Source organism: Quercus lobata, chromosome 3 (genome assembly GCF_001633185.2).
Source record: "Quercus lobata isolate SW786 chromosome 3, ValleyOak3.0 Primary Assembly, whole genome shotgun sequence".
Taxonomy (NCBI): Eukaryota; Viridiplantae; Streptophyta; class Magnoliopsida; order Fagales; family Fagaceae; genus Quercus; species Quercus lobata.
In genome coordinates, this window is record NC_044906.1 from 40,926,433 (window position 1) to 40,998,521 (window position 72,089).

The 72,089-nt window shown below is 34.8% G+C and overlaps 4 protein-coding genes and 1 pseudogene across 4 annotated transcripts in view; 2 read left to right on the plus strand and 3 right to left on the minus strand.

Annotated features, from left to right (window-relative positions):
* Positions 1 to 19,611: 19,611 nt before the first annotated feature.
* On the minus strand, positions 19,612 to 25,540 carry LOC115982376 (NADH dehydrogenase [ubiquinone] 1 beta subcomplex subunit 7). Its single transcript, XM_031104953.1, has 2 exons — positions 25,042 to 25,540; positions 19,612 to 19,907 (listed from the first exon to the last, which is right to left on the minus strand). The coding sequence occupies exon 1, from the start codon at positions 25,378 to 25,380 to the stop codon at positions 25,072 to 25,074; it is 309 nt and encodes a 102-aa protein (XP_030960813.1). The 5' UTR covers positions 25,381 to 25,540; the 3' UTR covers positions 19,612 to 19,907; positions 25,042 to 25,071.
* A 10,076-nt stretch (positions 25,541 to 35,616) lies between these two features.
* LOC115980891 lies at positions 35,617 to 37,064 on the minus strand (annotated as a pseudogene).
* A 12,427-nt stretch (positions 37,065 to 49,491) lies between these two features.
* Positions 49,492 to 51,389, plus strand: LOC115982226 (short-chain dehydrogenase reductase ATA1-like). The gene is made up of 2 exons (XM_031104766.1): positions 49,492 to 49,615; positions 50,300 to 51,389. Exons 1-2 carry the CDS (start codon positions 49,563 to 49,565, stop codon positions 51,099 to 51,101), a joined length of 855 nt encoding a protein of 284 aa, XP_030960626.1. The 5' UTR covers positions 49,492 to 49,562; the 3' UTR covers positions 51,102 to 51,389.
* Positions 51,390 to 52,918: 1,529 nt separating this feature from the next.
* LOC115981806 (eukaryotic translation initiation factor 3 subunit I-like) lies at positions 52,919 to 58,839 on the minus strand. The gene is made up of 8 exons (XM_031104166.1): positions 58,499 to 58,839; positions 58,190 to 58,405; positions 57,171 to 57,298; positions 56,783 to 56,902; positions 56,569 to 56,658; positions 55,503 to 55,589; positions 55,325 to 55,404; positions 52,919 to 53,195 (listed from the first exon to the last, which is right to left on the minus strand). The coding sequence occupies exons 1-8, from the start codon at positions 58,680 to 58,682 to the stop codon at positions 53,120 to 53,122; spliced, it is 981 nt and encodes a 326-aa protein (XP_030960026.1). The 5' UTR covers positions 58,683 to 58,839; the 3' UTR covers positions 52,919 to 53,119.
* A 12,579-nt stretch (positions 58,840 to 71,418) lies between these two features.
* The window catches only part of LOC115981749 (uncharacterized protein At4g15970-like), a 9,076-nt gene continuing 8,405 nt past the window's right edge, over positions 71,419 to 72,089 (plus strand). Inside the window, exon 1 of the mRNA XM_031104091.1 lies at positions 71,419 to 71,946. Coding sequence (XP_030959951.1) covers positions 71,638 to 71,946 — 309 coding nt within the window. The 5' untranslated portion in view covers positions 71,419 to 71,637. The remainder of the gene's footprint in view (positions 71,947 to 72,089) is intronic.

Genomic DNA, 72,089 nt, shown 5'->3' on the forward strand with positions numbered 1-72,089 from the left:
AAATGAAGCTAAATATTTTAAGAACTTTCACCATCAAAGAATAATATTTTGAGAACATTCCCCTATATATATATATATATATATATATATATACAGGGAAATGGTTCAAATGAAGCTAAATATTTTGAGAACTTTCACCATCAAAGAATAATTTATTTTATGTATATATATATATATATATATATATACATAGGGGAATGGTTCAAATGAAGCTAAATATTTTGAGAACTTTCACCATCAAAGAATAATTTATTTTATACATATATATATAGGGGAATGGTTCAAATGAAGCTAAATATTTTGAGAACTTTCACCATCAAAGAATAATTTATTTTATATATATATATATATACATATATATATTTTTTTTAAGAAACAAATAAGTCAATTTTATTAATGTAAATCAAATTGAAATACATCCTTCAAATCATTAGATAGTTCTTCTACCAAATTACCAATACATCAGTATTTACGGGTAAAACCGCTCTTCTAGCAAGGGCGTATGCCAACTTATTACTATCTCGTGGAACATGTTGAAACTAGCCGTACTGTAAAGTAACACCTTGATTGCGAGTATCTTCAATTACATTCCCATACAATGTTTTGCTCCTGTCCTGAGCTTTTAAAGCCTAAACCACCTGCAAACAATCACCTTCCACCACCACCTTGAAGATGCTTAATTCTTTTGCAAAAACTACTTTTCTCTGTGTGCAGCCAATGCTTCTTTCCCTACGTCTATCATATTTCTTTCTTTTGGACTCTTCTTTCTTGTCTTTAGACTTGTCTTTACTTTTATAATATCTTCTATTATTGTTCTTATATCTATCATATCTATCACTTCTGTCATCTTTCTTTTCTTTTCTTCTTTTTCTAGAGGGAGCAATTAATGGATCAAAACCGTATTGCTCACAAAAAGTTCCTAGCTCTTTTTTAGCAAATCTTTTTTCTTTTTCTATCTGGTTTTTTAACCTTAAGTCATTACATAACCATAAACCTGTTTTATTAATTGAAGATATTATGTCTCCATATGTTAGGCTAGGATAGTCTATAGTTCCGTCATTATTAACTATATAAAGTCTAACTTTCTGAGCAAAGAAATAGGGTAGACCAGCAATGAATTTTTCTTTCCAGTAGGACTGTTGGCAATCATTCCTACTTAAAACTTTTGAAATAAAAACATCTTTATACCATCTAAAATCTGAAAGTTGTGGACATCTTAAATTAATTAAAACATCTGAAGCTCTCTCTTTATATTGATTGGGATCACCAACAAAATGTTTAGTTATAGTAAAAATTAAAGTATTAACTGCATCTTGTGAAGGCTGTCTGTCTGTCATTATAACACTTCCATCTGTTTCTCTTTTAACAGCTGTCAATATTCCATTTCTGTCATCATTATTTAAATAATGATCCCACCAGCCTTTCAACTGGCCAGTAAAACCAGTGACTATTAAATGAGCTATCTGATGATCTTGTTTTCCATGATTTTTATAAACATTAGTGAGCAAAGTCATCTCATGTAAAAGGTTTATTATTTCATATTCTGACATTCCATCAATATTCCATTCATAAATTAAATCTGGCGAATAAGATGAATTAACATAAGTATGTCTTTCTTCAAATTGTAAATCAGGGGGAGTAGGCTTAGGATACCAATTCTTTCTGGGGTATAAGTCATCAATTTTTCCTTTTTTACGATCTTGTGATGAAGATGCTAAAATTAATTTATTAATCCGTAATTTATCTATAAATTGTGATTCCAAATTATTTATATCTGTCAAATCTGTCAATTGATTGTCTTCTGATTCTTCATCCTCTGAAGAGCCAGTTCTTCCTTTTGTATTTAGTGTTATAATATTCTTATTTTTTAATGGCTCCATATCCTTTGATGATTCTAATTTCATTAAGTCTAATTTTTTATTTATTTCATTAAGTAAATTATCAGTTTTCTCTGTCATGGGTTTCTTTAAAGGTGCTCTAAGGTGAGGAGGTATCTCATGAGGGATAAATAAAGGGGTATTAGACGTGTTTTCTTTTTTTATGGAAGTAGAAGGGGGTATGAGTCTGTCTTCTATCTCTTGTAGCTTTTGACCAATAGTTTTTAGATAAGTATTGGTGTAATTGTTCTGTTGAATTATACTGTCTAGATTCTTATTATCATCACTTAGACTGGGTCTTTTAATAGGTGTAGCCAAAACTTGGACTCCACTATTTTGACTCAATATAATTGATTCAAATGGTGGATAAGTCTGATACACTTTCTCATGATTTTCTGTCCTTGTCCATGATAATATTTTCTCTATTACACTTATCTTTTTGTTATGATAGTCCAAAAAGTCAAAGAAACTAAAGTGTGTCTGTAAATCTGTCATCATTTCAAAATACTTAGTTCTTAAATTGTTTCTTTCATGTTCATTATATTCTTCAAAAAATTGGTTCTTTCTGTCATTATTTTCCGGTTTTAAATAATCATATTTTAATAGTTCTTTATCTAAAACAAATTCTTTAGATAAGACATTAATTTGTCTATCATCTGTAAATCCTAATATATCTGTGTGGGTAGGAGAATCAGGTTGAGGTTGGGGTTGATAAAGAGGTTGGTGAACATTAGGGGTAGGTTGTGTGGTATCTGTCGGATAATAAGCTGGCTCTGTCTGAATAGGGGTTTTCTTAGTATTTATAGGGGGAAGGTGTATAACTGGAGGAAGATTCTGGGGAGGTAAAGGTCTGGAATCAGAGAAAGGTGTCCTAGAGGAAAAGGAGCTTCTAGGGGTAAACATCATTGGGGTCTTTTTGCCTGTAGAACTACTAGGTCTTATAAGACTATCAGTATATCTGTCATTATTATTAAAAGAAATAATAACTGTACCATCTGTATTTTGGGCTATGAAGTCTGGTTCAATGTTTTCTATTTTTGGTGTGGGGGCAATAGCTTCAAGTTGCCATCTTTCAGGGAGGGTTATATCTTTCCACTGTATTTGTTGAGGTACCCGCAATCTAGTATTCCGGGTTGAGGCTTGCATAAGGAGAGTCTGTCCTTTAGGGGAAGGATCAACTATGGATTGAGGGTCTAAAGTGGTTTTCATTAGTTTATAATAAATCCTATAAATAATAGCTAAGGGTTCTGAGCCTTCTTTCATGTAATAACCATTTGTTTTTACATTTAAAGTTAAAGCATCCATAATATTTCTGTCAGATAAGCTTAAAGCAAAGTTAGGATAACAATTAAAATATACTGGTCCTTTATGTAGGCTTGTTTCCATCATTCCAAGAAGTGAGTCATCAAATCTTAAATGTCTGTCATCTCTTAAGCAAAGTAAAACACTTGCATTTAAAGCTTCTCTTGTTAATGGTTTAACAGCTACTTGAACCAAACCAACATGTAAAAATGCATATTTCTGTCTGTGCCTGTCAATTGAATCTATTGAAAATAACTGAATTGTTTCATATTCATTAAATAAAGAGTAAGTTCTTTCAACAGTTTTTATGGTATAATCTGTCAAGAAAGATAATTTAGAAAAAGTAGTCTGTCTGTAGATTTTATCAGTTCTTTCAGTTGGTATATTCCATTTATTCCATTCTAATAAATTTCTGTCTATATCTCTCATGCTAAATTCTTCAGAATTAACTATCTTATCACTTTCCATGTTCAGATTAGTGTGTGCCTGCCCTAAGTGTGTCTTAGCAACAGATAATGAGCGACTAAACATATTCATTTTATCTCTAAACAATTAATAATTACTGGCGGAACTATTACTAACCACTGGTATCCTTGCTATCGGGACCACCTCCTCGGGAAACTCCATTGCGGGACCACCCAAACAACGCCTGTCCGTCGGCTACAACAAAGGGGCTGACCAACGCGAAACTATGGTTTGCCAACGAGTCTCTAGGCTGACCAACGCTAACAAGGAGCAAGTAGTGGCTGTGTAGTAATATAAGTTCCTAGTAACTTCTTAATTGCAAAGAAATAAAACTCATACACCTACCATCCATGGCTCTGATACCATTGACTACCCAGGAGTGAGCACAGCAGTAATATAGAAGCATAAACAATGATAAAATAGTTGATAAAGAAGAGAATAGCAAAATAGATATAGTCAAAATAGATTAAAACAGGGTATGGAATATAAAACTGAAACAAATAAAATCTTACTTGAAAATACTTCTGTCTTTGATTAAACTTGAAAACAAACTGTCTTTCTTACAAGCTTTGAAAATAAGAGCTGTCTGAAGAGTTACAAGATTACAAAGTAAAATCTGTAAAGGGTTACAAGATTGTCTGTCTGGAAAGGTAAGGTTACAAGATTACAAAAGAAAGTAAAGTACAAAAGTCTTTCTAAAGGGAGAGTACAAAAGTCTTTCGGGGAAAGGGAAAGGAAAGCTAAAGTCTTTCTGAGGGAGAGGGCTATCTTGGACCTTGGAAATGGACCTTTAAAATTTGGACCTGGAATTTGAACCTATCTTCTGTCTTCGAAGTCTGTCTATTTATAGATAAAGTGAACCATGATAAGTCTTCAAAAGTAACTTGAGTTAAGTGAAGTGAACTCAAGTTAATCTGTCGGTAGAATCTTGAACAGTAAAAGTCTATCTTGAACAGTAATAGTCTATCTGTCGGTATCTGTCGGTAGAATCTTGAACAGTAAAAGTCTATCTGTCGGTATCTGTCGGTAGAATCTTGAACAGTAAAAGTCTATCTGGCAGTCTGTCCAGGTACGCATGCTGGTGAACAGTATCTTTTCTGTCTGTGAGAATCTGCGTACGGTTAACATTCTGCTAAAATATCTTTCTGTATTTATCTTTGATATCTTGTCTTTTTGTCTCCTTCTATCACATGAGTCCTGTAGTTTGGAGAGGATGAAGGAGGATTTCATCTGTTTGTATCTGTTGGAAACTAATCTGGCGCAAGGCGCAGTGTCTATCTTGTCTGTTAATTAGTCTATTCATTTGAATACACTGTCATTTCTGACCCTGTATTCTGAAGGGATATTATCTCTTTTGAGACGCCTTCATGCTTTAATTGAAATCTGTATTAAAGATTTCTATTTTTGGCAGCAGTTGGTCTGAAATTTTAGCCTTAGAATGGCTATCTTGCTTGCCAGGCAATTGACCGTTAATTTTAAAATTAACTATTTAAAGGTTATTATGAAATGGTAAAATATATGATGAGAAAGGACAAGAATAGACTAAAGTCATGAACTTATAGTACAAGAGAAAGATCCTGGCAAAGGGATAGGAGAAATGATGGAAAGATGCATAGGAAAAAAAAAAATACGTAGGAACAAAAGAAAGACTAGAATAGTCAACAAAAGTAGTAAATCTTTTTTTTTTTTTTTTTTTTTTTTTTTTTTTTAACATATATATACATATATATATATATATATATATACATACTTAAGTATATATGTACTTAAGTACTACTGCTACTGGGTAGAATAGTATTATTTACCATTGTAGGAATCTAGTTGCTTATCTGCCTTTCTGACAATATTACATGGCTGTATATTTTTTGATATTCTGAATTTTTTTTTAAATATTTGACCAAGGAAATTTCTGAAAAGCACTCTCATCTGTGATGTCTGATGAGACTAGAAATCGAAAATAGTTGTCTAACTCCAACAAGGACTGTTAAATTAGATCTAAACAGTTGAATTTACATAAAGTGACTGAGTAAGATTGTTTTTGTTTTTATTTTTGTTTTTTTATTTTTTATTTTTGGGAGGGGGAGAGGGGGAATGGTTCAAATGAAGCTAAATATTTTAAGAACTTTCACCATCAAAGAATAATATTTTGAGAACATTCCCCTATATATATATATATATATATATATATATACAGGGAAATGGTTCAAATGAAGCTAAATATTTTGAGAACTTTCACCATCAAAGAATAATTTATTTTATGTATATATATATATATATATATATATACATAGGGGAATGGTTCAAATGAAGCTAAATATTTTGAGAACTTTCACCATCAAAGAATAATTTATTTTATACATATATATATAGGGGAATGGTTCAAATGAAGCTAAATATTTTGAGAACTTTCACCATCAAAGAATAATTTATTTTATATATATATATATATACATATATATATTTTTTTTAAGAAACAAATAAGTCAATTTTATTAATGTAAATCAAATTGAAATACATCCTTCAAATCATTAGATAGTTCTTCTACCAAATTACCAATACATCAGTATTTACGGGTAAAACCGCTCTTCTAGCAAGGGCGTATGCCAACTTATTACTATCTCGTGGAACATGTTGAAACTAGCCGTACTGTAAAGTAACACCTTGATTGCGAGTATCTTCAATTACATTCCCATACAATGTTTTGCTCCTGTCCTGAGCTTTTAAAGCCTAAACCACCTGCAAACAATCACCTTCCACCACCACCTTGAAGATGCTTAATTCTTTTGCAAAAACTACTTTTCTCTGTGTGCAGCCAATGCTTCAGCCATTTCAAGTAAATGGGGCCTGAATTGAATAAACTTAAAACTTAAAAGACTAAAATGAACGAAAACAAAATTAAAGATCTGAAATAAATTTTGGTATAACATAGAATGTGAGTTTTGCATTTTAGCTAAAAATTTCCCTAGAATGATTTCATGTAGAGAAAATTACATAGTTAGATAATTTTTGAGCCACTTGAAATATTGGTAACAAATTTCTCCTAAAGTAAACTATTTTAATAATTAATGAGCCAAGTAATAAAATGCAAATGGTATAATGTGTTACATATAGTATCATAAATGTGTACTCATTCCTCTCACATAAATGATGGGTTCCACTAATTAAATTCATGGTGGGACCCACTATTTATGTGAGAGGGGGGGACTACGCATTTATGGTACTTCAGGAGTACCCAATAATTTTCCATATAGTAAGCCCCTTAGCAAAAACATAGTAGGTAAGAACTAACTTTTAGTATATAATAATTGCGTACAAAATAAAGGCAGAAATACATTTTTTCATCGTGTGTTTTCAACAGTCAAGTTAGTTCTCATATTTTTGAACTTGTAGTCAATCATCTCACTTATGGAAAACGCCAATGTGGTAAATGGTGTGTATTGTGTATTAAAAGATAAATGTGATATTGATATGTCTAAATCTTAGTGACCACGTTAATGCTTAGATGATGAAAAAAAAAAAAAAAGAGAGAGAGAAGAAGAAGAAGCTACATTTGCATATAAAAATACCTTACTACTTCTTCTTCTTCTCTTTTTTATTTTTTATTTATTTTTATTTTTTATTTTATACCAATTTAATCTAGAGTTTTCTTTTATTTTCTTTCACTTTCTTGCTAACTAAAATTTAGGCACGTTAGCATCGCATTTAAACCATCAACTTAGATAGTTAATATTCTTGCATGGGCTTTTGGCCATGTTTTCATTTGAAGTAATTAAATTTACCTTTGAACCATTTACTCCATTGAGTTCAACAACCTTGTCTTCATTCCTTGCCTCTTCCCCAACTCTTAAATGGGTGATAAGTTCTTCATTGGAAAGTTCATTTTGCTAATGTCTCAAGACTTTGGTAAACTCATTCCAAGACTTGGGCAACTTGTCAATGATGGCTGAAACTTGTATTTATTTGTCTCGAATGCCTTCATAGAGAACATCTTGGTGCCAGAGACACTATTTGTCGATTGGCAAATGGAGGCGCTATCCAAGTGCTAATCGACACTTAGACCCAGAGATAGCCTTCAATTTTCCTTGCACGAGGTGTAATTCAAAATTTTGCCAATTACCCAATTTTCAAAGTCAATTTGCACAATTATCTAGGTATTGTTAATGTTTGCCAACCTAATTTATCAAATGTGTGCACCCTCGTGATTATTTTTAATCTAATCCAATAGAGTTATGACACATTATTAATATAAATTAATTACTCATGAAAGTGATCATAATCATACGTGGTTATAATCAATTGTGCGGATGCATCTCAATCATCGAAACTCATTTTTGTCATATCTTTCAATTTGATGGTTTGATTGGAGATTGTGGCATATCATTTTGATTGTTAAGATTTAAAGATTTGTTTTATGTGAAGCAATTGAAAATCTAACAATCAAAAATACAATTTTACCCTCGAGATGTGAAATTACTATCTTGCTATTGGATGAGGTTAAATGCAAGTTGTGAAATGGGGTGTATACAAGAAAAGATGGATTAAATACATAATTTGATAAATTAATAACCAAGATTAATTTCATATAGAGAATAAAAAAAAATAGTTTAAGCATAAAAATTATATATATATATATATATGAAGTTTTATTATTTAAAAATAATAATTTATCTTGGGTAAGATGATGTATGGTGAAAAAAAACAAAAATGAAATATAATTTCCAGTATTGATTTTAGTTTTTTTTTTTTGAGAGAGAGAGAGAGAGAGAGAGAGAGAGAGAGAGAGAGAGAGAGAGAGAGAGAGAGAGTGTTGGGTGTGGCCATGTGGGAGATGGTATGTGAAATTTGAATTGAAATTTTTCAATAAATTGAATGAATTTTCAATAACCAAGATTATATTAAAAAAAATAGTTTCATAAAAATAATATATATATATATATATTTTTTATTTAAAAAATAATTTATCTTGGGTATGATGATGTATGGTGAAAAAAAACTTAAATGAAATATAATTTCCAATATTGATTTTAGTTGAGAGAGAAAGAGAGAGGGAGAGAAGTGTTTGGTGTGTGGCCATGTGGGAGATTGGTGGCCATGTGAAAGATTGAATGGCTAATTTTAACAATTTACCACCTAGGAGACTAGTTGGGAAAAAAAAAAAATTGCTTGATCTAGCCGCCAGGGGAAATAAATTGAATGAATTTTCAATACAATCACAATTTTTTTAATAATTAAAACAATTTGGAGTTTCGATTGAGTTAAATTTCCATTGACACAATTTTAGATTCATTCTTGGGAGAGGGGAAGAGATCCCACAACCTAACTAATATTTCTCAGAGAAACTAATTTTTTACTCACATTTTTGGATCACCATGTGTAGTTTTTTTCTCCTCTATTTTCACTCTCTTTACCCTAATGCATTTTACTTGGAGTAGCCTTATTCTAATCCCAAGCACCAATACTACATAGAAACTTGGAAGTAGGCCGGTGCATATATTAGTTTAGAATGTTGACTTTTTGTTTTTTTTTGAAAGAAGAATGTTGACTATTTGTTCAACGTAGCATCCAGAACTCCTCGCAAAACACTTGCACAAATTTATGTACGGAACTTCATGCATGTGCAATATCAAAATAACACTATAATTTACACAAGGGAACGATTATTATTTCATAATATAGTCAAATAATAAACTTTTCCTCCAAACATATCACAAATGGTTTCTCACGGTTGCAATATTGCATCTCTAGCACCATTCCCATTATTAATTATTATTACTGGAATTAAAAGATGCCATATTGACTTGAACTCCAAAGTGTACGTATTTTTTTCTGTTTTTCTTTATCTTTTAAAGATATTTTTTAAATAATTTATAAGATTTAAATTAGCATCACGTGTTTATTTGAAAATTTCTAGTTCACTATTAATTATCCATAAAAAAAAAAAAAAAAAAAAAAAAACTGTTTACTATTAATTGGTGACGAAATTCACTTTTATTGAGTTATACTTTTCAAACCTACACCCAAAAAAGAAAAAAAAATGTCAAACTTTCATATAGCTCTTATAATAAGCTTAGAAAAAGCATTAGATATTATAGCTTAGGCATGGAAAGGTGGTTCATGTATGATGCTTTGGATTCTGAGAATGCACCATTTTCCTTTTGGCTCTAAGAGAAACAATAATTTCCATAATCACTGGGCAATCACCTTTAGAATGCACATCCTAACCCACGTGACTTTTTTGATCATAACATAACCTGCTACACTAAAAAAGGGCATCTATCTATAATGAACTTTGACATTCGTTACCAAAGCCATGTTTGTCAAAAAAAAAAAAAATGCTCATACATGCACGAGTGCTCCCATATTTCCCTGTCTTTACATTCACTCGAGGTGACCTAAAACAATTTTTTTTTTAGCAAAAGAACAAAAGTAAAAGATATCACCTAAAACAATTTTAATAATACAAACATTGATAGAGACTTCACTCCAGGTAATAATACATAATTCCAAGCCACTTTTTGCCCATATCTTTTCCGAGTTATTATTGACCCAAAAATCTGGGTTTTGCAAGAGAGTAGCTTAAGATTACCTAGATTTGCCCAAATAGGAAAAGACAAACATTTTGTCCTCTTGTCTTGCAAAATGCAAGAGTGTATCAATTCAACAGATGCACGGGCATTGTAAATTTATAATAATGCTAAGATATTAATTTATTTTAGTGGAGGAAGGATATGAATCAAATGACAATAAATTTTACTTATTAAGTTAATTGGAACTTCAACTCTAAAACAAATTAGTACTACTACAAGTAATCAAGCTGTTTTGCAAGAGCCTAGCAATTTAATTAACACATGCATGGGTATTGCAATAAAGCATAATTTAGTACTTCGATAAGGGTCTCGTAGCTTAACTAATATTTTATGATATTATCAACGAAGATGATTAGGGTTTAAATTCTCTATTACTCATTGTGACTATTGAATAATTATATAGAAAAATAACTTGGACATAATTTGTTTGAGTAATAATGATGTCCAAGGAGAAGAAGAAACACATGGCATAGGGTGTAACATAAAGAATTAGAGGAAAAGGAATGAGAACGTACATAGGATAGATTAAGAAAAATTGTATATAAGTTGAAAAACTTAGATCTTTCATGATATAAGGAATGTGCAATGATTGAAAAAGGGCTTCCACCCTCTTGACTTTTGATCCTCCAGGCAAGGGGATTAGGTAGAAAGCTTGAAAATAATAATGTTGCTTTTTTCTAGGATTGATGAGTCTTGTCTTTTTTAGGTCATGCGCCCTTGGGCAAGCTGCTAGAAAGACCGTTATCAAGTTTGACATAATTGTGTGGCGGAGCCTAGGAGTCAAGTTTGGTTTTATTCTTGCACTGCATGTGTCCATAATTCCATGTCTCATCGTGCAATTTGATTAGGGTTTTTTTCTTTTCTTTCTTTTCTCTTGACAATTTTGAGGACAGATTCTTCTTATTGGGATATTGAATAGTGTTACTAGCCATAAGATGATAAGAATATTGTCATTTTTTTTTTGTCTATTTGGGTATTGGCTAGTAGGTTTTGGTAGTTTATTTGTATAATATTTATTAAAAGATATAAATTTTTTTGTAATTTTATAATAAATGTGTGAAAAAAAATCATTTTGTTACTATTATTATTTTTTAAATTGAGATAAAAAAATAAATAAATAAAAACTAAAAGCTGGAGGTTTTTGTGCTAAACATACAATTATATATGTGCAATTGTGTGTTTTGACTAGTTTATTTGTTTAAGGATGAGACAAAATTGTCCTTTAAGTAGTAATTTTTTTTTCCAACATGTCAATATGTTTTTTCAAAATGATTTTGTTAGTCCTCTCATTTCATTTTGCCCTTTGGCATTACGCGAAGGGCAAGCAATACATGTGCTCGACGTCATGGGTGGAAGTTTTCTGCAATGGCGGCGGAAATACAATAATACATTGTCAATGGTGGAAATTTCATAGAAAAAAGAAAAAAGTATATTGCATTGGTTAGGTAGAAGGTAAATATTATTGAAATCATATATAGTACTACAAATTCTTACAGAATGAGGATTAAGACCCTCTAAGTTTTTAGGGTAACTCCACAATGGATTTTTTAAAATAATCCTACCCATCTATTTTGATGATCATGTGATAGAATCCAATCCATTTGTTTAAAAATAAATGGATAAGATTTCAAAAACAATATGGTCAAGCTGCTCTAAAAACTCTAAAGATCTTAATCTATGGCATGACTCATGAATATTATTAGCAAATTTTCACTTGCGTCTATATATGTGTATATGTTGGGGTTCAAGTAATAGTCTAATGGTAACGAAATTTTTTGTGAGTTCCAGTTCAAGTCTCGCCTACATAAAAAACAAACTAATTGGAGTTTCGGTCTTATGATAAAAAGTAATTATCATGAAGCAAACAACTATAAGTTCAAGTCCTATAATATACATTGAGAGAGAGAGAGAGAGAGAGAGAGAGAGAGAGAGAGAGAGAGAGAGAGAGAGAGAGAGAGAGAGAGAGAGAGAGAGAGAGAGAGAGAGAGAGAAGAAGAAAAAAGAAAAAACTCCAATTTTGACTATTGTACTTGTTCAAGTTATGGAAGGTTATGGTTTACTAATTGGTTTGGGTTTATTAGATGAGTTAAATACATGGACTAAGATCCTCTATAATTATTAGAGTAACTCTATTATATTCTATTCATTCATTTTGGAATGGATTAAATTTTATCACGTCATTAATAATTAAAAAATGTTGACTATTTTCATTTTAGTATTTATTTAAATTATTAATAATACGACTCAGTCTAGTCCACTCATTTCAAAATGAATGAACATGATTTTAAGAACTCCATAATAGAGTTACCTTAAGAATTATAGATAATTTTCTATTGGACGTGTATTTTGACAAATCCATTAATTGTAAGATTACATTTTCATTTTATACACTTCATACTTGCAAAATTTCAAAATTATCATAAATTAATAACTATCTCATTATTAAAAATTTTTATTTATTTTTTTTGCATTTTAAAATTATATTTAAATATGAGTTTATGGATTGAATAAAAAATAATATCCAATTAATATAAAATTGGCATGAGTGTTAAGAAGAATAAAAACATGTAATGAGTGGTAAAATTTTTAAAATATTATTCTAGTTAGAAGTTATTGAGTGGTGTAATATTAATAAACTTATATATAAAATATGATTTATGTATAAAATAGCATATAACATCATTTCGACTTAAAATTTGATATTCTTGTTAACAATGAAGAGAATATATATTTTAGTCACGATGTTTTTAGAATGATCTTAATAAACTTCAATTTACTAATTATAATTATATTGAAAACAACACGTCGGTATATCTTGTAATCGGAATATATATGGTAGAACAAAACACCTTAGCTTCAATGTCCGCTTATGACTTTATCATCATATAGTTAAGGCACAACTTAAGATGTATATCCATCCCCCCATTATTTCAAACGTCCATACGGAAAAGGGGAGAGTTGTTAGCTTATGTGATTATAATCTTCGTTAGCTAGGAGGTAGGGCTGAAAGCAAGCATCCTATGAAGAAAACTCAATAGCCCACCTGTATGTCTAGTGCCACGTATGGATTTAATGAGTTTTGAATCCACAACCTCATCTTATTAAGAGAAGTTAGGTGCACATAGGAGTAACAAAATAATGGTTAAATTTTTTACCGTTTAAGTTTTTGAAATAAATGGTAGTTTTATCCAATTCAAGCTTCAACCCGTTACCCATTTGTGTGGGTTTTAGTTAATTTAATTGATAAATTCTCTTGTCATCGAATAAGAGATTTTAAGTTCGACCCCACTTATACTTAAAACCAATTGGTGTTTTGAACTTGATGATAATAAACAATTATCATGAAATAAGGTTGAAATTCTATTGTATTTATCAAAAAAATAAAAAATAAAAAATAAATCTTCAACCCGTATGTGAAATTATTATAGATCCTGGACTCAACTCTATTCATTTAATCAAGAGAAGCTCGTTCATGAATTTTTGAACCAAGCTTATGCAATTAAACATGAATTTCTAAACGTTTGAGCTTGAGTGAAGATTTTCTCGAGGTCGAGCTTCAGCATACATTTGTTCAGGTCAGATTCAAATGGGCTAGCTATCTTAGTGTATGAATGAGGTTTGGTTTTGATGGGATTGCGCACAATTGGAGAATATGAAAGCCTAAGGCTTATACTCCTAATGGTTAAGGTCAAAATTATTTCGATATTTAGTATCAACGCTAATGTGGTAGGTATACCTAGATGATATATATGTGCTAGTGGGAACATGGAAGAATCTATGAAATGGTTTTGAATTTATAACTTTGATTTCACTTACTAAAAGCTTTTGGGTAATTTATTAGTGATGAATAATGTGGCCCTAGACTCCTAGACTCCTAGTGCGCTACACAATAAGTCTACATTCACCCATTGTACGTATTTTGACATAAAAGATAAAACGTGGAAATTAAGGGAAATGAATTCCCATACTATATATATTTTTATCACTAATTGTACTAGTAAAGCCGCAATCTTAGTTCAACTGCCTAGTATTCTTAAAAGTTAAAACTTTATGATCCATATGGAATTTGGTGGAAAACTTTTTCCTTGGTTCAGCATTCCACCTACGGAGATTTCCTTTCTAAAGAATATTATTTGCATTCTCTCTGACTAATAAATAAAACAAAGGTAAAGGTGGTCCAGACAAAAAGCTTTTTGAATTTTGTGTGATTCTTTGGACTTTGCCATTTTTCTGGTCTTCTACTCTTCAATTATGAAAACTTTATGTTTATGGAAGAAATTTAAAGCATATTACCCACCACGTAATAAAAGCTTTGCCCATACATAAATGGATCGAGTCAAAGATAGCAGCTAAAGTATATATTTTAATTTTTAACATGGAAAATCATTTCTATTTTTTTTTTATAGCTTAAATGACTGAATTATGATTAAATATTAATCTAATTAGCATAGTCACTACATTCCAAACAGGATAGGTATGTAGGAACGGACATATGGGAAGACTTTTCTATTGTCCCTTCATCTATTTGCATGGAAAGTAGAGTCATAGAATTATTATTATTATGTTTACCAAAAAAAAAAAATTATTATTATTATTATTAAGACTCTTTTTCTCTTATTAGGCAATTAAACTTTTAATTGGTGGGTTATAGGGTCTAATCTAGGGAATATATGATGATTAAAGAGGTGGGCTCCGCCTTTTTTGACTAATTTCCGTCCTCTATTAATTAAATTTATTTTATTTTTTGTTCTAATTCCATCCTTGAAGATTGGAATTTAGGTGGATTGAATAATTTCAAGGGAAGATTCAAGATTGCACATTTTTGTTTTGTTGTGCTTGGATTGAATAATAATGACAGTATTTCTTTCTCAAGTGATCTCATGCACGTAACCAGTCATAAAAGGCATGCATCATCAGCACAACTGGCAAGGATATTTGTCTAAAAAGGATGAGATGATTAATAAGCTAAAAGTAGCTAACACGTTGCTCATTGTTTCCCCTTTTTCTTTGGTTATTGTCAAGTTGGAGATGAAATCGCCTCAAGCTGCATACATTACAAACCCAGTGTTTATCAAGTTATTACTTCTAGAACAAACAGCATAAAATTCAAAGGGTTAGGTATATTTATGTACCAATAGTTGGGTTTTTGAAGACTTTACATATATTAATATTCCGATCCAGTTGAACATTTCCTACTTGTCAATCTTCATTAAAATCGTATGCGTGCTGTCAAATTTATTAGTAATACCCTATCATGTTTTTTTTAAGAGAGTTTTTATCATTAGATCAAGACATTAATTGATTTTTGGTGTAAACTATCAGAGACTTTACTAGTTGAGCTAACTGAAACTCACATCATATTACATTTTATATGTTTATATAATTCAATAATCGGAAGAGTGATTTAAATCCTAAACGTTTTCATTAAATTTACTAAAAAATATCGATTGAATTTCAAAACTCTTAACAGTAAGTTAGTAATGCCATATTGCATCTAATATTTTATATATATGTGTATGTGCGCGTGTGTGTGCGTGTATTAGCAAAATATATGGCAAACGATCATGGTTGTCAAAATCAGGATTTGGATAGTAGGATCATATGATCTTATGATCTCACTTGATCAAAATGATTAGAATCGTACTAGAATTGCATTCTTGGTAAGATAGTAAGTAGGATGGTATAGGATCCTACCAATTCCACTAAAAATTAATTAATTTTTATTTATTTTATCATCATTTTGAATGCTTTATTTAAATTTTGATCATTGTAGACATGAATATATATTGTGAACACAAGGGATTTGAACTTTGTTCATCTTAAAGTTTCAATTTCATGTATCAATTGGTCAAATAATCATGTATCGGTCGGTTATATTTGCAAAATCTAATTATTCTAGAGTTGCTTGTATTAGATATTAGTTTTGTTGTTTATATACTAGAGAAAAAAAAAAGGAATTTAACTAATTTATTTAGTTAGGCTTAGTTTTCTGATTATTTGCTTGGGTTATGATATTATGCGGTGCTTTTTTTTTTTTTTTTTTTTTTTTTTTTTTTTTTGTGTGTGTGTGTGTGTTTGGTGATAATACTAATTTGTAGTTAGCTAGTTTCCATTTGCTAATTAACTTGTTTTGAATTTTGAACTTGGAACTTGGAAAATATTTTCCATGTGTTGATAGTTATTTTGGTAATTGATTGGTAATTAAACATTTGCTAAACTTTTCGGATACATTGTGTTAACATTTAAATATCTTTGTTTCATTAGTATAGACGGAGCGATATATGATATACAAATTACATCATATTGATGCAAATATTTGTTTTTGTTTTTTTATTTTATTTTATTTTATGAATGAAATCATAATTAATGTAATCATTCAACATAAAGAAATTAGTACTAATATGTTTTTTTGTTTTAAATCAAAAAATAAGTAGAATCTTATAATCCATGATCTCACCTATCTCTCTCGATCCTATGTAAAAACCCAATTTTGACAACCTTGTAGACGAGCCTAACCCTATATAATTCGTATTTTGAATTTCGTATCTTGTACTTTTTTTTTTCAATTTTCTGGCATGAACGAATGCATAGCTACTTGAGTCTTTACAAAGAGAATGCATTTTCATTCTCTCTCTCTCTCTCTCTCTCTCTCCTTTTTTTTTTCCCTGATTACACCCTTTTGTCCTTTTTCTTCACTTCTTGCCATTGCATCTACCTCCTATATAGTCTTATTCAAGCTAATGATATTGGTATTTTGGCTGTAGTGATGTCAATACTCTATTTTCACGAAAACTTATGAGTTTCCCTTGGTCCCAATCTGTGGGGGACAATATTGGTGAGAGTTGATATATCTGAGATACACAAAAATGAAATGTCCCAATGAATGAAAAATCAATTTAACTTCTTTTTTTATTTTGACGGTATTCTTCGAAGTGCAATGAAAAATTATTTGAAGTTGCTTCTAGACTACCATTGCAATGAGGTAGCATGGCTCAGAGCGATAATTTCTAAAATCAATCTAAAATTTTAAGATCATTTTACGATATTAACACATTCGATTAGTTCTTTTAAAAAATGTCTTTTAATTAGTTTCTTTGGTCATTGTTTTATTATTATCATGGATGAGGATGACTTTGGTGTTGGAATTTCAAAATATTGATATTTATACGTCTCTTTCTTGAGTATTTTGTGAGCAAGCTGAATTCATCACAAGATTCAAAACTTATAGATGTGAAACAAACCCTAAAACCAATGTCTTAAAAGAACGTGAATCCCTAAAGACATGTGCTGAAGTTGGTTTGATCTCGCTATACATCCGTTTGGGATGAGCTGAAAAATTCAGCTTATCTACACTTTTAACGTATTTTTACTACTATTTGTAAGTCTCACTGCATTTTTTGATACTCATGAGTCCCATTATACTATTCAGCTTATTTTTTTAACCTATTTTCTACACTTTCAGTAAAAAGTTTTTCAGTTTCAGCTAAATATGCTGTTCCTAAACGGACACTACAAATTTCATAATACCACTTAACAACTTTAATTTATTTTGTTTAATTTTCTATAAACTAATACTGCTTTTGCGCCACAGTTTAGGGTCCAGACGATCAGTATGTAGGTACGTAGTAAACAAGCAACCTACAAGTTAAGCAAGATAGCGTCTAGAAGTTTAGATAAACTACACTATTGCACACACTTGGCCACAATTGATACACGTGAAATGATGATTTGATTAATTTTTGAAATTACCAATTATGGGTCTGTGTGCAAATTATGTGATCCAATTATACATTGACAAATATGCAAGTTATGTTTATGGCTCAGTCAAAATTGATGTCTATAGAACAAAGAAAAACATCCTTATATTTTCTTTGTTAAGAAAATAGGTAAAAGTTCTTCTCCACTGGCTGGCTCTTGCTTTTGAGGACTAACCAAAGTAGGAAGTGGACAGATCATTCCGTATAGTGAGAATTGAACTAGAAAGGAACAAATCTTTGCTTTGCTTAAGCTTATTCCCCACATGGCTAAGGAAAACTATGGCCAAGCCGTAATCTGTTGAATCAGATTCGTCCTATAAAAGTCAATTACTCAATTTATAGTTGTTTGCCCAATTTTAATTGTGTACGCAAGAATTATTGTACAAATCAGAGTGCAAATTGCATATGAATTTGTTGTCGGTATCTAAACTTTCTTTAGATAAGGCAATTTGTCGAATCAGACAATGGGAAATAACTTTTTTTTTTTTTTTCTAATCTTTTAAGAAATACCATGGGACTTGAATAGCACTAATTATATTATTATAAGTTTCGGTATTTAGAATCTCAACTACGTATAAAAATATTTATATAAAAAAGATAATTGATGGAATTTTAGAATTCAGATTCACAATGATAATCATATGGATCTAACTTGATTTAGGTGTATTGGAGTTATGTTTGCAGTACCCGGCATCCTCACAAAACATAAAAGCGAATATCCGTAGAAAGTAAAAAAAGAAAAACTGGACTAAAATGCAAATGGGCCATTTTTATTGGGTTACATTGACACACAATTGGGTTTGAACTCAGTTTCATGATGATGGACAACTTCAATACTAATTTTAGCCCAAATTTCATAAAGCAGTTGCTACTAATCACGGCTCATAAGTACTGTTTAAGCCTCTTAAGGAATAAGGATTACATGTCTAAAGGAATGTAAAAGAGAATTTAACCCCCTCTGGTCATGAGATAGACCTTTTTTTTTTCTCTCCGGAATCAGGTGGCTTTGCATCAATTTCTTTGAGTAGGATCAGAATTGAAGACTGCCTTTGAGAAAAATATAAAATCAAAATAAAAAGATGCTCAACCAATCTCCCCTATGATTGGATTGGGGGAGATGAAGGAAGAAGAAATGCGTATATTCTCACCACCTTTCCCACTCCTCCCTTTGTTTCAGAGGCAAAGATTAGGTCTAGTACTCTAATGCATTAGACCCATTGCAATGATGACATGTTCATTTTTGGCCACATGTTGCCATTGCAACGGAGCTAGTGCATTGGAGGGTATTGGAAACAAGCCAAGTTTGTTTCAAACATACACTTAACGGTTGCAAAAGGAGGAAAGGCACTGCTCCTGCCCTCAACCAACATAAAGGCTAAGAAGTGGTGTTTGGGTTTCACCCGAGTGCCAATATCAATATCAGTTATAGTGATGTCCTTCCCCTACTCATCTTTAATGATTGGCTTTATCATTGCATTGCATAGAAAAAGCAGGGCTACATTCACTATTATTGTCTCTCCATCTACTGTTATGAAAACCCACTCCTGCGTTTGCATCAGATAGGTAAAATTGGTGAAAAAAGAAATGCCTTTTGTTCCTAACCTAAAAATAAGTAAATTCACATCCATAATGAAAGCTCTTTCAGAACGAGAAATTTCCAAGTCCACAAATCTAATAGGCCAAGACAATGCTAGAGCTAGCTGAAACATGACATTACAGAAGGACAAGAAGAGCTAAGAAAGATCACCAAATGTCATTGTTGATTTTATTCCAAGTGTTGAGATAGAGTTGGAAACTGAAAAAAGAACATGAACAAATTTAGGTCTCACATTTGTCTCAGGACAAGAACTTTCAAATAACTTCCCATCAATAGCTGTGAAAAAAATTAGAGCATCCACATCTGAGCAATTTCTAGATGCCTGTCACAGACAACAGAACCAGTGTTATAGGCATGGGAAACCAAAAAGGGTAGAAAACTACTGAATTTAAAGAGAAAAAATAACAGATCATGACAAATATTCAACCGGGCGAACAATTCAAAGTTACTCATTATAAAAAAAATTTACACCAAAAAAAAAAAAAAAAAAAAAAACCCACTATTCAGAAGTATCAAATGCAAGGAATTGAATTAGTTAGGCAACACCATCTTAATTTCCTTTTTCCTTGCAGAAAATACCCAATTGGGTCGGGGGAACGTCTTTTAAAAGATTACGTGGTATGATATGGTGGGTGGGCACCTTAATTGACAACTACCTGCAGAAAAGCTGTAGTACAAGATGACAGGCTTGAGAGAGAGAGAGAGTGCAGTCTTTTCTTAATGGCTTCCACGAACTACCCAAATAAAACAATCCTTTACTGAGTGTAACGATTCATTAGGGTGGACTTTGGATCATTCAGTTAAATGTACACATAACACATGCTTGTGTGCCTCCATGCACTTGGAAATGATGAGTCATGACTGAAGTATGTGCTATTATGAAACAGAAAACATTGGGCATCAATCAAACTTCAGATATTCAATCTCAAATTTTCAATTGCTTTCTGCTGTTTAACAGAAAAAATAACAGTTCTTGTAGAAAAGCTCAGAGATGTGGCACGAATAAATTGTAACAGCTTAGCACAACAAGATTCTAATACACTAAACATCCATCAGTGGCCTAACACATGATATTATACGTCAAAAAATCATTAAAACTAAGAGCCACTTTGGTTCTCACTTCAAACTTGTTTATCCATTCATTGAGTATTTTACCAGACAATTTTCAGAAATAATTGATCCTCAAAACATTGAAATTTCTGAAGGTTTATTGTCAAATTCTTTAAATGACTTTCTGGAAATTGTCTTGTGAAGATTTAGAACTATTTGCCTCTAAGATCAAAAATATCTTGAGTTCATCAGGAATATTTCTGAAGTCCTTTTCTAAGAAATTCATCCACAAAATTTTATAAATTTTTAATCATTTTCTAAGAATGGGTTTCTGAAACAGTCTTCTTAAAATGGAACCACGCACAACCTAAGATTCCCTGATATATTCCACTTGTCCTTTCTCGGTGAGATCTTTTATCCAGTAAAAGGGGCTATATATTGTTTAATTCAGGTTTTTACCTATAAAAAAAAGGGGGCTATAAACACGATTTGAATAACCTCTATAGAATCTAGTATCTTGCCAGTTGCAATCTTGAATACAATTTTTTTTTTTTTGCTAAGTCTCGAATTCAAATGTATCAATTTTCTCCACTCCTATCAAATTGTCATTATGGTATTTTAGTTTACCGGGTTTTCTTCCAAACAGCAGTAAACAACACTTTGGGGGAAGCCTTTCACCACCACACCCTCCATGTAAACCAACAGCAGCAACTTAGTATTAGTATGGCAAAACAAGTGCCTTTCTTTCTCCAATGTTACACCAGCATGGCATTACTTAGATTTTTGTAATGATAGATAAAGGGAGAAAGCCGTGTGTCATTTGCAAGAGAGAACAGGTGCTTCTCATTGAAGAGTTTGACATTCTTGTTACACAACACTCCATCATTGCCACCATGAATAATAATAGAAATCAAGGTAACATATACAAAAGTCACTTCCATTGTATTTCACAAAGCCCAGGCCATATAAGCCATAACATCTATCAACTTGCATCATTTAGAAATGGCCACTCTATGACCTTAAGAGTGTATTTGGAGAAGGTATTAAATAATACACAGAATTTTGAAAATAAAGGAATTCTTAATCCTGCATTCCAAAACTCCACCATCAGGCTTGGGGTTCCCCCCCCACCCCCTCTCTTATATTGGTAAGTTATACACGGACTTAAATGAGTCTTGAACCTATGGCATCACCTTCCACTTTGGCTCTAGGGGCATGCTAGGTACTCTACATCTATTGTTTTACCTTCAAGATAATCTGACATGAAAAAAAAAAAATCTATGTGTGTATTCCAACCACCCTTCCCCTATCCTCTCTCCCATCTCCCTCCATTCCAAACATATACCCAAATATCAAACCCTTCCAACCACGTAAAATCATATCCACCTCATTCCTCTCTCTCTCCATCTTTGAAAGAAACTTAACACTTAATTCCTATTTTGATCTTTGTGAAAACAAAGAGTAGGGCAAACAGAGCAAGAAAGAAAGGAGACTGACTATTGAGAAGGGCAATTCATGGGTAATGTAGAGAACTAGATTGATCCATAAGTGAGCATGGGGAAATTCATGGATTCCTTTCACCAGGGCACAAAGAGCAGATGAATGTCTACAAGCATGGGGATGATTGAACATCATGATTGCCCCAGCTTGACAATCTGCAATAACATGGCCTTAGTCTTCAATTGGCAACAAGTAAATATGGAGAAAATGGGTACAACACTTCTTTCAGGAGTCTCAATACCTGCTCCTATCCCACTATCGGGTGATAACAAAGCTGCTTTACACATCACTTCCAATCCTGTATTCCATGAACGGATCAAGCATATTGAAGTAAATTGTCACTTTGTACAAGACAAGTTTCTAAGTGGAGAAATCACTACACCATTTGTGAATTTTGAACATTAACTTGCTGATATTTTTACAAAGTCATTGTTTAGGAGTCAGTTAGAGTCTATTTGTACCAAGCAGGGCTTAGATGATATGTATGCTGCACCTTGAGGGTGAGTGTTATAAAGATATTGCACTATGACTCATTGATAGATAGCTATTATGATATGACTTTTTGATAGATAGCTATTACACTATGACTTGTACAACTGTATTGTACTTTTCTAGAAGAGCCTAGAATATCATAATGGTGAGATGTCACTGATGAGGTATCCCCCACCTCATTATCAAGAATATTCTCTATTTCTTGTACGGAACTCTCCTATGCATACTGATTATGGTGGCTGAGGGCTGTATCAGAAATTTTCATATTCTCTCTCTTATTTCTCCATGAACTCACATTTTTTTAAAGGCAATTTAAAAATTGCAAACAATTTCACATGCTGTTCCAAGAATTTACCCTTTGATCACAGCAGACACCTCAGTACCTAATCTTTGACAGGTCTTTTCATGGTATTTTAGCTCATCTTCTTGTTAACTTCCAGCTACATTTTCAATCTGTATGATGTTTCACCTAACTACTGCACTTTTTCATCTTCATTGAACGCCACCTTATTTAATTTCTCCTTATATCCCAATTTTATTTGTCACTATTGACTCAGTATCATACAATTATATGTGAACCAACACACATCAATGAGAAGCAGAACATGATGACAATGTCTAACTATAATACACTTTTTTTTTTTTGGGATAAGTAATGTCTAACTATTATACTTAACACTCAACAATGTGTATCCCACATACATGACATACATGCATACTATTTGTCTTTTCTGTTTTTGGGGTTTATAGTTAATGCCTAAGAGTGTCATTGATCTATTATATGGATGGAGGAACCTGTTTGGTAATCATTACTCCTTTTGTTTGGAATCAAGCCCCTTTATGCCTGCAATGGACACTGTGGAGAGAGAGAGGAACAACTGTACTTTTGAAGACATGGAAATATCAGTTGTTCAACTAAAGCTGTCTTCTACAAGATACAGTTTGAAAGGTCCCATGTTTTGGGCTCTAGTGACAATCATTCTCTTTCTTTCCAATTGTACCTGTCACTCTTTGCGATTCTTTAGGACTACATCATGTATACATCCTGTGTACGTGAGGGAGTGCCTCTTGATCAATATTTTTTTTTTGTTGATAAGGAACTCTTGATCAATAAAATTTATTACTTTATATTAAAAAAATTGTAAATTTAGGGGGAATTCCCATGTACAACTACATGCAACTTGCAGCATACACAAACTCACTCAACTCAAACTTAGCATGGCAGTCCACATAAACTGCACAATTAAGTCTCTTACATCACGTGATAAAATAGCAGGTAGCCTAGGTCAAAAAAAAAAATTATGCTTCTGTCAATCAAATTTCCTATTTAAATGTGAATGTACTTCCAGAAAGAGGTTGAGTCAAGCTTTTAATCCATGGACAAAGGGCTAGAAAGCAGGGGCTGAACCATGAATTGAAGAAGAATCAAAAGCTAATTTTTTCTTAAGACCATTGAATAGGTTCAAGAGAAAAAAAAAAAAAAAAGAAATCCTTACGCATCTAAAACAAACTTATCATATGCAATTATGCACTCAGGCAGCTAAATGACCCTCTCTCAGCTGGAGCTGGAAACAATCCATGGCGAGGAAACTCACAGTGATTATAGCCAATGAGCTGTAGCACAACTAGCACCTCCTCCTCTTATAAGTGTTAGGTGGAGGGTGAAGTCTTGGGTTCAAGACCCATCAGGTGTGTAAATTACCAATCAAAAAAAATTATATCCATACCTCTCCCCTGAGTTACCCCTCAACTTCCAACAGTTATAACTCAAAACCACTCTCTCTTTTTCCCCCCCTATATTACTTGCTTCAATCAAGACCTGCATTGCCAATGATTGTAAACCATCCCTAAATCTTATATCTCTGATCAAAATCTTTGAAAATCAGCTAGTGATAGTATCAGAAGTTCAGTACTAGCGACTCTCTTAGACTTTATATTTGTAAGACTGCTCCCACCACTTGACCACCAACTATCCAACCCAGTAGGCAGTGAGCTCTATTGGATCCCTATCCAAAGCAACAATCTTGATGGGAACAAATTCACAGCCTCTAACTTAGTTTTGACTTTTGACACACAAAGCCCAAACCAAGCACAAACTAATCATAAAAAATAAAGAACCAACCACCACAATCCTCAAAATCTTCAAAATCAAAATCTCTATCAATCATTTCCCCACAAAATAATAACACAATCCAACAATAACCCATCAACTCAAACCCCCAAAACTTCATAGATCAACCAAAAATGCATCAATCAATAAAACCCACAAACAAAAAATCCTAAATTTCCACAACAAAATCCTAGATCATAAATAACCCAAAAAAAAAAAAAAAAAACACCCAGAACAAACCCATCATCAACCAAAGAAAGAAAAAACAAATAAATAACATATTTGGGGATTCAGAATCACTAACCCAAATGGGATTTGTGGGCGTCAGTCAACTCTATGAAGCATTGGCAGTGTTGGGAATGAGAGGAATGGGGCTCTTCTTGCCGCTCTTCGAGTTGGCCTCTTGTTGTTCACGGATCTTCTGCATCTTGATCATTCGCTCCATGACGAGCTCGTACTGGCACTTCTCATATATGTGGCGCTCAGTCTCGCACTTCCATGGGAGGTACAACTCGGCTTGCCTGCACTTGTTGAGAGGAATCAGCAAGTGGGCACACTGGTCTCTGTAGGGAATGGGGACCTTAGCCTCCACCATCTCAGCCTGTGTTGCTATCATCTTCTTCGATGACCCCTCCACTTCCATGGCTCTGCGGGTTTGCTTTTGGAATTCGGAGCTTTTCTTCTAACTGTGTTTTGGGGGTATGAGTGTATCCGGTCCTCTGCTTCACTGGTGGCTTTGTTAGTGTTTGGTGCTGTAATTGTAATGGGTTTTTAGGACCATGCACTTGCAAACTAGCATTTGGGCTTTTGGTACTCAGGTTCCCCAAGTGTCAATTTGGGAAAGATCCAATTGAATCTACAGGTTACTTCTTACCAAAATGGTAAAAATCTCAATTTACCACATTTCACTTCCTTTTTCTTTTTCTTTTTTACCAATGGGTTTTTACCATAATTTTTTTCTCATTTATTCGGTGACAATGACAACTACTCGATAAAATGATGAGTGATGGATAATCATTTTTATATAAACCTAATACAATTTTTCATTTATTTAGAGACGATCATACTTTTAAGTGGTAGTTAGATGAGGATCCTATATAGATAAATGAGAGTTTCTTGGATAGATCGAGAACTATAAGATTCTATTTTTTGTAGAAAAAAATATAATGAAAAATCAACAATAATAATAATACATATAAAAAAACCATAAGAAAAAAAAGAAGTAAATGTAACACAAATTATTCATAAAAAGGCACTAAACTACTAATTACTTAATACCAAATCACCAATACATAAATAAATAACAAGCTTCAAATTTCAAACTTAAAAGTTTCAAGTTCGAACATTATAAGTATAAGTGCTCGTGGAATGTGGGGGGTAAGGGATAAGGTTCAAGTCTCTAGAAAGGAACTCCACACATATATACATAAAAATTAGGCTAGAGTAGAATTCTATTTTGTAAATAAAAAATAAAAAATAAAATAAAATCGAACACCAAAAATATACATAATGTTCCAAATTAACAAATCTATCATTAACTACAACTACTATGACAAAAACAAAACAAAAAATACAAAATCATCCAAATTCCAAAGTTACAAAGATTTTACAAATGTTTCAATTGTATCAAGATAATAAAATATACCAAACCATTCAAAACTCATTACAACTTGATTAATAGAGCTAGACAATACAAATCTCACCATTGAGAGACATAATTACAAATAATTATAATAACTTTAATGGACATCGATTCAATTGCTTAGAGGTTATGTGAATGATTCTACACCAATCCAAATCGATTATATGGAATAGGATCTTAAGGATTCTATAGAGTAGGTTCTTAGGATCTTACATTCCATCATCCAGGATTGTGATCCCATGTCAATCCTACACCATAAAAGATTCAACACTAATTTGGATCATTTTTATGAAGTAGGATTGTAGGATATTAGGATTCTGAGATCCAAGATTAGGATTTTGACAACCACACATACCACCTACCATTTTTTTTTCTTTTTTCCTTTCTTTATTTTTTGAATGATTACGTATTATTATTCAAAATGAATGGTAAAAACAAAAGTTAGTCCAGACAATCTACATCCTCTAAGATGACCCAAGAAGAGCAGGATGAAATTGTTAAGGGCATCCAAATAGCATTACAAGAAATTCGGGTAACAAGCAAATGGGCAAGACCGCAAGAACATTGCAATTCCTATGGAAAAAAATGAGTCCCAAAAAGTGATAAATTACATCTTCCCTTGATGGAGTTGCTCAATTACCACCTGCCACTTGCCTCAATTGGTATTTCCTGACTTTCTGTGAGGGAAGAATTTGGATTTGTACAAGGGGCTAGTCTCTTTAAAATTTTCCAAGAAAAAAAGGGGGGAAAAATCATTTTAAACCCAACAATTTAGGGGTAAAACAAATTAAACCCATAGATTTAAAAGTAACAAATCAAACCTTAGAGTCTTAAGAAGTAATAAATTAAACCCTATAGTTTCAAAGGTAACAAATGTAACTTTGAGGGTTCTAAAAGTAACAATTTAAATCCTTAATATATATTAGCCTCTAAGCACACGTGTGCTCAGAGGCTTTTTTTATGTTTTTGGATAAAGGTTAATAATTTATATCTTAAATTTGAAAAAATATATATATATTTTTTTTCACACAAATAAAACTGATAAACTTTAGAAATAAGAAGTAACTATATATATTTTTTTGAACGTGTGTTTGAAAGTGGTGTAGTGATATAGTGAAAAGTTTGGGTAGGAAAAATAAGATGAATGTGAGTGCAAAGAATGCTAAATTTTAGGAGATCTCTTAATTTTTTATTTTTTATTTTTTAAATTAAGGGTATTTTACTTTTAGTAGGATGAAAAAGGAATAAAAAAATGCTAAATTTTAGGGAATAAAAAGATGAACGTGAAGGGAAAAAAATCCAAAATTTTAGGAGTTCTCTTTTTGAATTCAAAATGAAATTTGTTATTTGACATTTATAACTCTATTTTTAAGAGAAGTTACCATTCATTAATGAGGGTATTTCTAAACTACAAAAAAAGTTCAGTTCAAAGAGGGGAATCCTCTTATAGATAGTTGTAAGGACCAAAAAAAATCTAGCAGTCTAGGCCCACTTAGAACAGTGGGTTTATACAGTTCAACTATGGCCCAAATCAATAGATTTGTAAGAGAGGGAATCAAACAACAAGAGAGGGCCTAACCCGAGGATGGAAATATGGAAAAAAAGAAAAAGAAAAGAAAAGGCATTATGTTATAGAAGTTGTGAGCAAATATCTAAGTACAAAACTGCCCAAGGAAGCCAATGATACACAGAAATATCCACTACTCACTCTCTTCTCTTAATGTTCTTCTTGTTACTCTCACTTTTGATATTTATGCTTGATCCCCTTCTATGAGAACAATCTTTTTCTTATATACTCCCTTCACTTCACATCCTAACCCCCCATCTTTACCTAACAAATTTCTCCTAGCAACACCTGTCCCTTTAAACATCTGTAGAATGTGGTATAAGGAGTTGCTTAGTTGTGAATTACACTGTTTAAGTCACTTTCTCATCAATGTAGCTGATAAAGCTATTGCCCACTATTTAATGTGGAGGCAATAGGCTACTTCTTGCTGGAAACTTCCCTTACTCCTCATGATTCTCTTTCTTCAGCCAATCCTTCCCACCTGAAGCTCCTAGGAACCTTTTGCCTCTTCTCCTCTTATCCTCGGGTAACCTCCCTCTTTGGATATGTAATGCCCCAATATCCACTCTTTAATTCTACAACCCTTTCCTTAGTCCTTGGGCCCCTACAATAGCCCCCTAAAACTTTGCCATTAATTCTGAGATAAAAGCAAGGTTTTAGTTACAAGACTTGATCTCACATGTACCACATGCGTTCCCACATGGTAACGTCCTTTCACCTGTCTCTAGCACGCTTTTGACGCTTTGAAATCCATGATCTTGTATTTATAGTGTCAGGGTAGCTGCTTGTCCCCCCACGTTCTACGATGCAATGAGGATCCTATGGTCCGTGTTTCTCCTCATTTATGAGCTGGAAAATTACTACTCATTTTTCACCCCTATATAAGGAGGACTTGGGGCTGTCTTTACTTCATTTATGCATTTTGGCAATTTGTGTTGAAGCAGCTTCTCAAGGAGAAATCTTTTCATTGCTCGTAGGTGTGTTCATACTCCCATTTTTCTTTTGCACAAATTTACATTTATCTTACCATAAAACTCCATGGGTAGATTTGCTAGGCTAGTAGATACTCTCGAAAGCATGTCCACCTTTAGGGCGTAGTATAGGATCCCTAATAGTGTTGAACTCCAACATTGTGAAATAGGTGAATGGTTGGTCATGAACAGACCTCCTAGATCCGTAGTCATTCCAATGATCGCCTTTATAGAAGGCGTGATAGGAATTCCCATGGGAAGGGTCACCCGAGACTACCTAATGAATTATAGGCTTACCCCCACCCAATGCTCCCTAAATGTTTTTAGGGTCCTCGGATGTGTAGACATGCTAAACAGAAAAATGGGGACCAACCTAAAATGGCATGACGTAAACTGGGTATACAACTGTCAAAAGGGGGAAAAGACTAAATACTACATTAAATGTAGAGTTCCTTCCGTTAGGTTAATCTCCTGCCTACGTAACTCAAGCAAAGGTATGGACGAGAACTTCCTTATCATTTCGGGAGACTAGCATGATGGATTGCACTGTCCTACTCGGGAAGGGGAACTAGGTAGGGTTCCCAAGGACCATAGACACATATAGGATCTTGCCTAGCTCTTACAAGTTTAAGTGTTTTTTTTTTTTTTTGGATTTATAACTCTTATTGTTTTTATTGGCAGACGAATACCACACTACCCCGTCCAAGCATCTGGTGAACTTCACAGACCTAAACCAAATCCTTAAGTCAAAGATTTTTCTACACAAGGACAGTCAACTCCAAGCTGCGCACTTCATTCTCGGATACAAGCCTCTCACCAAACGTTTTTAAAGCCCAAAGAACGTCATTAGAGCTAGTGACCCTCAGTTGACTTTAACAGACGTAGCTGTCCTAGGCTTCCTATTAGCTGAACCTCCTTTAGCTAGAACTCAAGACACTCAACTTCTAGCCCCACTTGTAGCCAAGCTCTTCTACTCATAAGAACCTCCCATTGTTTCAAATGAAGAAACCAAAGAACCCACTCTTGAACCTACTCAGGAAGTGATAGATAAGGACTTCGAGGTTTTCTATTAGTAAGAGGACTTCGAGAATGCTCATAGTACCTTTTACCGCACTCTACGCCCCACACAAGTCAGCACTAACCAAGAGAGTGCCAATATTCCAGAAGGAATGGGATTCGAGGAAAAGACCTCGAACCTTCTTGCTTTGCTAACGGCCCATGCTGGGGGCTTTTCTTCAATTGTCGGGGTGGTGCCCCGACCACCCACTCCTGCTCCGACGCGTGCATCTTTTGTTGATGCCGCTGACAAGAAGAGGAAGAGGGCCCAAGAAGGCAAAGGCACTAAGCGTGCCGAGGAGGGAGAAGTCACCCACTCTTCTCACCAGCCCCTAGCCAAGAAGGCCTGAACAACTAAGGGCCAACAGAAGAAAAGCGCCTCCACTAGGGCCTCTAAAGAGTCGGAGGGAGACCAACAACCCAAGCCTTTTGTTTAGAGGCCCTTATTCACCCTGAGCTTAAGTAGTCCTGTGTTGAGTGACGCCAACTTGAGGGACCATCAGAAAGGTAGCTCAGGCCTTGCAGTAGAGTGCTTAGAGAAAGCCTTATGCCTACCTGAGGACATGCAAGAGCTAAGTTCCTTTAGGAAACGCGAAGTTTTCCTATCTTTGAAATAGGACCTAGCAAAGGTATATAATTATCCTTCTCTCTTTATAAAGTAAAATAATACGTGTACAAACCCTAACCGATATTAATTTTGTAGTCGGTCCAAGTTGCCTTCATGGCTGGGGAGTGGCTGGACCACGCATTGGACCATGCCAGGCAAGCTGACAGCAGTCGAGAAGGCCCACGCGAAGGTGGACAAGAAGTTTAAGGAAACTCTTGCCTAACTGACTAAGATTGAGAAGGCTCAAAAAAATGCTGAAGTTGCCCTGGCCAGCTATGAAAAACAAGCTGCAGAGTGCCTATAGGCCCAAAAAAAGGTCGAGAATAAATTGGCACTGAACATGGTGGAGCTGAAGTAGTTGCACAAGCAGCTGAAGGCCAAGGATGATGAGAAGGCTAAGGTCGAGCAGGTGGCTTATGATGCGAGCATGACTAAGGCTGCAGAAAGCCTCACTGCCCAACTCAAGGACGTTGCTCGGGCCTTTTGCTTGGAGGTGTGGGGTCAAGCCCTGAATGCAGCTGGGGTCAGTATTGAATTAGAGCTCAGGACTCTAGACAAGGTCTACTACCCTGCTGCCTTGCGCTTGGCCCCCAGCCCCCCACAACCTTTAGTGACCCCTAGCTCTGCCCCTACTTTTTCCTCAACCCAGCTTGCCTCTACTCCGTCTGCTACACTAGCTAAAGACAAAGAGAAGGAGCATCCCACTCTAGCCATCGTGGTGGACGTGGAAGACGGAGGAAGCAACTAAAGTGGCCCAATTGAAGAGGAAAAAGAAAGAGAAGGAGTAGGAAAAGAAGGGAGGAAAAGAAAAAGAAACCTCTACATAGCTAGAACCTAGACTAAGAAACTGATAGTCAATTTTGTAATTGGGATTAAATGTAGTTGGTGCCCTCTTTTTCTTTCCATTGTACTCCAACTCTTAAACTTTAATGAAAAAATTTAAACTTCATTTTATGCTTTTTCAACTGTTTAATTTATACTTGTCAGTTTACATTCCACATTACTTTCTTTTCCTTATAATAGTTTCAACATACTAACTTGTAATTTAATTATGAAATATTTCTTATCCATCTAATCAATCTGAAACGACTTATAAGATAATTACTAGACTAACTCATAGAATTTAATAAAAATACCAATCAACACTTACCTTAAGTTAGACTTGGAATCCGAAGCAAACCAATTGGCACTGATCCGGAAATCCAAGGAGGCGCTTAAGATCCTTATCCTTACCTTATACTTAAGCAACTTCCTACGTGACCCGAGGAGCCACATCAAACCTAGATGCTGGCCAACACTTAGAAGTTTTTTCTATAACAGTTAATTTACCCAAGGCTTGTGACCCGACGAGTCGAACAAGGCCGAGGTTCTATTTAACACTTAGAATTTTTCCATATAAGGTTAATTTACCTAAGGCTTGTGACCCCAAGGAGTCAAACAAGGCCGAGGTTTTGTTTAACACTTAGAATTTTTCCATATAAGGTTACCTCAATAAACGCATCCATTGTGTAGCATAAATAAACCAAACATGAATAGCAAAGAAGTTCACAAGATTAATAATAATAACACCGCAAATTATTTACATTCCAAGAACGAGGAATTACATTTTCATCCAAATCTTCTAAATAATAAGCCCTAATGCCAGCAATAAAGGTTATCCTATAAGGCCCTTCCCAGTTGGGGCCTAGTTTTCCCCAGGCAGAGTTCTTTGCTGTCCCCACCACTTTTCTCAAAACCAAATCTCCCGGAGCTAATGGCCTTAACTTCATCCCCTTATCATACCCTTACTTAAGTCTCTGCTGGTAATGTGCCATTTTTACTGCAGTAACCTCTCTCATTTCCTCGGCCACATCTAGGCTATCTAAGAGTAAATAATAATTTTCCTCAGCATTGAGCTGATCAGTTCTTAGGGTTGGGAATCCTGACTCTAAGGGAATTACCGCTTCTACCCCATAAGTCATTGAAAAAGGAGTCTCTCTTATTGATCTTCGAGGCGTAGTACGATAAATCCACAATACATGAGGCAATTCATCCACCCATTTCCCTTTAGCGTTATCTAATCTTTTCTTCAGCCTAGACACTATAACCTTATTATTGGCCTCGGCCTGACCATTCCCTTGAGGATAAGTAGGTGTAGAATACCTGTTCCTAATCCCTAACTCTCCATGATATTTTCGAAAGGCTTTACTATTAAACTGCATACCATTATCTGAGATCAATGTGTGTGGGACTCCAAACCTTGTGACGATATTTCTCCAAATAAACCTCTTAGTGTCCACGTCCTTGATATTAGCAAGTGGCTCAGCTTCCACCCACTTGGTAAAATAGTCTATCCCTACGAGGAGCCACCTTCAATTCCCTGTAGCTTGAGGAAATGGTCCAACTATATCCAAGCCCTACTGAACAAATGGCCAAGGGCTGGAGAGTGGATTTAAGACTCCCCTTGGTTAATGAATATTTGGGGCATATCTCTGACATTGATCACACTTTCCAGCCCTTGCCCTTGGACATTGGTCACATAATCTTGCGAGACTTTCTGCATGCTTAACCACCAATATCCCTGGGTAAGGGCTTTATGGGCTAAGGATCTCCCTCCTGTGTGGCTCCTACATATCCCTTCATGTAATTCTTCCAACAAGGGCTCCATTGCCTCAGGGTGCACACATAAGAGGTATGACCCTGAATAAGTGCGCTTATACAATTTCTGTTCTTCAGATAGCCAATAACGGGGATCCTTCTTGCGCACTTTTTTGGCCTCTTCCTTATCTTCGGACAACAAACCTTGCTTTAGAAAAGCTACCAAGGAGTCCATCTAGCTCGATCCAACTTGGATGCTATACATCTTGATCGAGAGCTTCTCTACAAGACTAGAGCTAGTCATGTCTTCAACAATAACAACCCAAGGAAGGCTTGACCCTAGAGAAGTTGCCAACATAGCCAAAGAATCTGCATGGGAGTTCTGACCTCTCGGAATTTGCTTCAAAACAAAGCTCCTACACTAGGCCTAAGCCTATTTTACTTTAGCAAGATATCCTTACATCTTCTCATCTCTGGCCTCAAACTCTCCATTGACCTGGCCAACCACCAACCGATAATCAAAATACAACTCTACCATTTCTCCTCCTAGTTAACTGACCATAGCCACTCCAGCTAGCAGAGCTTCATACTTAGTCTCATTGTTGGTAGCTAGGAAACCTAACCGCAATGATTTCTCCATCACCAGCTTCTCGAGAGTGATCAACACAATCCCTATCCCTACTCCTTTTCGGTTAGCTACTCAGTCAATGTACACTTCCCACGGGAGAATAACCATGGCCGAGGTGGTCATAACACCTAATACTTTCTCTTTCGCACTCATCGTACCCTCGGTGAATTCTGCCACAAAGTCTGCTAGGACCTGCCCTTTTATAGCAATTCGAGGCATGTACTTGACATCATAGGCACCCAACATGGTTTCCCACTTGGCAATTCTGCCCGTATAGTCTGATTTTCGTAAAAGAGCTTGCAAAGGGAGCTGGGTGAGCACCACCACAGTATGAGCCTGAAAATAATGAGAAAGCTTCCTAGTGGCATGCATAATGGCCAATACTACCTTCTCGAGGGGTAAATAACGTGACTCAGCCTCCTGCAAAGATTTACTGACATAGTAGACAGGCCTTTGGACCCTATCCTCATTTCTAACCAAGACCAAACTAACAACATAATCTGTAACTGTCAGGTACACATTCAGCACTTCCTCCTTCTCGGGCCTGGAGAGGATTGTAGGACTTGACAAATACTGCTTAAGCCCCTTAAAAGCTGCTACACACTCCTCAGTCCAATGAAAGTCCTTCCACATGTGAAGAAGCTAAAAGAACGGACGACATACGTCCGCAGACCGAGAAATGAACCTATTCAAAGTTGTTTCCATCCCAGTCAATTTTTGTACTTCTTTGGGATTCTGAGGAGGGTGCAAGCCGCTAATAGCCATAATCTGATCGGGGTTGACCTCAATCCCTCGGTGTGTTATCATGTAGCCTAGAAACTTTCCCGAGCTAACCCCAAAAGAATACTTGGATGCGTTCAGACGTAGCTTATGTTCTCTCAACACTGAGAATACTTCTCCCAAATCCGCCAAATGCTTTTCTACCTGCCTACTCTTTATTACCATGTCATCAATGTAGGCCCCCATATTCCTCCCAATCTGTGATTCAAACATCCGCGTCACCATTCTTTGATACGTGGATCCTGCATTCTTAAGGCCAAAGGGCATCACCCGATAATGATAGTTCCCATTAAGAGCACGAAAAGCTGTCTTCTCCTGATCAGACAGTGATAAGGGTATTTGATGGTATCCTTAGAAGGCATCCAAAAAACTCATCCGAGGATACCTCATTGTTGCATCCACCAACTAATCAATCCTGAAGGGAAAGGGATCCTTTGGGCAAACCTTATTCAGATCAGTGAAGTCCATACATACATGCCACTTCCCATTCTTCTTCTTTACTACCATAATATTAGCCAGCCACTTAGGGTAGAAGATCTCCTTAATTGCTCCAGCTTGTTTCAACTTGTTTGCTTCTACCCTTACTGCTTCGGCATGCTTTTTGGATGAGCGCCGAGGAGGTTGCTTACATGGTGTGGTCTCGGGATTCACATTCAATTGATGACATAAACTCAGGATCAATCCCTGGTACATCAGAAGTGCTCCAAGCAAACACATTAATGTTGACTTCCAAAAACTTCACCAACTATGCCTTTTCCAATGGTGGTAACTGGGATCTCACTTGAAAATGTCGCCCTTCATCTTGCCTTATTACCACCTTCTCCAGCTCCTCGAACGACTCTCCACATGCCTTGGATTGCTACCCCTTACAGGGCCCTTTAGTTGCTATAGGACTTAATCCTTTGCTGCTGCAACAAGATCTACAGGATGCTTCGTAATTGTTGACACCAAACATTGTCTAGCCTTTGCCTAGGTAACAACCAGCTCCCCCACTCTCCCTCGAGTGGGATACTTGACTTTCAAATGCAAGGTTGAAGACATCGCACCCATATCATGAAGCCAGGGTCTGGTTAAGATAGCTTTGTAAAGGGAGTAGGCTTTTACCATGATAAAGTTGACCTGCACCTCCTAGTCCCCGGCTTAACCTTATCATTCCACAGGGGATTACCATCCTCCCACCAAAACCCATCAAGGGTGAATCATACCTTTCCAGGTCTTCGGTTTTTAAATTTAACCCCTTATACAAATCAAGGTACATGATCTCTGCTCTGCTTCCCTGATCAACTAGTACCCTATTTACGTCATATCCACCGATCCTTATGGTAACCACCAAAGCATCATCATGTGGTTGGAATGTTCCCTCCTTATCCTCCTCAGAGAAACCCAAGGCAGGGGTGGCCATCACTTTGGCTCTTTTAGGGGCCTGGTCTCTGGTCTCTACGTTGGGGCCCCCAACCACGGACATGACCCTGGAACTTTCCCCAACATCACTCCGTGGCTTAGCAAAGATCACACTAATAGTTCCCAACGCTAGGCGAGAAACACCATCCCCATGAAACCTAACTCTCGAGTGCCCGATCTACCCCGTAGGCTAATGTAAGAACTGGTTGAGCTTCCCTACCTTCACCAATTGATTTAAGTGATCACGCAGGGTCCTACAATCCTTCGTTGTGTGTCCTCTGTCCTATTGGTAATGGCAATAGAGGCTTTGGTTCCTCTTAGATGAATCCCCACCCATCTTATTGGGCCATTTGAAATATGGCTTGTTTTTTATCTTCTCCAATATTTGATACACTTTAAATAGTGAATTGACCAATTGAGCTCCCGTGGATGACGTCTGATTAGAGAAATCTCTTATAGGCCGATTATTATGATATCCTTCTCCCCGAGGATCCTTCTTTTCTGGGAACATCTTAGCTTTACCTTTTCCCTGTACTTAATCATTCTCTACCGTTTAAACTTATCTATGTTATCCATAAGCTGACACATATTCAAAGCATAATTCATCGTTAATGACTTCCTCAACTCATGCTTTGTAAGGAGGCCAACCTTAAAGGTTCTCACTGCTAAATCCTCAAAGTCTCCATATATTTCATTATAAGTTTCCCAATACCTATCCGAGTAAGTCTTAAAGGTCTCTCCTTCCCTCATCGTCATAGACAACAGAGAATCTACTGGCTTGGGGACCTTACTGCACATTATGAATCTAGCGCCGAATGCCCTCGTCAACCCCTCAAAGGACCCTATTGACCCCTCCTTCAAGGCATCAAACCAACGCATAGCTGCCGGCCCGAGGCTGGAAGGGAAACCTTTGCACATGAGAGCCTCATTACCAGACTGAACTGCCTTCTTCTAGTTAAAGTGGCTGACATGCTTCACGGGATCAGTCCTTCTATTGTAAACGGTGAAAGTTGGCTGGGGAAACCGATGAGGGAGCCTGGCCTTGTTGATTCTCCTAAGAAAAGGTGACTTAGAAATTTGTTGTGGGGCTTTACTCATTGCATCATTCCCCATGCCACGGTGGGAAGACCTCCTCTCACGCTTGTTTCTATTCTTTTCCAACTTATCCTAGCGTGGAGATGCAAAGTAGGACTCACTAGATGGAGTGTGATGATGGTGGACTCCTCCTATCACTCTCCCTACGTCTCAACTTCCTACGCAAGTGATCTATCTCCTGTTGCAACTTCTGTGTCTCCTGATCATGTGAAACATGACTCCTTGTCCTTGAATGACTCCGCTTATTGCGATCTGTGTGGTAAGACTCTACCATAATGCTTGGGGTGCGTTGCCTATCTCTTCTTCGCTCCAAGTTAACAAACTGGTTCTCCTTTTGCGAGCCAACCGATTCTTCCCTATCTTGGCCTACGTTAGCCATGACTCCTCAGGACAACTCCATTGCACCTTGATGTTTCCCACAAACGCCGCCAATTGTATGGACCAAAAAAAATCTAGTAGCCCAAGCTCACTTAGAACAGTGAGTTTATATAGTTTAACTATGGCCCAAATCAATAGATTTGTAAAAGAGGGAATCAAACAACAAGAGAGGGCCTAGCCCGAGGATGGAAATATGGGGAAAAAAAAAAAGGCATTATATTATAGAATATGTGAGCAAATATCTAAGTACAAGACTGCTTGAGGAAGCCAATGATACACAGAAATATCTACTGCTCACTCTCTTCTCTCAATGTTCTTCTTGTTACTCTCACTTTTGATATTTATGCCTAATCCCCTTCCATGAGAACCATCTTTTTCTTATATACTCCCTCCACTTCACATCCTAATCCCCCATCTTTACCTAATAAAATTTCTCCTAGCGATACCTGTCCCTTTAAACATCTGAGGAATGTGGTACAAGGAGTTGCTTAGCTGTGAATTATACTGTTTAGGTCACTTCCTCATCAATGCAGCTAATAAAGCTGTTGCCCACCATTTAATGCAAAGGCAACAGGCTACTTCTTACTGGAAACTTCCTCTACTCCTCATGATTCTCTTTCTTCAGCCAATCCTTCCCACCTGAAGCTCCTAGGAACCTTTTGCCTCTTCTCCTCTTATCGTCGGGTATCCTCCCTCTTCGGACATGTAATGCCCCAATATCCACTCTTCAGTTCTACAACCCTTTCCTCGGTCCTCGGGCCCCTACAATAGTATAGATTAAATCTCAAATACAATCCACATAAATAAGGTGAGGTTCAATTTGTTACTTTTTGAAACTTCAAAGTATAATTCATTAATTTGTTTAAACTACATGGTTTAATTTGTTATACCCTATAAATTATTGGGTATAAAATGTAATTTTCTTAAAAAACAAAAGAGATAAGCATTTGACTTTTGATTGATATATTTATAATAATTAAAAATATCTAACTTTTTTTTTTTTAAAGTTAATTTTACAGCACCTGAAATGTACCTACAATACATATTGAAAAGCGCTGCAATAGGGTCTTTTTAATTATATTCATTGAAGACCTAGGTTACGTTTGGATTGGGCGTTTACTGTGAGCGTTTCACGTTTGTGTTTTTGATAGGCGTGGGACCTGGCTACAGTGGCAGCAAGTAAACGCACAAAACCTCCACATTGAAATGCAAAATGAAACTCCAATACGCACCATTTCATTAAAACGTCTTTGCATGTAGGTACTCCACTTTTTTGGTGAGCATAAACACAAAACGCGTTGAATCCAATCTGTACTGTTCACAACACTCTCTGACCCACGAAGCAGAAGGACAAAACACTGCGTTCTCTTTAACGGCTAAACTTTTGTATTCCCTTTCTTCCTCTCAACTACCGTGCAGAGATGTCTTCAATTTTCATCAATGCCCCGTCCTCTTCGTCTTCAATGAAATGCACCTACCCTTCATCTTGCAATAAACCATCAAAACAAGAGTTGAAACACGGTAATTACAATCCCACACGGAACAAGCGAACCCATCCGTTCGTGCTTCGCTCGAGCTCACCTTCTCTCCGCTTGGGATGTCGTTGCCGCCACTGTGGGTCTCTACATTCACGGGTACTGTTCTGTCTAACTTTTCATACTCTCTGATCTATTGCTCTCTGGTTATATTGTTTTCCATGAACACAGTTCAATCTGTGGTTTTGTGTTCAACATTTATGTGTAATTTTAGTTCAATGTTTGTGTGTGGTTTTTGTGTTTTCCATGACATTGGTATGTGGGTTTCTCTCTCATTCATGTAATTTTGGGTGTTTCTCTTCCTCCCTATGTTGTATTTGGATTATATATGTGAGTTTACTTTGTATTTTTCATGTGGGCATGCGTAACTGATTATGATATGCATACAAACTGTTCGTTGAAATGCCTCAATGAGTATAGAAGGAAGTTGTAGTAAAAATGGGTAAGGGGAAATCGAAGGCCGATGGTAATCAATTGAGAACTGGGTGGAAAGATTCTAAGGAACTAAAAATTTATTGTGATTTGTCTGCTGCTCAAGTCCTAGACGACAAGAAGCATCAAGGATTTTTTAGAAAGGAAGGGGTTGATGTAGTGATTGAGTAGTTGGGTGAAATAGGAAAAGTGGTGACTCACACGCAGTTTAAAAACAAATGGGATCATCTGAGAAAACAGTGGAAGGCTTGGTAGGAGTGTTTTGGTGAGACTGGGTTAGGTTATGATCCTATAACTGGGGTTATTCAGGCCACTGATACTGATGAGTGGTGGACCCAAAAGATTTAGGTTAATTCACTTTACATAATTGTGAAAAACTCAGCTGTCTACAACTAATATTGTGTTCTAACTACCGGTTGTCCACATGTAGGCATGTCCCAAGGCATTAACCTTTAAAAACAAACCTTTGCCGAATGTTAAGTCCATAGAAATCATGTTTAAAGGCACGGTTACAACGGGAAAAAATGCATTCTACACGAGTGGTGAAATACCAAATGAATACACCGAAGGGTCTGAGAACTCCACCGATAGCAAAGAATTTATTGACCCCCAATGTGAACCCTCTGTGAACTTAGTTGACCTAATGGAGGTTGAAGGCCTAGCATCGTCCAAAGCAAGACCGGCAATGAATAAGGGGAAAGGCTTGGCAAGCGGTGTCCAACTTTCAGGGGAATTTGCAAGAAACCAAGAAAGAAGCATTCAACCATTCAAGAGATGTCCGACTCTTTGAAGAGCATGTCAGATGTTATTGTTGAAAGTAAAAGTGTAAGTACTTATAATACACCATTTCGCACCATAGCAGCTAATGAGATGCAAGCAATTATGGACATTGTGTTAAGTCTTCCTGGGGTGCAAGCGGGTGATCACCTTCATATGTTCAGCACCTTCTTCTTCGTGAATAACGTAGACGGTAGGAACATGTTTGCAGCTAATGTTCAGAGGAAGGAGGCCCAGCTAAGGTGGCTAGAGAAGCAGTACGAAATGAACCCTCAGTTTCATGTTCTTTGAAGGAAAGGGGCTTGTCTACAGCCCGAGTTGCTTATCTTTATGTACCTCTTGGTGTTGTAGTGATTGGATTATCTTTATGCATCCCTTTTCTCATAAATTGAGTATGTACAGGAGAAATGGGGTAATATTTCACTCTCTTTGCTAACAGGTTCACAATTTTTTTCTTTTAGAAGTACTGTTCTTAGAAAAGGAATGCATAGTGTGTTGGCCATCATAACAATGGGTACAAAGAAACTAATCTAATTCCAACAACTACATGACAACTTTAGCAATGGGTACAAAAAAAAAATTTATGTATATTTTTCCTCTTTTTTTTTTTTTTTTTTTTTTTTGGAGTACAAAAGCACCCTAGATCTTCTCTAGTATTGTTCACAGGTATTGTTCACATAGCCCGTGAACAGTACCAGATGCCACTAGATGATGGGTTTCATTTTCATGCCTTTCATTTAATTGTTTTCATCATTTTTTTTTTAAAGGAATTGCATGTAGATTTTTTATAACAGTAGTTTTAAATGTTGTGGAGGTGAACAAGGGTTGTCATTAGTTGCTTCTTTTTTTTTAATTTTTAATTTTTATTTTAATGGTATACAATGGTACGTGTGTTTTAAGATCACATGTAGCGATTGATTAATGATAATGAGTCTTTCAGTTGATTAATTATAGGAGTATGCTGATAATTAATTAGGATCACATGTAGCCATTGATTTATTCTATTGTTAATATTTTTTTCTTTTATTTGTTACCAAAATGAAGTAGTTGTACCTGTGTAGTGTCAGTGTCTGTATGAAATCATGTCAAGTTGGTGCTTCTTTCTTTTAAATATGTGCAGAAAAGGATTAGCCAACCCAATTTTTCCTCTCTTTTTTTTTTTTTTTCTTTTTGGGTACAAAAGCACCCTAGATCTTCTTTGGTACTGTTCATGGGTACTGTTCACATAGCCCATGAACAGTACCAGATGCCACTAGATGATGGGTTTCATTTTCATGCCTTTCATTTAATTGTTTTCATCTTTTTTTTTTTTTAAGGAATTGCATGTAGATCTTTTATAGCAGTAGTTTTAAATGTTGTGGAGGTGAACAAGGGTTGTCATTAGTTGCTTTTTCTTTTTATTTTTTTTCTTTTTTAATTTTTATTTTTTATGGTATACAATGGTACGTGTGTTTTAAGATCACATGTAGCCATTGAATAATGATAACGAGTCTTACAGTTGATTAATTATAGAGGTATGCTGATAATTAATTAAGATCACATGTAGCCATTGATTTATTCTATTGCTAATATTTTCTTCTTTTATTTGTTATCGAAATGAGGTAGTTGTACCTGTGTAGTGTCAGTGTCTGTATGAAATCATGTCAAGTTGGTGCTTCTTTCTTCTAAACATGTGCAGAAAAGGATCAGCCAACCCAATTTTTCCTTTTTTTTTTTTTTTTTCTTTTTGGGTACAAAAGCACCCTAGATCTTCTCTGGTACTGTTCACACAGCCCATGAACAGTACCAGATGCCACTAGATGATGGGTTTCATTTTCATGCCTTTCTTTTAATTGTTTTCATCATTTTTTTTAAGGAATTACATGTAGATCTTTTATTGCAGTAGTTTTAAATGTTGTGGAGGTGAACAAGGGTTGTCATTAGTTGGTTTTTTTTTTATAATTTTTTTTATGGTATACAATGGTACGTGTGTTTTAAGATCACATGTAGCGATTAATTAATGATAACGAGTCTTACAGTTGATTAATTATAGGGGTATGCCGATAATTAATTAGGATCACATGTAGCCATTGATTTATTCTATTGCTAATATTTTCTTCTTTTATTTGTTACCGAAATGAAGTAGCTGTACCTGTGTAGTGTCAATGTCTGTATGAAATTATGTCAAGTTGGTGCTTCTTTCTTCTAAACATGTGTAGAAAAGGATCAGCCAACCCAATTTTTCCTCTTTTTTTTTTTCTTTTTCTTTTTGGGTACAAAAGAACACTAGATCTTCTCTGGTACTGTTCACGGGTACTGTTCACACAGCCTGTGAACAATACCAAATGCCACTAGATGATGAATTGCATTTAGATCTTTTATAGCAGTAGTTTTAAATGTTGTGGAGGTGAACAAGGGTTGTCATTAGTTGCTTTTTTTTTATGGTATACAATGGTACGTGTGTTTTAAGATCACATGTAGCCATTGATTAATGATAACGAGTCTTACAGTTGATTAATTATAAGGGTATGCTGATACTTAATTAGGATCACATGTAGCCATTGGTTTATTCTATTACTAATATTTTCTTCTTTTATTTGTTAGCGAAATGAAGTAGTTGTACCTGTGTAGTGTCAGTGTCTGTAGTGTCAGTGTCTATATTAGATATTGTTGTGGTATGGACTATATTCTCTAGGTGACTGCTGAATATGTGTGTATTGGCTTTCCACAGATATAAAAAGAAAGAAGTCTCAAGGTATTCAAAAGGATGGATTTGTTAAATGACTCATCTGATTCCCAGCACCAGTAAGTTTCTATACTAATAACTTGTTTTTAGCCTACGTATTATAGTATCACTCCAGATTTTGTACATGCAATTAAAGTTGGTAACATATACAGGGACGCAGACTTTGAGATTAGCGAGGACATTGTACTTACAGCATATATAGCTGAGTGTACAAGTGTCGTAGCTTACATAGAGACCGATATGACCAAAGTACCAATGCATACGAATATACAAACAGGGTATGAATAGGTACAATATACATTAAATGGAAATGAGAAGAAATGTCACAATGTGTTTAGAATGTCAAGCCATGTGTTTCGACAATTGTGTAATACATTGCGCACTTAGTATGGATATGACGGTACCAAAAGAGTTTGCTTGGAGGAGTCAGTGGCAATGGCATTGGTGGTACTTGGTAATGCCATGGGTAACAAAATGATGCAGGATAGATTTCAACATTCCAGTGAGACAGTGCATCGACATGTGGCCACGGTAATTACTTTATTAGCCACGGTTATGGCACTAGACATTATCAAGCCTGCTGATCCTACATTTCGTACCATGCCATCACATATTCAGGGGTCAGATCGATATTGGCCACATTTCAAGGTACTTTGTGAATTTGGTATCTTGACTTGATTGTATTTCTGTTATCTTTATAGTCATACCACGTATTTCATTTTCACATGGCATTTTTGTGGCAATTGTTAGGGTTGCATTGGTGTGATTGATGGGGTTCACGACTCCTTGGTCTTACTAGAAGAGGAGCAACACCCATATAGAGGAAGGAAAGGGGCCACAACAGTAAACTGTATGTGCGCATGTGATTTTGATATGAAATTCACATTCGCGTGTATGGGATGGGAAGGGTTAGCGCACAACACCAGGATTTTTTAAAATTGCCTCAATAATGAGAGTGACAATTTTCCAAAACCTCCACTTGGTTTGTAAATATGCAATTTAATTTCAGTATTAAAGTATGTATTACGTAGTGAAAATGCTAATATAATAAATGTGTTTGTTTGCAGGAAAATATTATCTTGTTGATTCAGGGTACCCGATGAAGACAGGGTTCCTTGCACCATATAAGGGGGAGCGGTACCACATCCCCGATTTTCAAAGAGGATCACAGCTGCATCGTCCAAAGGAGAGATTTAATTATCTCCATTCCTCACTTTGTTTGGTCATAGAACGAACTTTTGGAGTTTGGAAGAATGGATGGAAAATTTTGAGATGTATGCCAGGCTTCCATATACGCACTCAAAATTACATCATTGTTGCTACAATGGTTCTTCACAACTTTATTAGAGCACATGACCACAATGACGTTCCACATTCGCGTTCTGCATGAGGCACATATGGAGGTAGTGAGGGAGGTCATTACGATGGAGTGGTAGATGTTGTCTCTTACTTGGATTCAGATGAGATGAAAGAGGTTCGGAGCTATATCACAGCATCGATATATATGGACCATAACTGATGGTTCACAAACTTCAATGTAATACCATTTTGTATTATGGTTCTTTTTTTGTTGTCAAGCAGAACTAATAGCTCACAAGACTTGATTGTAAAGCCTTCGATTTATGAAGTTGTATATATCGTTACATGTGAAACTCATCAGTATTGCAACAGTAGATTTCTTGGTTACAAGGGACTTCTGAATAGAGTCCAATCTAATCTGAATATTACAGTAAAGTCAATGGATTTTAAGATTGCAACAGTAAACTACGAGGAATTTATACAAAAAAAAAAAAAAAAAAAAAAAAAAAAACACAAAATCTACTCTCAATTTTTCTTAAGACACCAAGAACCCAATCTATCAATGGCTGGCAAATTGTGTATATATATAGACACACATATACAACAACAGAATTTACAATCTTCTTTAGACTTAGCAATAACATTATCTCCATCAAACGTCTCCACATTGTTTTAAAAAGTACAACTACATACATATCATAAACTGACTTGCAATAGTACGATTAACATACAAAACAAATGTAATAATACAACTTGCAGTTATTACATACATACACATCCCATTATGGCAGACACATCTGCCTGATTTTGACTTCCCCAAACCTAGTAGACAAGATAAGCAATACTAGAAACATGACCCCCAAGACTATTAGAGTTACTGTCAACTTCTTTGCTTTCTCTTCAAAGATCATGCGTGCAGCTTTGACTCTTTCAAATTTTCGTTTTGCAACTCGCTCCCTTTCCAATGCTGCGGCTGTTAGGGTGTGTGCTTGCTTCAACTCTTCACTAGCAACTTCCACTGCATGCTCCAATTGGTTGAATTTGGTAATAACTATAGGTGCTATTGCTGCGCCACGCGTACAACAAATGCTGGTATCTAACCACTTGAAGAACTTGCATGCACGGTCATCATCCTACACAATACAATACAACACATAAACAAGAATACAATGAATTGGCTCTTTAACGCATAACACAAATATTTTGCCAATACTTGGACATGGTACTTATTGGTGACCAATAGAGACAACTATAAAATCTCCTACCAAATGTATGAAGTTTTAGGGACGTCCTAATTCTGCAGTTCTCAACGTCACAAAAATGGCCATCAGAACTGGAGAGATAGTTACTTGTTTCTGACATTCGTAGTTCTTGGCAGTAGATATTACATTGGCTTGGAATAGTGAACAGTACACCAAACTCATTCTACACCATCACGTAAATAGGTCTACAAGACCGCCAAGAATTACACATTAGATAATTATCATAAGTTGAGCACGTTTACACAGTAACGACCTATGAAACACCAATAAAGCTACTGATATCTACACATTTGAAAACAAAAATCTTCTTTAAACTATAGTGCAAGAGGCATATATATTTAAGACTTGAAACTATAGAAACTATCTCCCAACATGTAACTCAAGAGTTTATATGTAGACATGTTGGTGTAACTAGATTTATAGAAACAAAATGCAAATGATGTAAAAAGCCAGAGAGTGCATCACCAGCTGCTACACCAGTGCAGCTCAGCTTGCCTTATAGTAGCAGCTAATGCACCAGGTGATGCAGCATCAGCTGCCACATTGGTGCAACACAACATGCCACCCAGTGCAGTAGCTCGTGCATCAGAGCTACCCAAACATGCACGAGCTACTGTCAAATATTATAGTACTTGTATCATTGAGAATGCATTGACATACACAAAACATTATAGTACTTGTACTCTTGTAGTGCCAAATATACATTTATTAATAATTTTAGTTGCTATTACATACCACATTGGTGTAATTTATCAAATGTTTATCTGTATTATTTATAGTTGACATGCAGAGTTAGATGGCAGTAGAAAAATATGAAGTCATGTGGTATCCCCCCAAATGCTGCAACTGATAACATAATGATTGATTGTTGTACTATTTCAAGATGCTTCAAATCTGCATGTGCACTGGTTTCTATGATGGTGCGTGATGGGTTTAATCCACAAACATTAACTTACACTGCTCTCATAAAGGTAATTCTTACTTCTTACTTCTTACTTCTTAGTACTCTCTGGTCCCAGCAGCATGTGGTCTGAAATATTATGCATCTAACAAAACTATGGCCTTCAAATGTATGTAACAAGAAACAGGTCGGTTCTAATTAGCTCAATTATGAACACACTTCACTTGAAGCTGAACCATGGTTGCATGTTAGCTCTACCATGCACAATGTTATAGTCATGACTCATAACTGAATTTGGAAATATTACAAATATGATTCAAATATTTTATCATTATATCAGGATTGCCCTTCAGATTCAAATTGCCATAGTAGAATTGCAGACCCCAATTAAAATTAATGATTTGACATTATATGTGCACAATTGGGGGATTGGGCAAAATACTATATTCAGTTCAAAAAGTGTAAAACTCAACTTTTACTTCTATATGTTTCCCTTGCCAAGAAACATTTCTTATTGAAATAAATGGCAGATAACTTTATAAGTTGGCTTAACAACACTTAATCCTAAACAAAACATGTTTCTTTTCTTTTTTGTTCACAAGCAATTCCAACTACAAGATTTAGTAATCTCCACATTTCCCAAACCACACACACTAGAGATACACAAGCAGAGAAGAATTCCTAAAATAACCAATGTTGAGTTTAGATGGGTACTTGCAATTGTTCAGCATAAGATAGGTAATTGAATGGTAGAATGGAATCTGAATAGGAATGAAGATTCATTACTTCACCAAACTGTTTAGCATCAAAATTCAATTTGCAAATATGATTCCCACAGAGCAATGGTTAGTGTTTATACTAAATAAATATAATTGAAAATGAGCATATTAGTGAACTTTCTTGCTGAAAGAGAAAAGAAGATATATACACTCAAAATTATATACATTTACATATACAATCGTCCTTAAAATATCCATGAAACTATCAATCCTCTCTTCCTGATTATCAATTTTTGCTGCAAAAAAAATAAAATAAAATAAAACTCCAAATTTTCTGCCTGTGGGAGGTACCAAAGGGTTTACTGAACATAAAATTCCACTCTTCTTCATCATCTTCATTCATGTAACACTTCCAATGAAAAGTAAATCAAATGCCAATAGGTTTTTCTAACCAGCTCAACTAAACCTTGATTAATGCTCTCGAATTTTTCTAAACACAGCTCCCAATATATTTAGCAGATTTGCTAATATATTTTAGAAATTACACATGGTTGACACCATGATATTAATCTTTATTGTCAAAACCATACTACCACTCATTCAAAAAGTTAAAAACTAGCCTGTATGGCCAATGATGCCTTCAAGACATTGTAATCATAAACATGAACCCATAATAAAATCTTTTTTTAGTTATGACCACAAACTCTGTAATGGCTTCAGTATATATAGGAGCAAGAATATGATTTAAAAGAAACCCATTAACCCATTAACAAGATCAAAACTTTGTAAAAAGAAATCAAATGAACCCATTAACAAGAACTGAAATTCCAGCAAATGAATAGAGAGGACTGAACTTGCACTCTATCAAATCAAATGAAGTAAATTCCAGCAAATGAAAAGAAACCTATTAACAAGAATTGAAATTCGAACAAGACATGATAGAAAATAGTGAAAAAAAATTTGAGAACACTCACCTTAGGGAAGTGGGATTCGTTTGTGTTTTGCTTCTGGTTTTTGAGCTCAGGCTAATTCAGCTTCAAGTTTCAAGGAGCACTGTCATGGGTGGGAGAGGAGTGAAATAGGGGAAGAGGGTGAAATGGGTTTATCAAAGAACTGGGTTGTCTTTGCCAGCGTCGGATTGGGTGACGTTCCTCGTGGATTTCTCTTCTGAGCTCTTCGCCGGTGTCGAACCTCATCGATTTCTCTAGTGGGCATGGAACTCTCTTCTCTAGTGGGTGAGGAGTGAATAGCAGAGAGAGAAAGAAAAAAAAAAAAGGGTGTTTTTAGCTGAGCTACAGTAAAACGCGACCCTTATATATTTTCAGCTGCACTATAGTATTCACATTTTGCTATAGTAATTTTCAGTTTTCAGCTGTATCCAAGCGGACCCCTATACCAGCTTTGAGAATGCTGGAATAGGTACAGCCTATGCCATCGCTTTCAAAAGTGCTGGTATAGGTTTTTTAAATTATATTCATTCAACACCTATACCAGCGCTTTTGAAAGCGCTGGCATAGGCAGTACCTATTCCAGCGTTTTCAAAAGCGCTGGTATAGGTCTTGAATGAATATAATTTAAAAGGGCTATACCAGCGCTTTCAAAAGAGCTGGTATAGGGCATGCCCTTTCCCGGTGCTTTTGAAAGCGCTAGTACAGGTCCAGCAATCCCATACCAACAGTCCAAACGCGGCGGTTTGAAGCGCCGGAATAGGAATTTTGACCCTATTCCAGTGCTTTCTGGGGCTATCCTAGTGGTTTTGAAAACGCTGGGATAGCCCCATTTTTTTGTAGTGCTTATTTGGTCCCTTATCTTTTGCATGCGCACCCACACACAAAAAAGAAAGAAAGAAAGAAAGAAGAATCCAATGCTTGAAATCTCAAGACTTTGATAATAGAGAAGCAACCCAATATCTTCCACATTACAAATCACTACCATTATTAAAAGGAACAGTTCTAAAAGCTTTTTAAAAAATTATGGGGAGTTTCAATAAAAGGCCTATCTCTGATTCTAATCAATTCATACACACAAAATTTTGATAACCATAATGTGGCAACATAATTGTATTATGGAAGTTTTTTTTTAAGTCAAAGATATTATACTTCGTAAGTTCTCGACCAACTTTCTCATGTGTATCAAGAAAAACTAAAAAAATATGTTTTTTTCCTTTTAATTGATATGATCGCACAAACTCAGAAGGCAGTAGCTTGTTGAGATTTAGATAAGACATTACTAAAATATAAAATAAAATAAAGAACATCTACTGATGGATGGCCTGCCAGCTTAACTATGGTTAGGAAGTAGTTGTATAGAATGAAAAGAGTGTGCAGGAGTAAAAAAATCAACCTTATAAAGCGCACCAGTGAATTAATATTATTATGATATTTAGGGTATACCTAAATCAGCAAATATAATTTAGTATGAGTTTCCCTTAAATAGTACCACCCAATTGCTGACAAACATTCTAGGAATCAAAATGGAGACAGATACTCGAATGCATGATGAAATTCAGAGCTTATCCACAAAGAGGTCAGTCCCGCTGATCGTTGCAATGGCCAAAAGATTAGAAATCAAGTCAATAAGTCTTTTTTTTATTTTTTTGAGAAAGAAGTCCATACATATATTGGAGATAATTCTGCCTAGTTTGGAGAAATGAGCCAAATTTCCTCAAAAAGGGAATTGATTTGGCAAGGAATTTTGGAAATTAAGCAGTTAATGGTTTTTCTTAGATCCGATAGGATTTGAATCTTGAACCTATAGTATCCATTTCATAATTTTTGCTCTTCGTCATCAAGCTAAGAAACAAATCAGTTAATGGTCTTAATATTTGATACACTGTAGAAATGAATTTTATCACAGAAGGCAAGGAATTGTAGCTAGTTGAATGTCTTAAAGCAGATTCGGTTTTTTTTTTTTTTTTTCAGAAAGATTTACATTATTGTTGTGCTGTATTACTAATCGAAAAAATAAGAAGGGGTGTTCTATTAAGTACATCTTAGGCTCATCAGTGAATTATTCTAGAAGCGGTTCAGGCAATGACTTCTTTTCTAGGATTTTTGAGGAGGCCGATTGTTATGCAACACATCTAACTATGACCCTCTCTCTCTCTCTCTCTCTCTCTCTCATGTAATTTAAGCAACAAAATTGTTAGTCCATCAAAATTGAGTGTAATTGCTAACTTACGTAGTCCTTTCAATGCTTAATTTCTTTTAGGTTGATGGGCAAAGTTGCAGTTATAACTGGTGGTGCAAGAGGGATTGGAGCTGCCACAGCAAAACTGTTTGCACAAAATGGGGCCTATGTTGTAATTGCTGATTTACTTGATGAATTGGGGGCTAATCTAGCCGATTCAATTGGAGGCCGCTACATCCACTGTGACGTTTCAAAGGAAGCCGATGTGGAATCAGCTATCAAGCTAGCACTGACTTGGAAAGGCGGACTAGACATCATGTTCAACAATGCAGGCATTGGTGACGCTGGTGGGAGCATCACAAACCTTGACATGGACCAAGTGAAGTACCTAGTCTCAATTAATGTGTATGGAAATTTACATGGAATGAAATATGCTGCACAAGCCATGATCAAAGGTGGCCGAAAAGGAGGGTGTATCATTTGCACATCAAGCTCAGCAGCTCTTATGGGAGGCCTAGGAGGACATGCCTACACATTGTCAAAAGAGGCAATCCTTGGAATGATGAGAAGTGCTGCTTGTGAGTTGGGGGTGCATGGAATTAGAGTGAATTGTGTTTCGCCACATGGGGTCCCTTCGGAGATGCTTGTAAGTGCATACAGGAAGTTCTTGGGGAGAATGGATGTGAACCTCGAAGAAATTAGTAAGATTATTGGTGAGAGAGCGAGTTTATTGCCTGGGAGATGTGGAAGTACAGAAGATGTGGCTCATGCTGTGCTTTACCTGGCTAGTGAAAATGCTGAGTACATAACAGGACACAATCTTGTTCTTGATGGGGGTTATACTTCTGCTAGCAGTAACATGAGTTTCATCTACCAATGTTAATAAAAAGGAAATTACAAATAGAATACCTTAGAAGGACAATATCTATTGGTTCAGGAGTATAACTCAAGTCATAAATCACAATACCTTTCTTTACCACTTCTTATACGGAAAGATACAAGCACGGATTTATCATATGCTATGAACTTAAACTCTCTTTACATACTAATGTTGACCTACCAATACTAAATAGATGGACAAGGACGCAGGCTAAATAATACTATGGTTGTAAAATGTGTCTTCTCAAAATGAAAAGTATGCTCACTATAATTATAGGTTTTATTTGGTTTCTTCTTGGTGTAAATGAGATTTGAACTCAAGTCCCTTATTTGACGATAAGAATTTTACTAGTTAATTTAACTGGAATCTACTTTTCGTCCATAGTACCAGTATCATAAATTATTGAAGACTTTTTATTATAGCAACAACTATTAAAGTTACTGTAAAGTCTGTAGTATTTTGGACGTATGAGAAGGTTAGTTTTAACAGTTATTGTTCATTATTGTGCAGTTACTATTCACATTTGGAAGTATCTCTATATTGAAACTAGATCCAACAACAGTGAGATTATTGAGAGAATGATGAATATTTCTTTTGTGCCAACATGGTACAAAGAGAGAAAAATTAAAAAGTACCATGCGTTGTGCAGGGGATCTAATGCATGATATTAATGGCAAAGAATAATTGGACTAGTGTCACTAAATAGGAGCTTTGAGACCCACAACATGGTTATCCTAAATATTTAGAAACATTTGTTTGCAAGATTAAATCATTTTATCATATTAGGTTTTTTTTTTTTAATTTTTTTTTTTTTATATCAAAATCAAAATCAGTTAGATGATCCAGTCAGTTTCCTCACCATCTACAGTGGGACTAGTCTAATAAACTTTCACTTGAACCGCTCGGACCAACTTACTTTACTTAATAGGCTAGAGGAGAGAGAGATTCAAAAAACTCGATTTTCTATCTTGTCTTAAGAACCTGACTCAAAAGAGAAAAGAAAACCATACTAAAATAAAAGAGAGATCACTATTTGAACGTCTTTAGATCCTGCTTAGAGCGGCTTTTACCACCTGTTGTTTAAAAGAGTTTTTATTAAAACGGTTTGGAAATCGATTACCGAATGCAGAAATAAAAAAATCCAATCAACAGTCTTTAAAAAAAAAAAGTAAAAAATTTATGTACGAAAAAAAAAGCTCTTCCCAACAAAAAGAGTGAAGTCTTTTAACATTAAAACGCTTGTAGAGTACTAAGATTTTTATATATTTTAAATAAATCAAGAGAGAGAAAGAAGGAAGTTTTGAGGCGCCAACTAGTAACCAAGCTTGACTCTCATCAAGGTAATCACCATTCTCTCACCTTTGTAGTGTGGAATTTTGAGGCCTTGAATCCAATATGTAATTCCATTCAAAGCCATAGATACGGGTTGGTTTGTGACTGCCACCTTGAATGATCTGTGTTGTCAACTATTGAATCCAGTGTGGTACTTAGTGAAGAAGAGTCAAGGGGTAATTTGTATTGGTGGGTGTAGACAAATACATATAATTCTTTACGACCACTCTACTGACTGGATAAATATAAATATAAATATCTATGAAGGTTTATGAATAAATCTATATATCGCAGTAATGCCAAAATAATATAACAATATTGACCAATAGAATTAACACATTATTATATAAGAATACTTGTGCTGATGAAAATATGTTTCTTTTATTAGTTAAGTATAGTAAAAAGCTTCATATATGCTTCTCTTTTTCTTTAAAGGAAAAAAAATCTAAAATGCTACTAAATGGAAATTCTAAAATAGAACTTTAGTGTTCTGCAAAGAGAGACTTTGAAAGTAATCGTAATCATCGTAAACAAAATTCTAGTATCTTATACAAAACTGTGTCCCAGCAAGCAAATACAAAACGTTGTTTCATCACAACTAGAAAAAACTAACTACTGAAAAAAGAAAATACAAGTTAATTTCAAGAAATCTCTGAAGCTCAAGGCTAAAGTATCAATATGCTGAAAATCTAAATCTTGATGTTGAAGTAATCCGGATCAAAGTGATGTAACCGTACATAACCATCTTCACCTCCGCTTGAGAAACTATAAGTTGGAAAATATCAAATAAGTAAAGAGCTACAGAATATAAATTGTAATTCATGACTAATGTCATTTGAACAATGCAAAATTTCTCCCAACTTTTAGGACAATCTTGATCTGATCTGATTAAAAAAGTGCATTAAGGTGAAGACTAATAAAACCACTACTAACAGGATAAACAGAATAGGGTCTTATTTAAACTGAACAGTCAAATACAATTATTTCATAAGCAATTAAAATACATAAAATAGGGACTAAGCAGAAGTCATTATGAAAGAGGAGACACAGTGCCACAAAGACCTTACACAGGTTTTACTAAACTTGGAAGATTGTTTTAACTCCAACTCCTTTACTAGTGGTACCAAACCACAATCCACAATACCATCTCTACCTCAAATGATGCCAACACTACAATTACTACCACGTCAAAACAGCCCCCACACCACCCAAAGTAACACCATGATTTAACACCTTACATATTTGTACAAATAACCTAAAGCCTCCAAGACCAGATACATATACCAAAAAACCTACATACATATATATACACACACACACACAATATTATCATAATTTTCTACACAAATATCCCTAAACCAAAACAGAATTGAAAACATTTACAAGGTAAAATTTGACAGTTCAACATTAGAGAATTCTTCCATTTTCCCCTACCCTTCCAATTGCACCAATATAATATTTAATTTCAGCATTGTTTCGATTTCATCCTTCTGTCTAAATCCTTTTAAATTAAGCTAACATAATTAGTCACATGCAATTCAGGTGACTGAAATGTTGACATGAAATTCAAATAAACAATTGTCCAGATGAATATGCCCACATCAGCTAAATAATTTTTAAGGATTGTTTGGAATGGAAGGAGGGATGAGAGGAAAGGGAAAGGCGCAAGGTTAGCTGGAATGTTAAAAAAAGAAGAATATCCTCTCCATCAATCCCATTTACCCACTCACCTCTTCCCTTGGCCTCCACCCACAATACCATCAATGCCACAACTACCCTTCCCTTTACACTTTTGAATGCAGCACCACAGCAGCCATCGTTAGGTAAAAGATTTAGAGGTCCATCCTTAAATTATTACTCACCTGTAACTAATTGAAAGGACACTTTGAGCTGCTCTTTTTCCTGGTATGTCAACTTGAGTTCAGGTAAGAATTGGTCAATTTCAAAGACTCCACTGGTAGCCCAATGGAGCAGCCCCAACAAAAAAACTCAGGAAAGTAAATGGAACAATGGAAGTGGGCCCTTCTTTATATCTTTAAGCAGTCATATATTGAAGCCCATAATCAATATCTTATGCTATGAGTGATGCATAATATTTGGGGAAACTGGGATTGAGGTAGCGAAAAGTGGTGGGGATGGGGGAGAGGGAGATTAAATCTGTAGCATTCACTAGAATATTGCTTACATAGATATTTTAATTTTGAATATACAAAAGATGAGAGTACATCTTGGTTTGGATCAGTTTAAATTAAAGATCAAATCTGGTGGACTGGATTTTGAGAGCAGAAAACCTAGGGGTCAAAGGAGAAAGTTGGCGAGGGAGCAGGAGAGACGGCGTAGGTCAGTTTCCTTGAAGAAGACTTGCAGGGAATAAGTGAAGGGGCAGAGAGAGAGGAAAAGGAAATATTTTGTTAAATAAAAATTCATATTAAAAAATAAAAATAAAAACTCCAAAATAATTTAATGGCATAACAACCATTTTCAATCATGTGACTTGTACCAGACAAACTCTTTATCTGTAAATGGATTTGGAAGAAAGGATGGATTTGAAACAACACTGAAAGTTAAAGGGTTAAATTGTTGCTATTGGAAAATTAGAGACCACAAATGTAATTTACCCATATCGTTATTATTTACATGCATTACCATGGTCACTAATTGAGTATAATGACATAAGAAGAATTCTTTAAATCAAAACATCAACAGAAATAACTTTGTATAGTAAAAAATCATATGGCATAGTTGAGAAACACCATTACAATATGCTAATCTATCAAATACCAGATACAACGAAGGAGAAGCTTTTGCTCAATACTAGTTTAGGAAACTCAAATTTTTTTTTATATAAGTTTAGTAAACTCAATTTTGTAATGAGAGAACATAAAGAACCATACCTTTTCCCATCTGGGTTGAAAGCCAAAGCATTTATCGGTCCAAAATGCCCTTTCACACCTCCAATTTCTTCTTGAAGAATCTAATCATATGAAAATGGGAGGACATCATACACCAAAGATACTAAACACACATGAACCTTTATATCATCAAAGAACTTCGATGGAAGTATGGATTTACCTTGTCATAGAATTTTGCCTCAAATTTACCAGCACGATGATCAGTTGTTGTAACAGCTGATGCATCTTGACCACCTCCAAGCACCACCTGGAATGCATAAAAGGCGTTGAAGTTTATCGAATATTGAATGAATCAAGCAACACGAACCTTTATATCATCAAAAGATTCAAGAATTGTGGTCTAATTTTGATGTGGGGCCTTCTTGGCACCTTTCATAGGTTACTTAAAGTTATTATTGAGTCTTAATATACAGTTTCTTTTGTCATCTTTTTTTTATATTAGTAATAGTATTAATAAAAGGTTTCTTAAGGTTAAAAAGTTGTTAGATCTAATAATTTCTAGATTTTCTAGAATGGGCTGTAATAGGCTGCACCATAAGCCCATGACCATGAGTCTTAATATATGTTTTAAGTCATTTTCCTATTTGGTTTAGAAGTTCTTAATAACTCTTTTTTCCAATACCTAAAAGTTTTATAATAGTAAAAGTTCTTAATTACTTTTCTTTGTTATTAGGAGTATTATTTAGAGTTCTAGCCTTTCTAGGAAAAGGATTGGCACCTATATAAAGCTTTTATTACCTAACCCTACCTAAACCCATATACACCAGACATTACTTAAGAAACCTTCAAGATCTTAGTCATTGGAATTTCTCTTACATATTTCAGAATAGTAGCAAAAAACCATATATCATATATTACTTTACCAGAAATATGTTGGGACTTATTATTTTGAAACAAAAAATACACCCAAATATATGAACCATCATTTTCAAAACTCAGGAGTTGAAAAAATAAATGATAACAAACAGAGTGATCAACTTTTACAGTATAGGTAGTGGAGGATATTAACTAAATATAGGCTCACTTGCATGACAGAAAAGGTCTTTCAGAACCCAAAACAAGAACATTACAACTTCACTACAATTTTGAACCTCATCATGGTCAGCGTACTTAAATAAAGATCATATTATCATGTCATTTCTAATAGGAAGATAAATCATAATGAATAGACACATTATATTTGTAGCATGAGCACAAAAGTTTACATTTTATAAATAAATACATACATGATCAAGAAGTGGAGACATTGTCACGGCATTGACTGGACGTTCAGTCACGTAAGTCTTGATAAGAGTCAAAGTTCTGATGTCCCACAGCTAAAATATTTGCAAGAAAACCAAAATAATCAGGTAAAAAAAAAAAACATAAGCTACACAGAAAAAAAAAATGATAATATATAGTGCAAAAAGACAGAAGGAATGACAAGACTGAAATCAGTACCTTAGCTGATTTATCAAGTGAACCAGTGAGGAAGTGTGAACCATCAGCAGATTTCGAAAGTGATGTTATCGTTTTTTTGTGGCCAGTTTCCTTCTCAGACTCTTTAAGCATTTTTCCAGTCTGCATGTTTGATTAATAAGTATAACAAATATAAAGGTGAATCAATCCATAAATAGACTTCAGGGAAGAATGATAAGAGAACGGGAGACAGAAGAGTGGCAAACAGAAAATTATGGCTTTAAGTTCTACACTTATACTTTGAAGAATCCAGCAAGAATGCAGTGATTACCACAAAGCCACAAATAGTGAAATGCTAATTGTAACCAAAGAAACACTTAACTATTTCATTGAAGATAACATGGCAATCTTAGAATTACGAGACACTTACCTCAGAATCCCATATACGAACCACAGCATCTTCTCCAGCACTTATGATGGTTTTGTTTAGGGGCCCCCAAACAGCTCTATTAATTCTTCCTTGAGGGCCCTTCAGGACGAGAACAGAGTCACCAGTCTCTACAAAATGGAACCATTGATGATTTTAAGTTACCTTAGAGTTCATTTGTAATATTAAAGCTTCAAAAAACCTTACCATACAGAAACACACAAGCATATCATCTCTTTCTAACATTATCATTCAAAGGAATGCAGCTCAAGAGTCAAAAGCGTCCAAAATTGAAAGGCCAAACATTTAGAGTGTGAGAAAAGCAAGTTAACCACAAACACTTTATGATTGGTAGCATCTATAATTCTTTTTGTTTTTTTGATTTTATTGGAGTTCATAAAATTCCTACCTTGTAGGAGCTGGTCTCAGAGTTCTACTTGCATAATACATACACACAATCATCTTATTCAACAGAATCATTACTTATCTTTAAGAAAAAAAAATTCAAGAACAAACAACAACAATTAGACTCAATAATTTCACTACCTACCTTTTACTTCAAAAATAACAATAATAATAACAACGGTTCATCTGCAACTTAAGACATGTGACTCTTCTATTTTTTTTTCCTTCATGTAGTCATGTACAATACCCAAAAGAATTAAAAATAGAAAATTTTTGTACAAAACAATTGACAATTCTATAAACCCCATGACAGAAGAACCATTAGCGAACCCCAATGTGCGAGTCACATCAAATAATGATCTAATAAGCACTGATAATACCCAATAATCTTGTATGCATCATACTAGATAAATTACATTATCTAATCAATACACAAAACATGGTCCATCCACTTGTACACGGATATTACCAACAACTCAACAAACCAACAACAATTTAGAGTTGTACATTGTTCATCAAAACCACATTCAAGCAATAAATTAATCACCAATTTATAAACACAAATAATTGTCCACTACAACACACATCAAGATATCACTCTCAAGTGAGAAGCTTACGGTCTTCGGGGTCGGTGGCGATGCTTTTGACGTGAATAGCCGAAGGCAAATCCATAAACGGATCGGTCGTGATGACGGCAAGCTTATCGCCGACTGACAAGTCTACAGCCCTAGCCGGAGACCCGAAATTGAACGAGAACAACTGCTCTCCGGTCTGAACATTCCATATCTTGGCCGTTTGATCGGCACTCCCAGTAATCAACATCATCGAATCCCCTGTTGAAACCAAATCAAAATAATTCAAAATTTGTCACAAAAATCAAAGATAAAAGAGTGAGTTAGTTCGTGGATTGAGAGGAGAGGACTTGCTTGAGACATCGCAGCACCAAACGGCGCCGTTGTGGCCACGGTAGGTCCCGAGACGCTCGCCGTTGTCGGCGAACCAGACGGTAGGGTTGTGATCTTTGGCGCAGGAAAACAAGAGGTCGCCGTCGCGGTTGTATTTCAAGAATGTGAGTGGCCTTTCATGGCCTTTCATCAGAATCGGTCTCATGGCTTTCTGATTTGGCTTTTCGCTTCTCTTCTCTTTGTTTCTTTATCTCTGAAAAAATCTGTGGGTTTATTATGCGTTTTATGGCGGAAAGAGAGAGACGGTACTTGAACTTATGCAAGATTTAGGGTTCTTCAGAGTTCAAGTTCGACCAGGATTGCAACACTGTGCATAATAATAAGTTTATTATTACAGCCCATTAACATAGTTGGGCTAACACTATTTGAGTGGGCCGTGTCCAAAATATCTGTATTATTATTTTCCAAACGAAGCACACTGTTCTAAAAATAAAATAAAAATTATATTTTAACACGTTAAAAAGTTATTTTTATTTCGCATAACATTTAACATTACACATTATACCTCATCTCTTATTTTAATATGTTGCCCATTAAAATAACCTAAAGTAACACCCAACAACCATTAAAAAAAAAAAAAAAAAAAAGCAATAATGTGAGAGAGGAGAGAGATATATGAAAGAGAGCGTTGGTAAAGAGAAGAGAAAAATTATTTTAGCACATAGCACCGGTAATAGTGGAACTAGGATTTTAGGTGAGAAAGGGGCAAAATTAAAAGACAAAATTGAAAGCCACATTAATCTAAGAAATATTAATCGATAATAATAACATAATATAAATAAACCACAATATGGTAATGTAATTGCCATGCACAATCTAATAAAAATGTAAACTTTAATTTATTTTTTCATACTGTTGAGGTCTAAAAAGTCACAGTACTCAGGCCCAAAGAAATAAAGGCTTGGAGCCCAAAAAACATCAAGAAGAAAAAAGGGCAAGCCCAGAAGCTTATGAGAAAAGAAGAAAGAAAAAAAGAAAAGAAGCCCATGTCAGAGGATTGAAGAAAAAAGCTGAGCCGGGATCCTTAGAGACTGCCAAAAAGGCTCGGGATCCCCCAAGCATGTAAGCACAGTCAAGAAAAGATTAAAACAGTTCAAAAGAAAAAGACAAAAATAAACACAAGAAACAGAGAAGAGGCTACGTCCTTCTCAAGCGTCAAACAACCCAGCAAGAAAAAGAGGAAAGAATCAGCGACTTCTCATAGCGCAAGTGGATAGCACCTCGGGGAACCAGAATGAAGAAGTATAAAAAAGGGAGTAGCAACGAAAGACTTTCAAACCGGCAGAGTGGGATTCCGCCTGTTTGAGAAAAAAGATAAAGAAGAAGGACGGCCAAAAGTTGGATCGTGAAGAGCGTGACCTTAGCATATTCCAAAATAGGTAGTCAGCCATGGATTTTCAGAGAAACAAAACTAAAAGGAAGGAAAGGATGAAGAACGAACCTACTGGGCGATGGGCACAACACATACTCTGGTACCCAGAGGGCAAAACAGGGGAATCAATAGTTCCCCTGGGACTCCAAAATAACACTATAAAAAGGGGGAAAGGATTGCGAAGAAGAGGAGAAAAATTTTGGACGGGAGAATCATTGATAAAATTCTGTCGAGAAGAAAACTCAGAGAAAATTAGCAAAATCATTTCCCGGTATCCTAGAGAAAGCCACTATAGCACATACTCGAATTCAAAAAGAATCAAACTTTGCAAGTCTTAAAGGTTAGAATAACCATTTAAGATTGTAATTTTTGAGCTTGCTTGAACCTTGTATCACGTCTTAGTGAGCGTACTGTAATCATAATAAAGAAAATTCAATGAAATATTCTCTACTGATTTGAGGATCCCTAACCATTACTTTGTGCTTTTATTATTTTGTTCTCTGCATTACTTTGCTGTTTTGATTTGTTGTTCAATACAAATATCTTTGTTTGTTAGTTTATATGTATTGTAGGAAGCATGCCCCGTGCATTACTTGATTCTTAAATAGCCCTTTAGTTACGGTGAATCAAAACCCGGTCCACCAAACTATAACTATTCGACCCGGGATCCTTGGGTCTGAGTGTTACAGAAAAAGCACTCTCACACATACCAAGTTTAATTTATAGTATTTATTCAATAAAAAATTATTATTATTTTTTTTTTATACAAGATAGAAATTCTACTCTAGCGTAATTTAAGTGTATATGTGTATGAAACTTTCTCCTGGAGACTTGAACCCTAACCTTGCCCTCCACACCCCACAAATACTTATACTTATGAAGTGACCATTGCACCAAGGGTGTGTGGTGGTTATTATTATTATTAATTCATAGTTTATAACAATCAAATCAAGAGATTAATCTAACTACACAAAGTTCAAACATGTAATTTGATTCTTTAAAATAAATTGTGAAAATAAATCAATGAAAAAATATTTAGAATATAGTAATATACATGCAAAGTGTAGATTTATAGCAAAATTTTAGGATTTGAGACTAAAAAGATTGGTAACAAAAAGAGAAAAAAAATATATATAGGAGATAGACTTGGCACTATGGTAAGAACATAAAAATAGAGTTTGTTTTTCGATTTTTTTAGCAAGGTAGTGGTGCAAAAGTATGTACATTACAATTGGTTTTATTATTGTTGAGAAGTGCTATATCCTCGACATTTTCACAACAAATTATAAGTGGCTGTAAGTTATTACCGCTAAAAAAGTAATTTAAGTGATTAGTTCAAATTAGAACTAGCAACAACTTACCGCTTATGATTTGTTGTAAAAATATTGTAGACGTAGCATTTCTCATTATTATTAGATGGGACCTAATATTTTAATAAAATAATTGCTTGTTGCAGACTTGTAGTGTGAATGTAAAGGAATTGACAAGCTAATACATATAGTAAAAGATTTTTGACCTAAAGTCCTTTACGTAAGAGGAGCAAATAGCCTTTTACCACAATATAGTAGTAGTATTAGAAATTTTTTGAGGAAGTTAGGGGCAGTTACACCACCCCACCCCCCCAAGAGTAGAAGTGTATCATGACATGTGATAAAAAAATTTGACATATGACAAAAGTGATGGAGGTGTATTTTTGGTGTGCCAAATACTAAAATTTTAACATTTGGGACACTTGATGCCAATATTCTAAGATGTGTCAAATGCCAAATAAATTTGGCATTTGCTACAATAACAATATAATAATAGTATTGTATGGGAAGATGTGATATAAGTATTTAGTTATTATTTTTATTAAAAATTTCTCTCTTTTCATGACCCATGGAATTAATTAATAATTATTCTAACTTCCCTCTCCTTTATCTTTTCAATGACTTTGGGAACAATGAAAAAGAAATCATAAAAAATAATTAAGACTACATTAGTCTCTCTAATTTAATCCATCATCTGATATTACTTGGGACTACATTAGCCTCCCCAATTTGATCTACAAATGAATCAAGTAATTTGAACTTTTTTTTCCCATTTTTCATAAAAAGATGATGCATCAATGACTTCACAAACATAGTTCCAGATGGGCAATTCACCAAAAAGTTCATCAAGTTCCTATTGGTTCTACTAGTCCACCCATCAGATATAATAGAGCAACCATACCTCTCCCAAGATTTCTTGTCATTACTCAATAACTTATTTGTGTAAGTCACCTCCTTCTTGAGAATTGCAACTTGTTACTCATGGTAACTAGGAGGTTCCATATTTGGACCATATTGCCCGATATCTTCAATTGCTCATTTAAAGGCATCTGAGCAAGCAACATTGAATGGCATACATGCTAGATAGAATAACCAGTCAATATACTAACAAGCTTGCACTCTTTTCTCTTTGTCAAATTTGTCATTGATGTTAGTTTGCTTCATATTTCCATGTTTCCAAAGCTTTACCTCCTTTTATGGCTTTAATGTCATAAATCATAATAGAATCTATGGGACCTTTCAACTTTCTAAAATTTGACATTAATTTCACTTGGGTGTTATTGCCAATCCTTCTCTTAATAGAGCATGATTTTTTCCCTTTTTGGATAACTTATACCTTTTACCTTTATCATCATCTACATCTTCGTGGGTTTTAGTTAACTCAATTGGTAAAGTCTCTGATGGTTGTATAAGAGATTTGGGGTTCAATCCCCGCCTATACCAAAAACTGATTAGTGTCTTGGTCTGATGATATAAAGCCATCATCAGAAGTGAACGTCATAGGTTGAAACGCTCTCTAAAAAAAAAAAAAAAAATCATCTACATCCTCAATTTCAATCATATTATTTATATTCGTCAAAATCAGGCAACTTGTCATAGTTCTCCTTCTCAATCTCCTTCTCCGTCATATAATACTCAAGTTCTTCTCTAATGTTATCAGGACATTTTAAACATTTTGTAGTATTTTTAAATTCCCCCACTTGAGTTTTGCTCCATGTATCCCTCCTATTGTGACTTTATTACAAAAGAAGCAAGTCATTGAATTTTCATCTTTAACATTAGATAAAAATTATATTTCCATCAAGTATTTGTTCTCTTCCCATTATATGAAGTCATTCTACATATTTGTTTAAAAAAAAACCCATACAATACATTTAATAGGATTCTATCATGTTAGGACATATGTGAATCATGTTAGGAACATATGTCAATATAGAATTGGCTTATCCTTTGACACTTTACTTGTAATTTGGTAGATCTAGGATATGTTTAATACTTTAAGGAATAAGATTTCAAGTTCAAGTGTTAAAGCCATGCAAATCTGTCTAAGAAACAAGTGAAGAAATGCTGGATTTTAAAACTCGACAGCTAGTATCTATCGAGATTTAAAAGGCTGTTTAATCCAGATGCTCAACAACTGCTCGATAGATAGGGTATATGTTGAGATTTATGAAAATCAGTTTTTCATATCTAATTTTACTCCAATCTGTGAATAGATGTTTGAGCTTTATTTTCTCACAATTCTAAACATATATAAGGATTGTTTTAAGGGTCATCATAGATGATGCAACTTAATGCAAAAGTTTTTCACAAGCATATTGTGAATCAGAAACATATGCCCTAGTTCATCTTTCTATTCAAGAAGTTGCTGTGTTTGTACACCATAGGGTTTTGTAACAAAGAAACTTTGTGATCTTCATCGTGTTGATGAATTGAAGAATTTTGCAACCAACATCTTTCTCAAGTTGGTGAGTAAGTCGCGTATTGGGATCTGCGCATCAAATTGGTTAGTCACGTATTGAGAGCCGTGCATTGAAATGAGAGATTGTCATTACAGAACAAGTCCAATTGAGTATTGGGATAATAATTCAACTGTAAGTTGGTATAAGGTATTGAAATTCATTTACTTGCAACCACTTGTTGTGATAATAGTGAATTCTCAGGAGTGGTGACCTTAAAATCATCCGGTGGGGTTTTTGCCATGTAGGTTTTCCCCATTCATAAACAAATCACCGTGTCAATTTATTTTCCGCTACATTTTAACTTAGTTGGTGATTTGTTTGTGCTATTACGCTTATTGCATGTTAATTGAATTAATTAATTAACTTGACTAATAATTTGTTAATTCATCACAAGGGGTCAATACATTCTTGGCCTATCATATCAGAGAATAGCTAGCTATGTATGGTAACAATAAGTATCATAAATGAAGTACTACGTCTACTAACTAAAAAAATTGGGCAAGGGTTGAAGTAGATAAGGGGAAATAAAAGGAAAATAAAAATAGAGTTGCTGTGAAATAATGAGAATTTGAGATAAAAGGGTAAAGGGGAAAAAAGAGATTGGGGAGAATTGTTGTGAGACAGTGAGAGAAAGATAAAGGAAAAGAAAGTACAGTAGTGGTCCTTTTATCCTAAGCCCTAGAAATGTGTTTGAAGAAGAAACAAATTTGCTGAAAAGTGATATAATCCATCGAGAGTCTTCTTCGAGATACAATCCAAGGCTTCTTTAATTAAAATGAGAGTATCCTTATAGTCTGCAATGCTTGGGGCCTACAAGGCAATTAGGATCTTAACAAAATTCTCTTTTGTCATTCCAAATCACACCATTGAGATTATTGAGGTAATCTTTAGGGTATGTTTGGTAAACTGTAATCGACTCTGCAATGCAATTGCTATTACTATGTTTTAGCTATATGGTTGTTTGATTATATTTTTATTGCAAGGAATAATAATTCTTTATGATATCTATTCTTTAAAATGAGGAATATACATTCTTTATTAAAAGCATTGAATCCATATTCCTTTGTTTAACATAATCCGCTCTATTAAAAAAATTCTCAAAATCCCCCATTACCTGTTTCTTCTCCAAAATTTCGTCTCATTCCTCTCCGAAATTTTCTATCTCCCTCCTCTCTAAAATGTTAGTCTCCCTCTACTAGAGATCTATCTATATGAGTACTACCTTTCTCTCACCCTCAGCTGCTTCTCTCTTTTGTTTTTTGCTACTAGAGATTTATTTCTATGGGTACTACCTTTTTCTCACCCTCAGTTGCTACTCTCTTCTTAGGATATTTTTTCTACCCCTAGCTCTACAATTTCTATAGGTAATGCCCTCTCTCTTGTTGGTGTCCTTATTGTTTTTGTTATTCGTAACAATTTCAAATTTGCCATATTTGTTATTTGTATGGTTATGGGGTTGAAATTGTCTCTCATGTATGATACTACCCATATGCCATTGATGTGTGGATTGCAAGCACAATGCAATTCACCATAGTTTTTGCACTGCTTCTCTCCTTTTTATTTTTTATTGTGTGTGTGATTCTTTATACTTTGCTTTATAGTGTAATAATAAAAAGCACTTCCTTATGCTCTGTGATTTCTAAAGTGTGTGTATGTGTGTATGTTTCTCTACCTTTTGCTTTATGTTTTGTGATTTCTATAATATGCTATATATATTGCTAGATCAACCACTAAATTAATTTTAAAGCACTTCCTTTTTTTTAAAAGTAAATTTAGGTGGCGTTTGGGTATTGCGTTTTTTGCGGTGCGTTTCTTGTGTTTTTTTTTTTTTTTCCTAGACGCGTGCCTGGCACTGTTAATTGTCCATGAACAGTGATTTTAGGCTTATAAACAGTGCAAACATGTGAACAGTAACTTTTTTATTGTTTTTAGTTTTTAGCAAAATAAGCGGTATCCAAATGGACCCTTAGTGTTCAAGACTGGGAAAAATTGAGATTGAAAAACAGTAAAATTATCTCAACTACAGTCATTTATGTTTAATATTTTATTTAAATTATCATCTTGTTCAATTATTTAAATTGTGTGCAAATTTTGTTAATAGTATTGTAAATCTATTCAATGCTATTGTTTGCAATTATGACCTGTTTGAGTTTAGCCACAAGAAATAGGATAAAGAAAAGGCAATTGGTTTTGGTTGTGATGTTTTGGTTAAATATGTTGCACATTAGTAGTATGTTTTTTCAATTATTATGCTTTATAGTAGAGTACTGTGTTCGAAAAATATCATTGAAGGCAGCATATGGTCATGATTTTCATTTGAGGAAAGGGGAAATTCACCATTTATACTATGAGAGTGACGAACCTTGCATTTATACTATGAGAGTGACGAAACTTGCATTAACCAACTTAGGATGAATATAAATACATTTACCAAATTATGTGATATGCTTGAAAAAATAGGCCCTTTAAAACATAATTTTAGGCACTTAGGAGAGACGGCTAATAGACATTTCAATGATGTATTACATGTTGTCTTATGTTTACAAGGAGAGCTATTTAATAAACCATAGTCGGTTCCAGAAAACTTTTCAAATGAGATATGGAAATGGTTTAAGGTATCCAACAATATGAATTTTATTTTCAATTTATTAAGTAGAAATATAGAAGAATTGGCTAATTGCATTTTTTTTTTTTTTTATAACTACAAGATTGTTTGGATGCATTAAATGGAACATATACTAGGGTGAGAGTGTCTTAAGAAGACAAACCTAGGTATCAAAATTATAAGGGGGAGATTGCCACAAATGTACTAGGAGTTTGCTTATGAAACATGCAATTTATTTATGTTTTGCCTGGTTAGGAAGGCTCAGTTGTTGATGGTAGAGTACTTTGAAATGCAATTGGTAGGAAGAATTGATTGAGAGTTCCCCGAGGTAAGAGAAATAGGTTGCCCACTAATTGTTAATTTTTTTAAAAATCATACACTCATTATATTAAAGGCATTACAAAATATGGGTTATTACTATCTTGTTAATGCTAGCTATACAAATGGTGATGGATTTCTTGCCCTATACAAAGGACAACGATATCACTTGAATGATTGGAGAGATGGACAACAACCAAGAACCCCAGAAGAGTTCAACATTCTTCAGTTAGGAATCTTATAGAGAGATATTTTGAATTGCTTAAAATGCGATGGGCAATTCTTAGGAGTCCTTTATTCTTTCCAATTAAGACACAAAGTCGGATTATTATGGCATGTTGCTTTCTCCATAACTTCATAAAAAGAGTGATGCTTGTGGACCTTTTAGAAAATGAATCGGACAATCATGAGCAGTTGACTAAAGGATTTAAAGGTGATCCAATAACGCATATTGAATGGAGAACCAATTTGGCAAATGAAATGTTTAATACATGGAGAAATAGGAGAGAAATTAGTGTAATAATATAATACTTTGGTTTGTGACTTTTCCATGTATGGTTCTCCTAAGTTAATAAATTTTTTTATTATCCAGTAATTGCATTAATGTTTAACTGTTTATTATGTGTGTTTAAGCTTCTGCATATTATTTACATTTTATTTTATCATCTTGCCATTTTTTGTTAGTATTTTAGCTACATTATGATTTGTCTTTTTAGATATGGAATCAACTACACTTTATTTTCAAGATCCTTTTAAACGAAAGTGGACTCTTGTTGAAGATATAAAACTAGTGGAGGCTTTGGTAGAATATCACCATGAAAAAGAAAGTAACCTTGAGAATAAGTTTAAGCTTGGATATTTGAAAATCTTGGAAGAAAAGATTTCTACCAAATTACCTAATGTTGTGTTAAGAGCAAAACCACATATTGAATCAAGAATGAGGACTTTGAAAAGAGAATTTCAAGTTATCCATGAAATATTGACTAGGCCTAACACAAGTGGGTTTGGATGAAACAATGTGAGGAATTGTGCTGCTGTTGAAAATGATGTATGGGATTCATATATGCAAGTAAAAGTTCACCATCTTATGGATTTGTGTATTTTATCTCCTTCTTTTTTTATTTTTTTATTTTTTTTACATTTCATCTTACCATTTTTATATTTTTGTTAATTGTTTTGTAAAGTCATAAGGGGGCAGCTACTTGTAGAAACAAATCATTTCCGTAATATGAAGACTTTTGCATTGTGTAAGCAAAAGATCATGCTACTGTTAAAGATGCTCAAACACTTGCAGATATTTTTGAATAACTAGAAGCATTGAAAAGTGATGACAAATTAGATGATGTTCATGAAGATGTGTATTGCACGCAAATTCCCACTCATGGTTGTAAAGGGGAAGAACAAAATGCTCGAAAAAGGAAAAGAAGAATTCAAAGTGATGAGAAGGAAGAATAGGTGAAAGGCCTTATTAATGATGACTTTTGAGTGGTTGAAGAAGGTGGGATAATTCAACTTTACATTTATGCTCTTTTTTATCCCACTTGAATATGGGGTTTATAAGACCTTTGGATGATTGTGGTATTTTTGTTTTAGTTAAATGATATATTATGTTATTGAAATTTGATATAGCTTGGCATGGATTATTTTTTTAGGGAACATGTTATCTTTTATGTTATTGGATGAATAACATATATTATTGCCCATATTGTCTTTTAGCTGGATTTCTAGGGAACAAAATACTAATGCTTATATTCTTGTATAGTAGTTACTTAAAAATGGAGTAGCATGCTATTTTAAAAGCCCTTTTGGTTTTGTTTCTTTTGTTGATATTATTTGTAAAGAAGTTAAGTTTTCAGCTCAAGTGTAGTTCTCATGTTTTGTAATAAAATTTTATATAGTTATCAAAACAAAAAAGAAAAAGAACAAAAGAACTACAATGATGCAAATGTGGACAAAATGCTTGTTTACACATTAGGGAGTACTTAATCATAGTTCAAGATTGTGTTTGTTGGCCAAATTTTACAAGTTTGGATTTTACAAGTGTGGGACACTTTGATAGAAGAATGGAGTATAAACATGAAGATTTTGCCAATTTGCTTGCAGTTGGACACGGAGAGAAGCAAAACTTGTTTGAGAGAGAGAGAGAGAGATTAAAGTGTATTTATTATAATAAGGATATTTTGGGCAATTTGATTTAAAATGCTTTCATTTGATCGTCTTAAGATGTTATACCAAACATGTGGAATACAGATTCGAGGTTCTATTCCTTGGAATACCTAATCCTATTCCTATGTAATTACCATTATAGTCTGCAAAATGTGTCCTTAAGATTTTTACATCTCACTTAAGCAAATTGTTTATACTGGCACTCTTGCCTAGGGTTGGCAAAATTTGACACTACACTTAATACGACTAACTTGTTTATAAATAGGTCATCGGTTGAGGCTAAATGTGTTTGGGTCATATTCAGATCGACATTGCTGACTTGTTTAATAAATAGGTTGTGTTCGTATTCAACATGCGAACCCGTTTGACCCGTTTAGCTTAGAAAAGTATTAGTCGTTGTTATTATTGCTTAATTTTTTGTCATAATTATATGTTTATTACTATATTTATGATTGTAATTGTATTTTAATTTTAGATTATAGGAATTGATAGCATGTTATTCAGGTCATATATGACCTATTAATCAAATAGGTTATTAAACGGGTCATTTATATTGTACTTTACATGACTTGTTAATTAAACGAGTTAAACGTGTTGTGTTGGGTTAACCTGTTTAATAAATAAGTCATGTTAGAGTTAAAGATTCTTAACACGTTTACTTAACAAATCGGGTTTGGGTCAACCCATATAGCCGAATATTCATGGCTCAATGCGACACAAACTTGACCCACAAACACAAATTGCCACCCCTACCCCAACAATCAATTTAATATGCACTTAGCTTACCGTATTACCCTTGCCCTTGACACTCATCCCCAAAACTTGGGGAAATTACATATTATCATCCTAAATTATACCCTATATTACACTTTGCACCATAAAATTTTTGAATGTACATTTTACATCCTAAACTATAACCCTTGTTACATTTTGTACCCCAACGTTAAAAGTTTGCTACTAATTCAAAGTTTAGGGTGCAAAATGTAATCATGAGTATAGCTTAAGGTGGTAAAATGTAATTTCTCTATTATTTTTAAGGGATTGAGAAAAGGACCAATTAAGTCTTTTCACGTGGAGCTATATTTTTCCATCCAAGTTAACAACTAACTTGATGTCGAGTGCAAACTGTAACAAGGATCATAGTTTAGGGTGTAAAATGTACATTCTGCAAAGTATAATTAGTAGTATAGTTTAGGGTGTTAAAATGTAATTTTCCCCCTAAACCCCTCCAATTAGAAATGTCTATAGAAAATCCCCACCATTCGTAGGATCGCTACACCTTTGGCTAATTTGGCACAATAGCCTTCCCAACAAAGAACTCCACACAGAGAAATGTCATGTTTGATGACAAGACCCCTCTATGTCAAAGCTCCAAGAATCAATATCTCATATCCCAAGAGAGTGCCCCTCGATAGAAACTATTTGGATAGAATTGGCCAACCAACAACTCCCATAGGGTTTCCACAATCAATATCTAGTAAATTGGGTGAAAATGATGGTTACTTCCACATCAAGACCACATGCCATCTTGATTTTAATTGGAATGTGGCTTTCCCCATTGTTGCTTGGGATATTTGGTCTACTCACAATAAAAATATCATGGGAGGTCTACCCTTTGACCATTGCTTTACTTCTCATTACCTCTTAAAACAAGGAAAACCAAGCAAAACAACATTCTTCATTGGTTGGAAGCCCCTTCCCCTTGGTTTCTTCAAACTCAACACTAATGGTTTTGCATGTGGAAACTCAGGCAAAGCTAGTGTTGGTGGACTTATCAGAATTTGCATAGAAAGTTGGATTGTTGGTTTTTCTAGAAGTATCCATTTCATGGTAGTTGAGCTTTGGGGCCTTTACTGTGATGTTGCCCTTGCATAAGACTTCAACATCCTCAAGCTACCCATTGAAATAGATGGTAAATATGTTGTTAGCATTATTATGACACATTGCCTTATGACTAGCATTTCTCATTCTTGTGGTACCATGATCTTTGATTGTTGGTTTGTTATCCAGATTTTTGATGAGGTTCGTATCCACCACATTCATCATGAAGGGTAGGGAAAATTTGGCAAACAAAGAAAATTTTCTATTTTTTTGATAAACAAAGAAAATTTTCTAAGGGATAGTTTTACATTGTACTCATATTCTACTTGTATCTTGTATAGTTGACACTTGGGATGTTGTATACGTAGATTTTGTACTTTTTAATTTTTTTACATATATTTTGTTTTTTTAATGAACGTTTTCACATTGACTTGGTCCAATAAAGTATAAACGGATAAACCCCTAGAGACTATCAATGACTATTACAGCAAAAGCCCACAGATTCATGAAAACCGCTTTCAAATTCAATTTGAAGTGTTTTTTATTTTTTTTTTTGTGGCTAGTCCAATGAAATAGTAATGGTAAATTTTCCGTGCCAAACTTGCAAGTTACCACAATAGTCAGTTTTTACGGCACACTTTCAATTCAAAATTAGAAACACAAGTGCCGTTAGAGAATTGTATGATTCATAAATGCGACAATTAAGAAAGAAGCAGAGAGAGACAGGAGATCCGCTTAAATTAATTAAACAAAATGTTAAAAAACAAACAAACAAACAAACAAAACAGTTTTTAACTCCTCCACTCTTCTTCTCGCGGGCCCCACGTGATCCCCACTCTCCTTCACTCCAAATCTGAAACTGAAACGCACGCTCTCTCTCTCTCTCTCCATCTCTTCCCATTTCGATCTCCATGACCCCACTCAATCTACAAGAGATCATCAACGAGATATTTAAAATTAAAAACGAACAAGCAAAAGTGTTGACCGAAATTTTTGTCTCGAAGTGACGAATATGCTCCGATCTTCAACCCGGTTGGTATTGGTCGATGCTAATCCCACATCGATTAATGCGTTGCCAGCGGAGACTGTCGTTTACTTCTTCTTCTTCTTCTTCTTCTTCTTCAACGCCGTCGTTTCGCACAAGTAGCAGCAGCAGCAGCAGCTCTCATAGAAATAATACAGCAACAACGATGATGGTACCAGAACGTGCCCCTCTCATCCTCCGCCGGTTTCTGTTATTGGTGTCGTTTTCGCTCTGTTGCTTAGTTCTCTTCAAAACCTTCTCCCCCGATTACTCTCTCCTCCGCTTTTCCTCCGCTTCTCTCTCTTCTCTTCCCTTCGACGATTCCTCTCTGGTTAGTCACTTCTCTTCTTCTTCTTCTTCTTCATTATATTCATTTACTGTTCCAAATAACCTTTTTTTTTTTTTTACTAATCACAATTCAAAACTCTAAATATGGCGTGGAGATTGCTAGAATTATAGAATTCAACTCTAATT

Bases quoted from the DNA above. Each gene is read 5' to 3' on its own strand.
- LOC115982376 (XM_031104953.1), bottom strand. From the start codon at position 25,380: ATGGAAGTGGAGGGGTCATCGAAGAAGATGATAGCAACACAGGCTGAG.
- LOC115981806 (XM_031104166.1), bottom strand. From the start codon at position 58,682: ATGAGACCGATTCTGATGAAAGGCCATGAAAGGCCACTCACATTCTTG. The intron at 58,406-58,498 runs GCAAGTCCTCTC...TGGTTTCAACAG, and splicing joins TTGGTGCTGCGATGTCTCAA to GGGATTCGATGATGTTGATT. The intron at 56,659-56,782 runs GTACTGATTTCA...CAAATATTTTAG, and splicing joins CACTTGATAAATCAGCTAAG to CTGTGGGACATCAGAACTTT.
- LOC115982226 (XM_031104766.1), top strand. From the start codon at position 49,563: ATGGAGACAGATACTCGAATGCATGATGAAATTCAGAGCTTATCCACA. The intron at 49,616-50,299 runs GTCAGTCCCGCT...AATTTCTTTTAG, and splicing joins CAGAGCTTATCCACAAAGAG to GTTGATGGGCAAAGTTGCAG.